Raw genomic sequence first — 50,801 nt, 5'->3', positions numbered from 1 at the left:
ATGAGGTAGATTTGAAATGAAACCAAGCTCTTTATTTATCAATAATGGAGGTTTGCACCCTTTTATTCCTCAAGCTTCTAATACTTTTTGTGGTAATGATCAAATGAATCCTTTTTCTTCTTCATCCAGTCTTTTATATAGTGTCCCTCAATTAGCTTTGGACCCAATCTCAACTCTTGACACGTCCATTGTCTTCCTCCTTTCCTTTTCCTACCAATACCGCAGTAAATATTTTGAAATAACCATGAAATATACCGAGATATTGACCATTATATCAATATCTCGAAGCCTTTTGAAATATTATATAATATTATTTAAAGGCACTATATTTGCCCACTACAGGAAGATTCTCCATTATGAGAAAACTATCTTCACCAAAAATTAGTCCCCAATTTATCTTATAAATCTACTTTTAGGTGGTATGTTCATTTGGAGTTCATATAAGGTGGAGTTCATATAACGGGCTCGTAAGTTTAATGTGTAAAAAAACACATCTAATAGTGAACCAATGTAAACTTTTGCAAAATGTGTAAACACAAAGTAGTGTTGGCTTCCCATTGGTTTTAAAATAATGAGAATGGAAAACTTATGAAGTCCCATTTTTGAAATAGTGGGTAGTTAGAACTAATTGAGTTTAAAATGTGTAAAATTATTTTCATGTTTAAACATGTGTTTAAACATTTATAAACTAAAATGTTTTGCATATCTCCATTGGTAGATAATTTTAGAGTTGGATATTTAAATTTACACTAAAAAGTGGTTTTATACAATTCCATTGGTCATGCTCTTTAAAGTTCATATATCATTGGAATGCATACACTGATCTTCTCAAGTGTTTTGGAATATACAAGTGTAATGACAAATCTTTTTTGGCATGAGCTGTATATTAATTTTGTTTTAAAAGGATAGAAGAAAGATGTCATTGTCATTAAGTTAACGTTGAATATTTGTTGATTAGTACCCTCGGTCTATATAAATAAAGTGGTAAAAGCATTTAATTTACAAATTAAATCCCTAATACAACCGTAATCAATTCAATAGGAATTATATTTTTAGATGTGATTAATATGATCCCTAAGATAAAATTAATTACATGCTAATATATTTTGTCTATTGTATATTCTTGAGAAAAAAATATTCATGTATGGCTAAGTGGGAGTGTTTTTCCCTACGAATTCATTATCTCACGGTTGCATTAATGAATTATGATGATGGTACACTTGACTAAAATATAGTTTGTTCCCACGGTTATGCAATTATGTTTTGGTAGAAAAGGAATGATAATGGAAATCATATTACTTGTTTGAAAAATTGATGGGTCTAGTATAACCCGCTTGATTAAGTTGAATTTTTTTGATACCCTACGGGTTAAGAGATTATGCATAAGTATTAGGTTTTCCATTGCTTATATTTATTTTAATGATACAATATAAGGTTGTTGTATTTTATTATATATAAGCTGGTAATTGGTTTATTAAATTATCAAAACCAATATTAAATGCATTATAATATTTTTGTGTATATGTAAATGTAAATGTCTCGAAAATCAAATTTCGTCCATTAAGATCTATCTTGAAAAGAGAACAAGTTGGCTGGTCCTAATTATGTGGACTGGAAGCGTAACATTAACATTATCTTGACTGCTTTGAAAGTTACAAATTAGATTCTCACTACCCCTTGTCCCCATGCAAATGAATGATGCTAGTGAGTGAAAGAAGAGTACAAAATTGGCTCATAAAAGTGCCACCGAGATGTCCAGTGTTATCTCCTCGCATCCATCAATGTACTTAGCACCAACACCAAAATTTTGGATAGCTTACTGAGATCATGATCAATTTACCCAATAGATGTTTGGCTAACTATAAATTGCACCAAAGGTCAAATTGCACTATCAAACTCGATGAATACTAAAATGACTTATGGGACTCGGTTAAAAAGAGCATATCCTTAAAATGATTGGTTACGTCAATGGAGTTGGATATCCCTGGCGATGTGATAGATGTCAATTCTCACGCTGACGTTATTCTTCGGCTTTTAGGTTTCATTTAATCAGGTTCAAAAGTTGAACTAGAACATGAACAATATGGATCCATTTAATCGCCAGAGTTAATGAACTCTTTTGGCAGAGGTTGAAAACTCTAGTTAAGGTTAAACCGAAGTGTAATGGTCCCCAAAACGCTGTGTTTCCAATTTTGATAAATGTAAAATAAAGTTTTACTTACTTAATAAGCGATTAAACTCAACCTTAGTAAAACGAGAACCTGCTTTCATGCTAGCAGTTATCAAAGTTTTACACTACGATGTTGTTGCACTAAGTGCGGTAGAGAATTCATTCCACTCCTAGTTCTTAGAATTAGTGTTTTACTAAGATTATCACCTATCCAAAGTCAATGAGAGTAACACTAAAAATTATACTAATGATGGCAATTCAAATACTAAAATATTAACTCACGATGCATAATTCAAACTACGGAAATACTAAGGCTTGAATCTATATAAAGAATTAGGAGAATTTGATTCCACCTTGAATCTAACTTAATAAACTAGCATAGATTGTTGTAATCTAATTCTTACGTTCTACGATAAGAATTGGTCGTTCTAATCTCTAATCATTCATGGCAATCTCTACCAAATAATAACTAGCATGTGAGGAAGTTCAACCCATTCTCATGGCTAATTAACTACCTTCTAAAGTGGAATAGAATCTTACAACCATTTCTACACTACTCAATCAAGTTTTCATCAAGGCTTCCTCAAACCCTCTAATAATAGAGGTTTAGCATTGATTCATAAAACTATCATTTCTATATTTATTTAAGAAAGACATGATATAAAGATTATAACTTGACTATATTGATCTAATCAAGAATTCAAATCTAACTTAACAACTAAGAAATAATTAACAACTAAACTGAATTTAGATCTAAGTAATTTAATAAACCAAAACTGAAATTATGAATAACTAACTATTTTTATTGATCTAATGAATAAATAACATCTTTGATTCTAAAAAAATAATAATCTACTTTGTTCTAACTAATTAATTGAATGTAAAGAAAACTATATCTAAAAACTATTGGCTTATGGCTACCTAAAAAAACTAGATGCTTAAGAGTTAAGTCTTGTCCCTTGAAATGGAGGAGACAAGATCCACTTTTTCGTGCATGGGCAGGAGCCATGTTTTGGGTCGAAAAATCGAGCCCAAAACCCAATTTTCTTCACCACGAGACCTTTTTCACCGGATTTTGCTTCAATAGACTTTTCGTCCACTTCTGCTCCTCTAATTGGGTCAAAGTTTAAACCATTGGAAATCTCTTTCCGATCCGGTCGTTTTTGACATAAGGTAGGCTCAATTCGAGATCCGAGTCAAAAGATACAGCCTTGGGAAGTTCTAATCGACTTTGCGGCATTGTTTCTCGCCAATGTCAGGCTTTTGACTTTTCAGCCTTTAACCGACATTTAAAAAGGCTTTTCTCCTTGAATCTTGGCCTTCAATCACAGAACTTCTTAAGAACCAACCCTTGCCTTTTTATCTCAAAAGTGACACATTTCTGCATTATTAACTGACCCCAATGCATGAAATACATAAAAGCACGAATCAAAGATTAACTCTTATTTATTACTGCGATAATTGGCCTAAAAGCATTATTATTAAGGGGTTAAAACTACAGTTTTAGGCTCTTATCAAACCACTCTCAAACAGCATTTTGGTTTGTCCCAAGCAAATATGAGAAATTAGCATGTTTTGACCAAAAACGAGTTCTAACTAATCTCAAGCTTTCACGATCAAATGCAGATTGCATTGATATATACAACAAGTCTTTAAACCACTAGGAATTCCCTTCCCAGTGGAGTTATCCCTTCATGAGAGTTTTTCAATGAAGGTACTCACAAACTTCATCTATACTACAACAACTAAGAAAGAAAACTATTGTTTCCTTTATTTATGCTCCCAATTATCTATATATCTCACTAGAAATGAATACATAATAATCAAGTCAAAACCTAAGCTAATATATGCATAATAATTAATCATCTACGAATAAACATATATACAATGAGTAATACTATGAAATGCACTAGCAAGTCCGTTTTTGAAAACTCGGAATAGCGTTAATATAGAAATAAAAATTGACGCAACTCTATAGGAGTTCCACCCATTATGGGGTTAACAAGAATTAAATTGCTTGGGACATGCTTAACTTAAACTAAAACTTACCTTAACTCCAGTGTTTAAGCCGTCATCCTCATCCTCTTCTATAAAGAAATGAGGTTCCTTTGCATCCCCGCCACGCCATGGTGATTTTGCCAGCTTCACGCCATTTATCATCTACAATCACTAACCCGCAGGGTGGTGGGATGGGGTGTGGGGGCAACCCAAATGAGGTTGCACCGCCATCCCGACCAAGTCATAACACTAAATAAACGAACCATCCAATTAAGGGGTCTCATGACTTCAACCCTTTTCCAATCCGTGAACGGGTACGTAATTGGTAAACAACCGCCGCATGACGCGGCTAAACCAAAAAAGGCATAAGAAGATACTTATGCCTCGCGGCTTTCAGGCTCTCTTAAGACTAGCCACTAATACTGGGAATGTCATATCGGCGACACGCCCCGCCTAAAGCAAGGAAAAACATCACCAACTGTACTATTCATTCGCAGAATTAAACCACCCTCTCTAAAATATTCATCGGGATTGAATAACATTGTGGTGCCTACATTCGAGGACATTTTACGAGGGCTATGCTATATCGCCTTTTGGTCCATTTTACACTTTAAAACAACTCTCCTCCATAATACTCATGGAAATATGTATAGTCATGAGGTATGCATTATCCATCATATATCCCCACGTGTGCATGGGATCAAGCAAAAGTATAATCCTGAAACTAACGCTACCAAAGCACTTCATCAATTCCATTGTCGTGGTCATTAATTGTAAGGGAAAATTTTTGTTCTCCGTCTTGGTTTACAATAGAAAGTAATATTATTGAGAAAAAATGCAGTAAGCCGAGGTGAATACGTCGTCATCACTTACCAGTGTAGATGTCACCATCCTAACGCAAGATCCCGTCGCAGTAACCAACCTCCATAAGTCTCGCTTCCTAACAAGTCTTCAAAGATCGCCCGATATGATCCGTAGGAGATGTCATCACAAAACTACCTCTAGAACAGTTGCAAATGATCCCGAACAACCCACAAAAATTGAAATTTTTCGTGCCTACACGAATCTCGTATGCCGAGTGGCGCCCAATTTAGCCTTCCGGTAGTGGTGAAAGTCCTCGCTATGTTCGAAGTTCCAAGCACTTAGGCGCAGTGGCACGCCACTTTTTTGCCTAGGATGGGCGCAGGGTGCGTTCGTGCCTTGGGCAAGTTCCAGTGTTTTGACCGCGAGGTGCGCTCTGGTCTAAGTTGAGTAATGATATAGGTCAAGTTGGGGTGGCTCCTTCCCATCGGAGGCGTAGGGTGCGCGGCAAAATTGGTACGGGTGAAGAAGAAAAGAGATAAAAAGTGAGAGTGAAAAGGTGAGAGTGCAAGGTTTGTAGTGTTGGTTGTGAGAGTCGAATGAAGGAAGTATATATAGGGTTTTGGTTTCTAAAACGGATTAACAAGTTGCCAAAAAGCTTTAAGGCAATTCTTGGGAAACAAAAATATTTTCAAAACTTAAAACTAAAAACAACCTATATTCATTATTCTAAAACAAATCTAATATCTTTTAGATTGAATTTAGAATAGTAATTTCCTAACTCTTTAAAATTTCATCCTACCACAACATCTAATCATAGGCATGCCAATATCGGCAATATTCCCAACAATCACCGCAAAACTACTTCTAAAATTGTGGATCATATAAAAATCATGTTGGAAGAAATAATACCACCCCAAAACAATTCGGGAAGGTGGGATTAACAATAAAATCGACGCACAATTTGAAAAGAACCAAATTAAATTCAAATTCAAATTCAAATACAATTAACTATCGAATTCAAATCTAACTACTGAATTCAAAAACTTAACATCCTAACTAATAAAAACAATAAAAAAAAAGAAAAAAAAAACAATAACATCAATCAATAAATTCCCTAAACCACCAAGCATCGGGTTGAAGATGGAGCATGAGATGAAGATGGGCCCAAGTCATCCGGCCCTTCGGGTGATCGACGCCGTGTCTCACGATGCCTCCTCGGAAGAAGAACCCCCTCGCAGGGAAGCTGCTCAAGCATATCTTCGGAACTTTCACAGTGCATCCATCTCCGCTATCATCTGTTCCTTAACGCCTCATCCTCAAGACCGGCACTCCAGTCTCATAATTACGTATGTATGACAGTATGGTGAGTCAAGGTCTTCACAAATTGTATTAAGAGAACACATGCTACGATGAAGCACCGACATGCATTCTCGTGTCGTGAAGTACACCCTCCAAGGCATTGGCATCAAAACATGTCGGTCCTCCTCATCATCATCTGAATCAATCTCTTCCACTATCTCTTCCACTACCCCTCTCCGTGCAAACTCCAAACCTTCCGAAACACGTCAGATACGCTTTATGACATTCATATGCAACTTAATCATAGTACGCTCAGTTTCCGGAGTTGCTCTCAAACTCATCATGATCTTTGTTATCAAAACAGGGAGAGGTGCAATACTCTTCCCAACTCCCCTAATCAAATTAATCAAAAACTCGAGAATACATAATTCATACTTCCGCTCTTGGAGTATCCATAGAACGTGAAGACAGTTCAGACTGATGTCACTAATCTTCTCTTTTCCGGTGACATTCCTACCAATCCATCGAAAGCTACCACCGGTTGGTTCAAGCAGAGACGATGGCGAACACAATGCGAGCTCAGATTGTAGTTTCCCTCCAAAACCTCGCCTCGCTCATCAAAGGCTCGATCCCACTAAATTGGGATTCCGCAATGTGGCGCCGAGATGCATGCCTAGGCGGAATGCCTAAAATCTCAGCCAGCAACCTCCTAGATACTTCTCTCCTCGTCCCAGCCACCTTAACAAAAATTCTATTCCCATCCAACTCCCTCTTCTTATAAAATTGTTCCACCAAATCGGAGTGGTAGAAATCATTTGTCGAATACCATAACCTATTCCAATCCCTCCTAATCATCTCGTCACTATAAAATGGCGTGAAGCGGTCAGCCGGAACAAGCTTTTACGGCAAAATTCTCTGTCTTTGTGCCATTGAAGTTTTGAAACAATTTGAGGGTTTAAATGCAGTGGGGATGGAGTTTAAATCAAACTCACTTAAAGTTTTGGCGGTGGCACGGTGGTTCGAGTTTTTTTTTTCGAAATTTTTACTGTTTTGGTGGTTGAAATTGATGGAGATAGTGGTGGAGATGTTGTGGGGAAGGTTTGGGGTGGGGGAATCCTAATTTGGCGTGGTGGTGTTTAGGTTTTCTTTTCTTTTTTTTATTTTTGGTCTAGGGTTTAAAATCGTTAATGGCGGAATTGAGAAGATGAAGAAGAAAAACGTGATGCGTTCATGGGTTGTACTGTTGACTTGGGCCCAAGCCCAATTCGATTTCCAAAATTTTCCGATTTTTTTGCCCAACTTCAAACTAAAATTCCTGACTCGTTACCGGTTCGATTTTTGTGAATGAGATATGAAAACAATCAGGAGAGAATTTTCAATCCAATGATCCATAAAACACTCTATTCTAACTGTGGGTGACCTATAAGAAGATAGAAAATGCCTCAAAGTACGTGTGTGACGTAAGTTATGCGAACGAATGAAATCTAAATTCATAGATAATGTCAACCCGAATCAAAATACGATTAAACGGCATAAACAACACAATTGGAAAGTTTAGCAATCACAGATGAAAAGACCGACACCCCACCCCCAAACAAATTTTTGACAACTGAGTTTAGAAAATTTGTTTTAAAACGGGTCTTCCCAAGACTTCCTAGATTACTATTTATGGTTTTAATATTTTTTTCTTGTTATGAATAAGATTTTAATATAAGAAAAACAAAAGTCATAAAGACATAATTCACACCATAGAGGAACATGACTCAAAACCAGAAAATATGCAAGAGTGGAAAACGGAATTATGTTAACCATGGACTTAGGATCAAAGATTTTACGTACCACACACTCCATAGGGAGGGCCCGCCATTCTGAATGGTGCACTTACCAATATATGGAAGTGAAAGAAAGTACACCAAACAACAAAATGAGTATTTTATAGTCAGATACTCAAGATTATATTTAAAACATATGTATATAATGAACATGCAGTTTGCCATATCTCAACAACCGCAATAATTGTGGATCGTTCTATAAATAATTACCATGGAATGCACCCCGAAACATAATCAAGCACCAAGATTTTCTACTATGCAACTTAGTGAAATGAAAACGAAGTCTGATAGATCTAGAACGTAACATAGCATGCACTTTCTTTTTCATCTTTGAACGAGAGGGTGTCCAAGTGAATGATCGTGAGAAAATGGATGTTTGTGGAAGATATGTTGGATATGGATAAATTTTAGAAGTAAAGAATGGAAGAAATGAGAATGTGGGTTTAGCACACAACTCATTGATGGTGTAGGTGGAAACCGTCCTCAATTCGAAAAATGAAGATGTCAAGTGCCTTTTCCTTTGGGAATTATTTCTCAGATTATGAGGATTTAGAAAATCATTAAAGCAAGGAAAAAGCAAAGAGGTCCAAAGCAAACTCCGGGTTCCTTTGAAAAAGGTGGAAGGTGGGGAAAATTGGTGATGGAAAATGAATGAGTGTTAGCTAGAGCTTTGGTCTAGATCATCGTGAGCCTTTGAGATATGCAAGACATTCCTCAATAGGTGGGTCAAAAGAATCAATTTGGGATAGAGGGTGAAAAATTCATCTTCGTCATAAGCGTCAAGGGATGAAGGGATGTTGGTAGGGTGGGACTTATGAGGTGGCAAGAAAGAGTTTCAAAAAAGAGTTGAGGAAATCTTCCTTAATTTCATCTACGCCCAAGGAGTCCTTGTCGAAATTAGAACTTCCAAAGGAAAGGAATTTGTGCATCTGATCATCCGAAAACGTGGTTTTGAAATAATCATGAGCTAAGCTCTCGATCTTGCTAACCTCTCCATCCAAAATCGTATCTGGAAATTGTTTTGTCATTTTAAAAACATTTACCTCAACAGAAAGATGGCCAAAAGACATGGACATCAAACCATCACGGCAAGAGTTTATGAGCGTTGTTAGCGGTAGCCAAGAAAGGGCCCTAAAATGATGGGAAATGGAGGAGTTGGCGACTTTTGTATCGAGGATAACGAAATTAGCAAGATAGTAGAAATCCTAAACCTTAACAAGGACGTTTTCAACCACACCCTTTAGATACTTAATCGACCGATCAGCTAATTGCAATGTCATTTTAGTAGGTTGCATCTCTTGTAGACTTATTTGTTTGTATAGATAATACGGGGAGTAAGTTAACACTCACCCCCGTGTCTAATAAAGCGGTCGTCGTGTGGGAATCTTCTAAGGTGCATTGACAATAGGGATCGACCCGAGTCCTTGTACTTAACAATTCCATTATGTTTCGATAAAGTTGGAAATTGTTCAATTAGGAAGGCGCCTTTAGGAATATTTGTCTTACGCCTAGTAGTGCACAACTCTTTAAGAAATTTAGCATGGTGAGATAACTTTTAATCACTTCAAGAAAAGGAAGGTTTATTGTTAGATTTTTAAAACGTCCCTAATCTCATCGTCGTAATTTGTATCCTTGTTCAACATAGCTAATCTCCGGGAAACGGTGGTTTTTCTCTATATTTAGCTTATGGATCAACCGGATGTCTAACCTTGGCTTTCTGTTTCTTAGGTTGTGGTTTAACCGGGTACCTCTGCTGTGGGTAGGATCTTCGCCTTCTACGCTTCGGTATCTAGTACAATATCCGTGTAGGTGTACTATCTTGGTGGGGTAACTATAGGCATAGTTACGTTATTATTAACCACTCTGCCAGAACGGAGAGTGGTGATGACTTTTAGCTCACCTATGTTTCCATTTTCGTTACTAGTATTATCGTTTACCTCAAAGGCCGCGGTGTTTGTTATTTTAGGATTAGGTATCGCTTGACCTGGAAACACACCTTTTGGTTGTACTTTCTCTTGTGCTAACTGTTGTAAGGAAAGTTGTATGGCTTGTAAAATCTGTTGTTGGGTTTGCATAAAGGCGTCAAAATGATCCGGTTGTGGAGGAGTGTTAGCTATAGGTTGTGTGACAGGAACTACGTCACGTTGATTATTAATGGGTGGATTGTGATAGTTATTATTTACCGGAACAATACCTCTATTAGCATTATAATTATTATTGTTATAATTATTATAATTACTCTGACCTTGTCCCTGACCTTGTCCTTGTCATGGTGGAGCTTGATTGTAGTTGTTTGCTTGCCTAACATTTTGGTTATTAAACCTTGAAGGTGTAACTTGTTAATTATTTTGCCAACCGTAGTCGGTGTTTTGTCGCCAAGGTACGTTAGGTTCGCTATTAATAGAACAAACATTGTCTTGTTGTGATGCTTGTTGTTCATAAGCTAGAGGACATTCATAACGGGATAGGCTTTTGTTGAACAGAAATAGCTTCTACCTTTTAGTGAGAGAGATTCGATTAAAGTTTTAGTTCAGATCGGGTTTAATCTCAAGCATACCGGCGGCCTTAACTGTTGTAGAAGAACTAGCGGAACGGGAGATATCATCACTACCCCCCAGTTATTATTTTGCTTTGTTTGATCTTCTAAAAATTTATAAGCCTCTAAGACTCTTTTACCGAGGAAACTACCCTCATTCATTATGTCAAGCACCTTTTGTGGTGGTGTAATCCCCTTGAAAAAGGCAATTAACTACGCGTGTCTTTCGCGAGGTTATGGTGTGGACACTCTATAAGAAGATCGGTGAAATGATTCCAAGCCTCTGAAAATGATTCATGAGGATTCTGTCGAAAAAAATAAATCTTGGAAAGCATTTCATCAGTCTTCAGTGGTGGGTAAAAATGTTCCATAAATAGTTGAACAAGTTTGGCCCATGAGTCCACAGAATTAGGTGCTTGGGCAGTTAACCAAGACGCCGCTTTATCAGCTAAGGTGAAAGGAAACACCCTCAATTTAATGCATCAAAGACCAACCGTAAGATGGTGGAATGTGGTAAGGACTTGTTCAATCCTACGCATGTGCTGATAAGGTTTTTCATGGTCTAACCCATGAAAAACTGGTAACAAATTAAATATATTTGGGAGGATTCGGAAATCCCCCACTGGGTCTGCAATAACGATGCAAGATTTTGGGTTATCGTTCAAGGCTTTGTAAAAGTCAAAGAGAGGTGACTCTCTTTCTTCAGCCATTATTTCAGGTGTAGTATGTGGTATACTAGATAGGTGTGTGTGTTGACGTTCACGATAGATTACGTTAGTCGTTTTTTCTCTACCTAACCGTAATCTCATGCAAGGCTAAGTCCAATATTGAAGAAACACGACAACAATCAAAACAACCCTGATATGCTAGTATAAGAACTCCTCTGATAGAAGATTCAAGGAGTGGAAGAAAGAAGTACCTGAATGCCTCCTTGCTTCGCTTATGAATAGCGTCTTGTATACGCGAGCTCAGTGTATTTAACAAGTTAGAACACTGAATAACTTGAAGTAATGGTAGTTTGAACTAACCCGTGGAAATCGGGGGTTCGAATAGGGTGCGGGGTGCACTTTGGTTAAGCCTTGGGAAGCGAGGGTGCGCGCCATGTCCGACTTGAGTTCCAGCTTTTAGGGTAGGGAACCTAACCTTGCCTTGGTAGGCTGGCTCTCAAGTCTAATTCGAGTGGCGCTTGGGGTATTTCGAACTTTCCCTTGGTAGGGCGGGGGCGCTTCAACCTTGGCCGATGTCCAGTGTTTTGCGCTGGTGCCTCCGTGTATTCTCGCGAGGAAAAATTCAGTTCAAAACAAACAACCACAGTTAGAATCAAAACGGGGGTGGGTGGGTTTTAATGGGACTTTTGGGAAGACTAACAATTCTAAAGAAAACAATACCAAAGGGAACTAAGATGGCAGCGGTGCCATTTGATAAATGTAAAATATAGTTTTACCTACTTAATAAGCAATTAAACTCAACGCAAGTAAAACTAGAACTGCTTTTATTCAGGCTAGGTTATCAAAGTTTTTACACTCTCGATGCTATTGCACTAAGTGGAGTAGAGAATTGCGTCCACTCCTAGTTCTTTAGAATTAGCATTTACTAAGATTATCAGTCTATCCAAAGTCAATGAGAGTAACATGAAAATTATACTACAATAGCAATTCAAATACTAAAATATTAACTACTTATAATTCAAACTATGAAAATACTAAGGTTTGAATCTAGATAAAGAATTAGGGAATCTGATTCCACCTTGAATCCAACTTAATAAAACTAGCATAGATTGTTGTAATCCAATTCTTACGTTCTTATGATAAGAATTGGTCGCTCTAATCCCTAATCATTCATGGCAATCTCTACCAAATAATAACTAGCATGTGGGAAGTTCAATCCATTCTCATGGCTTAATCAACTACCTTCTAGAGTGGAATAGAATCTTACAACTATTTCTACACTACTCAATCAAGTTTTCATCAAGACTTCCTCAAACCCCTCTAATGGAGGTTTAGCCTTGATTCATAAAACTATCATTTCTATATTTATTTAAGCAAGACATAATATAAAGATTATAACTTGACTATATTGATCTAATCAAAAATTCAAATCTAACTTAACAACTAAGAAATGATTAACAACTAAACTGAATTTAGATCTAAGTAATTTAATAAACCAAAACTGAAATTATGAATAACTAACTATTTTTATTGATTTAATGAATAAATAACAATACTGATTCTAAAAATAATAATCTACTTTGTTCTAACTAATTAATTGAATGTAAAGAAAACTATATCTAAAAACTATTGGCTCATGGCTACCTAAAAAACTAGATGCTTAAGAGTTAAGTCTTGTCCCTTGAAATGGAGGAGACAAGATCCACTTTTTCGTGCATGGGCTGAGGAGCCATGTTTTGGGCCGGAAAATCGAGCCCAAAACCCAATTTCTTCAGTCCACAGAGACCTTTTCAGCTGGATTTTGCTTCAATAGACTTTTCTTCCACTTTTACTCCTCTGATTGGGTCAAGGTTTAAACCATTGGAAAGCTCTTTCCGAGACGGTCGTTTTGATATATGGTAGGCCCAATTCCGAGATCTGAGTCAAAAGATAGAGTCTTCAGAAGTTCTGCTGACTTTTGTGCGTTATTTCTGCCCGCGTTGACTTTGACTTTTCAGTTTTGACGGGCTTTAAAAAGGCTTTTTCTCCTTGAATCTTGGCCTTTAATCACAGAACTTCTTAACAACCAACCTTTGCTCCTTTATCTCGCAAAAGTGACACATTTCTACACATAATTGACTTCAATGCCTGAAATACATAAAAGCACATAATCAGGATTAACTCTTATTTATTACTCGCATAATTGGTCTAAAAGTATTATTGTTAAGGGGTTAAAACTACAGTTTTGAACTCTTATCAAAGCCTAAGCCGAAAGGCAAAGGCAAAGAAAAAAAAGTAAAAAGTTTGCCCTTGAGGCAAAAGGGGGAGTGGAGAAGAATTTAGGGGATAAAGCAAAAGGTAATTGTTACCATTGTGAAAAGCCTGGTCATTGGAAGCAGAACTGTAGAGAGTGTCTGGCTATGAAACAAGAAGAAAAAGAAGGTATGCAATCATTTATATATTCTTGAAACCAAAGTGTTGGTTTTTCCTTCTGACACCTATTAATTATGTGGAATAAGAGGCCACTTACCACTTTTGTAAAATATTACAGGAGTATCAGAGGAAAAGAAGGATGAATGAAGGAAAGTTGTACCAGGCACTAGGGACAAAGACAAAGGTTGTTGCAGTATCAATAGGAGTTTATTATTTAGCATTAGAAATGAAAAAATGTTAGTTTTAGAAGACTATTATTATGTTCCAGAGATTAAGAGAAATTTGGTTTTTGTTTCTGCACTTTATAAGTCATAATATTCTATTTAGTTTTGATTCAAAAGTTGTAATCATATTAAATAGAAAGATTGTTGCCTCTAGTATTTTGGAAAATGGTCTCTATTTACTTTCTTATATGCTAGAAATAAATTATACTAGCTGTTGTTAGTAATTCATCATATGTTTTACCTTAAAAGAGGATATTTTCTTCTGTTACTCCAACAAACTTGTGGCACTTAAGGCTTGGCCATATCAATCTGAATAAGATTGATAGCTTGGGTGAAAGATGGGATTTTAAGTTCACTCCCTTTATAATCTTCCTCAACCCGTAATCTTACTTAGAAGGAGAGATGACTAAAAGATCTTTTAAAGCTAAAGGGTCAAGAGCCACATAGTCAATGAAGTTAATACATACAGATGTACATGGGCCTATTAATGTGAAAACAAGAGGTAACTTAATGCAAAATGTGATTTTGTTTCAATTTAGTGCACCAAGAACTCCACAATAGAATGGGGTTGCAGAAAGAAGGAACATAACCTTATTGGATATGATTTGGTCTATGAAGAGTTATTCAACTCTCCCTATATATTTTTAGAGATACGCCTTAGAAGTATAACCAGATATTCCTATTTATGTTCAATCTAAATTATATAAGTTAATCTAGATTGACTTATAATTTAGATAAAACACTTCCATGAAAAGTTCAGTGTTTACCTAAACTTACTCCAATACTTCGTCATAGTGGGAGGAAAATTAGACCTCCAGAAAAGTTAACCCTATTAAGGGAAACTTTCTCTGTTATATCAGATCACAAGGATGTAGATCCTATAAAGTATGAATAAGCAATTTCTGACATTAATTTGAGAAAATGGCTTGAATCAATGAGATGAGAAATGAAGTCTTTTTATTCCAACAAGTCTGGGAACTTGTTAATCTTCTGCCAAATACTAAGTGTATTAAGAATACATAGTTATTCTAAAGGAAAATAGGAGCCAATAGAAAAGAAGAGACTTTCAAAGCTTAGATTGGTAGAGAAAATGTTTACTCAAAAAGAGGGTATCGATTATGAGAAAAAAAATCACCAGTAGCCATGAAAAGTCCATTAGAGTCCTTCTAGTGATTCTTTGCTCATTATGATTGTGATTTGGCAAATTGATGTAAAGACCGCGATTTTACAACCCGGAGGCTTTATAGTTCCCACAAGCTGAAAAAGTTCGTTTATGGACTTAAAACAAGCTTAAAGGAATTGGAATGTTTGATCAAACAATCAAATTGTTTGGTTTTGATCAATGTGAGGAAGAAACTTGTGTTGTACAAGAAGGTTGAAGGTAAGATGTCTATGTTTTTGGCCTCATATGTATATGATACACTATTCATTAGGAATGATATAGTCTATGAAGGCCAAACACTATATATTGGTATTTGTTTATGTAGACTTTTATATTGATAATATGGGTCTTAGAATAGTTGCTAAATGGCTTTGAAGGCTAGTGGGAGATTATTGGGATATTTGGCATTTACAAAGCCAATGAATATTTATTGTTTATACATGAAGATGTTTAATTAAATACACGAATCTTATTATTATGCATATGGGTGAATTAATATCATATGATGAAACCATAAGTTCCATAAGTAATAGAATTAGAACAATCAAGCATATGAAGAGTCATGTGCGAGAGATTTGATTGTATCTAGCTAGGTTTAGTTACCCCCACATTTGTAAGATCCAATGGTCATGTGTCTTTCTCAAAAAAAAAAAAAAAAAAAAATCATCTCGTAGTCGTTGGATCTTGCAATTGGGGGGTAACACTAATATTTTTGAAAATGGGGGCATAATACTAACTGCAACTAGAAATGGGGGGAGGGAGGGTAAGTCTAACTAACCCTTGTATCTATTCACCTATAATGCTTACAGTTAGGAGTGAAGTCGGACACTTCACTTATGTGACTGTAATATACATAACTGCTATAAGATAGGATGATAATATCTCAATCATTTGAGTATAACTCTAAGTTTGTATATTGGTGTAGTCACATGACTGACACTGAGGGGATCAAAGTGAGAATACACTATAAATTCACTAGTTATTAAGATTAATGTGCAAATCTCACTCTACTAATTATTCCCTAGACTTAAGGAATTGTGAAAATTCATTGTGTCTCAAATTTATTACTTTGAGACGTTAAAAGACTAGACTTGACGTTTTTGGGTAATGAATATAGGATGTCTTGAATCAATTAATTCTAATAAATGATCCACTACTCTACGGAGTTATGTATTAGGAAATTGTAACATAACTAATTGAGCTCAAACTCGGCCCGGTATAAGAAATAGTTTCTTAATACTCAATTGATATTGAATGTCACATTGGGTCAATTAGACATGGGTGTAGCAGTGAAGAACAAATTCTCAATGGTCTAATTGTGAATACAAGTGAGGTGGCTGGACTTAGATTTAAATAATGGTAGGAAATGACTTTCTTGATAATTTCATGGGCCTTATTATGAATATGGATTTGTTAATAGGCACTTTCCATATTAAAGAGATATATATTAAAAGTGTTTTAGTATATCAAGTATAAGTACTTGTATGACAAGGACTTGACCTCTTTGAGATAAGACTTGGAATCCTAGTGGATCTCACTACACACACTTATGTATTCTCAAAGTTTCTCTATATAAGAGAATGACTTTTTGGTAAAAGAGACCATTTAGCCTTTCCAGGAAAAGTACAACTAAAAGTAGGTGAAAAACAAAAGGGTTTTATGGTGTATTGTGTGGTGAATTATGTTAGAAGGCTGAAGACTTACTTTTTGGATTTAGTTTTTGAAAGATTTTCTTTATTGTCAATCTCCAATTTCAGCTTTAAAGGTTTTTTTTTTATCAATAATAGATTAGCATGTTAAAAATCTAGGATTAAAGTATTCCTAACAGGATGATGTTAAGTTATCCTTATATTTCAGCCTTTCTTGGTTCGGAAGATTCAATATGTGCTTATACCTTTGGGCATTGGTAGGGATAGAATGGTGTGGAGTGCTGAAAAGACAGGGGAGTTTACTGTGAAATCTGCCTACAAGTTTATTTCTAAAATAAATGATGTAGGTCAGAGTTCTAGTTTTAATTCCCAAACTATAAAGCACTTATGGAAATCCAAGCTCCCAGCCAATATCCAAATGTTTTTATGGAAGCTATACATGAATGTTTTATCCATGGGTGATAGGTTGGCTGCAAAAGGAAAATACTTGGTGACTTCTCTTGCTACTTTTGTTTTAGGACCCTGGAAACTGATAGTCACTTGTTCTTTGATTGTGAATGTATGGTCAAGAGCTATGTGGTTCTCATCGGACTTCGTGTCTTAGAATGGAGAGTCCAGCTGTACTTTCGAGGTGAAACATTGGGTTAATTACAAGGTTTATGACATGGTGTCACAGCAAAGACAAAGATACATCTCAGGCTGGTATCAAGGCTTGCTACTTGTTATATAACATATGGATTACAAGGAATGAAACCAGGTTTAAGCATAGAATGCCTAATTTGGAAAGGACTATCAAGAGGAGTACTCTGGAAGTAGAGAAATGCTTAAAATATTTCTTAACAGAAACTTTAAAACTTCGAAACCCTAAACTATATATTACTCAACATTCTATACATGAGCATTCCGATTTTGATTCGATTTTTCATGTTATCACTAATGATTGTATTACTATCAGATTTGATGCCTCTTTCAAATCCAACATTAGGAGGGGCAGCAGCTGGATGCATAGATTGGGACATTATGGGAAGGTAGTATGAGCAACAACTAGAAGATTCAAAGCGGATCTGTAGAGGAAGCAGAAATGGTGGCGGATGAAGTTGCAATTTTGTTTGTTATCTCTTCTGGGTGGACTGAAATACTTTTGGAAGGAAACTGTGCAGATGTTATCAAAGCCTTTAATAGCTCTACCTATTCATGGCTTTTAGTTTTATGCAACAAACCTTTAAACTTTCTTTACTCTTTGTAAGTTTAAGTGGATTAGTAGGACCTCTAATGGAGTTGCACACTTAATTGCTAGATGAACTAACCACCAGCTTCAAGTCTGTAATCTACCTAGTTGTATGTTGGAACAAAATATCATCTCTGTAGTCCTTCAGATTTATTATTAATATATATGGTATTATCGAAAAAATAAATTAAAGGTTGCTACACGCCCACACAACACATAACAACAAATACTTTCTTTATTAAGTACAAAAATATACATTAAACTTTCTGACTTTTAAGTGTGAAAAAAGCTACTAAGTACATAGCCATGGCTAAAAAGACGGATTGAAAAATAACCATTTTATGCATTCTTCCTCTATCGACCCTTAAGATTATGGCCTCATAAATTGGCCAGCAATTGACCGCCACAAACCCAGACATGATTAACTGAACCAAAATGTTCTCCCAGTTTCCATGTCTGAATATTTCACTGAGCCCTACAATAAATGCTACCAAATTGATTAGTGCGATCGTCGTTATTGGCACAAATAAGGGAGACGCAACTCCAAATTCGAATAGTCCCTGTTCGTATCGCTTGCTTTCTTCGTCATCTATCACTTTACTAGTTACATTGAATCCAAAAGCAGAAATGCCTAGTGATTTTAATACGTAATCTATAAATCCAAATAGGTAGCACGACACACTTCTGATCATCCACATCCTTTGATCACTATACCATTGACGAAATGTTCCTCCTCCTATAATGTAATCTAAAAAATCTTGTCCATATGCCCCAAGAAACAAGAACATGTGCACGTAAAACCAAGGGCTTGATACCTGCATTACATTTTTCACCAGCAAGGAGAAACGTGTCAAAGATATATGACTTGAAGCACCTTTTAATAATACTAGTTTTGAGCACGTAGCCACATATGCAACTAGGGGTGTAAAACCCGACCCCATTGATCCGTTGGTAGTGAGGTTGACTATTGGCTAGTTTGGTCATGGGGATCAAATCGTGGTGAAAAAAAAAAAAAAAAGTCATCAAATTTAGAGTCGAGTCTAGATATGGAAGCATGAGGGCGGCCGACTCTCTAAAAGCCCCTCACAAGGCCCTTGTAGTTAAGGCACTCACAAGTCACAACTTCTCTATGTAATTTTATTTACATTTTGTTAAAAAGTAACTCTATAAATAGCAAAATGAAAAATATATTTTACATAAGTTAGTGCCTTGTGTAGGCTCCTCCAATGTTACATGAAAAATCTAGTTCAAAAGAACAAATTGTTCTATTGCCGAGATATGAACCCAAAGTCACTTCTCTATGTATAAGCTAGAATCAAATATAAATCAAAGTTATGTGATATGATCTTTGTTATATGGTAATGAAGTTTTTAATCAACTTCAACTAATCAAACTCAAATTATTTTACAACCTACAACACCACATCATATTTGGTCTCATATACACTTCTTATTGATTCATGGAATACATCGGCACATATAGAACCTAATAACGAAACTTTTGATTTTTTTTTTTTATTGGAAAAACTTTTGAATTTTATTATCTTATAAATTTTAATTAAATTATTAATTAAGTACATTAACCAAAGTCGAGATTGAGAAAAACTATTATTTAAACGTGATAAATTTAGCAAGATTATACAGTAAATAAAGAGTTTAAGAGAGTAATCAAACATGATTCTCAATACTCCTAAGAGAGGGCTGAGGTGAGGGTTAGGGCTTTATAATTTTAGCATTGGTCGGGCCGGACCGTTTTACACCCCTACACGCGATTTTGTTAGATGTGTGGGGCCTTATGAGAAAATAATAATAATAATCAGGATTTGATTTTGGGTGGGGCCATGAGAGAAATTGGAGAAAAAAAATAAGACGAGGTTTTTTTTACAAGAAATTTGTCCCAAGGCCCAATTTTGGGGAAAATGAAGTCTAGAGGACACGGTTTTTTGTGAGTAACTCACAAGGACAAATTTTAGGGAAAAGTAACTCATGAACCCACTATTTCAAAATTAGTAACCCTCAAGGACAAAATAAGTTGGCCCCGCCTTTTTATATTTTTTTAAATGCCAGTTATACCTTTCCGTGAAAATAACCCTCAAGGACAAATAGCCCGGATTTAAAATAAATATTTTCCGATTTTACTCTTTCTGTCATTTAACTATGAACACTTCTGCTGGTGTATGAACAATGATTGTTCATATCCAAATAGGTGAATGTACCTTATACAATATATTGATGTATGAACATTGAATGTTCATACCCAAAAACATTCAATGTTCATACCCAATCAATGTTCATACACAAAGACTATGACCATTGAATGTTCATACCCAAAGGACCAAGGACTATGAACATCGAATGTTCATACCCAAAGGACTATGAACATTGAATGTTCATACCCAATCAATGTTCATACCCAAGGACTATGAATATTAAATGTTCACTATAAACATCGAATGTTCATACTCAAAGGACTATGAACATTGAATGTTCATACCCAATCAATGTTCATACCCAAAGGACTATGAACATTGAATGTTCATACCCAATCAATGTTCATACCCAAGGACTATGAACAATCAATGTTCATACCTACCAATTGAAAAAAAATTAAAAATAGTTATGAACAATGATTGTTCATGTTTGATGTATGAACACTTTTGATGTATGAATAGTGATTTTTAATACTCCCAAATAGGTATGAACAATCCATGTTCATAACTGGATCAATGTTCATGCCTATTGGATCATTGTTCATAGCTCCAATAGGTATGAATAGTCATTGTTCATAGCTAATGTTTATAATTGGGGGTATGATCAATGAGTGTTCACACTCGCTTTTAAAGGTATGAACAATCATTGTTCATACTAAATACACCGAGTCATTTATTATGGGCGGGCCGTTAATTATTTTTGCGGCGAGGGGATATACTTGACATTTCATCTACCGATTTGTTTTTATTTTTCGTCAAGGGTATACTTGACATTTCATCTACCGGTCCTTGTGAGTTACGAAAAAAAATGTGTCCTTGAGCATTACATTTTTGGCAGTTTTGACCTTGAGAGTCGCCTCCATGTTTTTGGGGGTGGACCAATAGGAAAAGGTTGAATCAAATTAAAAAAAAATGATGGTTATATGAACTCCACTTTAAATGACTCCAAAAAAACTCCATCACAAAATACAATGAATTAAAAAACTAATTTTTAGTAGAGATATTCTCCACACAATAGAGATCATCCTCACAAAAAATCAATTCATTTGAAGATGTACAACTTTGTCAAAAATCGTTTATAATGTTATGAAATTATTTAACGGCTCATATTTTTTTTAATTTCAATATAACTTTTGACAATATGAAACGTATTCAATTGAGCTGATTTTTTGTAAGAGTATTCTCCATCATATGATATATATCTCCACAAAAGTTTAGCTCTCAATTCATCTTTTAAGTCTACTGTTAAAATTGGAGTAGCTTTGGAGTCACTATGAGTATAAGGTGGAGTTCATATAACCACTCCCAATAAAAAAAAAAGGTGGCGAATGGTGTCCGACAGCTAATTGGTTGGCTCCCATGCTGCACATTACAAATGGAATAGATTTTTTTGATGAAAAAAGACTTTGTAATAGTTGGCAAACAAAAAGAGGGTTTCACACGGAACATTTCGTTTATGCATCAAATACGCCATTTGTCTATTTCTTTCGCAGGGTGTTGTTGAGCTCCTAACAATATCTATGATATATATAAGTTACTACATATAGCGATACATATCGGAAACATATTTAATATTTGGATTCGTGGTGAATTCACTATCATTCCACCAATCTCCTAGTTCGTATTTAATGATTAGTTAGTGAGATATAAACGTACCTTGGGGAACACGGATACTCCGTTGATGAGAGCTAAGGGTGGGAGAATCCCATAGATAGTGATGGGGACGGAGTAAATGGGCCAGAAAGCGTAGTGAGCAAAGGCTAAGCCCATGAATAAGCCCATCGACCGTACTCCAAACGTTATCGGACAGTATTTGGAATATGTAACCTCTAACAGGCCCACACACCACCGCCGGGTCTGGCTAAGCGAATCGTTGAGAGTGATTGGCACATCACCAAGGAATGCTGGTCTATCTGGATCACAGAACACTGATTTCCATCCTTCGCATAGTAGTCGATAACCTGAGAAATAGTCTTCAACCAAAGACCCATATCTAAAGCCCATCTGTGCAGCAATTCATAGTCCAAACCATAAGTATCATAACATGTAATCTTGTGCATTTAGTAAGCAGGGTCACAAACTCACAATGGAAATTTTGTACATGCAAGAAATGTAAAATGCGCAGTACCTTGGATCCCCAATTAGTCTGATCCTCAAACTTACAACTTGCTACGTTATGAGCTAGTGCCATAACTGCTTCAGATTGAATAGACTTATCTACCACATGATTTGGATTCAATTCTGGAATTTCAGGAGATAGTGCAGACAATGGACCTCCAAATAGAGCTCGACGAAGAAAGAAACACCCACTCCCGACATAATTAGGACCTGCTAGCCCATCCATTCCTCTAGGGTTAATTTGAAACAATCTTTTTAGTTCACTGGCGTAGATATCGTTTTTGTTAATCCCATGGAAGCGCTGTGGAAATTGAATGTAGGCCAGATCTGATGATGCCTTAGTAGGATCCAATATATAACAAAGTGCGCGGAGGGGTGTCTGTGGATCATTCGAGTACATATCGCAGTCTTGGGTTAGGACCATTGGTGCATTCGTCATGGTCGCAGAAACTCGAAGCTTGGGTGCAACATTGAAATAGTTTAGGAAGTTAACTTTAACATGCATATATGATGCATTAATGATATACTAATAATAGGTAATTGACATGTATATTATATTAAAACTGGCTCTGCATAATAATTAGGTGAGGTAACGATGTGAAGTCAAGGAACAGAAAGTACCATGTGCGATATCAAACTTTAGAAAGACAACGACTGATCGAGTGATGTGAAAATAAAGTGAACAGTCGTACTTTGACTCTAATATCAGATTTAGACAATTAAAATAACATTTTAGTAAAAGGAACTTTGCACTGTTTGCAGAGATTGTTTGGACTAAAAGGCGTACCAGAACGTTAAGTGCACCAGCCTTGAAGTGGTGTGGTGATGTCTTATTTTTTTCTCTGGAAATGTACACAAGATTTGGCATGCGATGTCCTGTGATGTCCTTGACTTTCGCACTCTCTAGCAAAACCTAATGAAGAGAAATAAGATATTTGTTATAATTTGGAGGACTTTCAAGACTTCAATTCTTCAACTACTTAAAAGTCTTAAATTGATTGAGAACATACAAACAAAACCAAAGAAAACAAAGAAAAATCATGAGAACGAAACCTGAATTATTGTAGGGTGATCATTCCGTGTAAACTCGGTCGTCCATTTCTTAAACGCCTCGGAGTCTTTTTCGCCTGTGATGAACTCATCCTCAATACTCCCTCTATCAACAACACTTTCCACCTTCATTTTCATGCTTTCGTACATCATCTGCAACACATAATTAACGAATTGGACCCAGAAAATAAAAAGCGGCCGGCTGGTAAATACAAACTCAAATTGATAACGCATGAATTCGATTTTATGTAATTAGTTGCCATGATTATGAATTTATGATCAACTTATCTATCTACCCCGTAATTAGTTGCCATGAGTATAAATTTATGATCAACTTATCTATCTACCACATGAAATAAAATATGTCGTCAAATTGCCAACTACCTTTTGAATATCTCAATATCATTGCAGGGCCCAATAACTTATTACGTTGAATGGTGATGATGGGTTTCAAGGTACAGGTTTCAGGACTGACACAACATTTTTGGACTTTCTAAATAGGAGGGAAAGTCCAAAAATTCCATCTTCCCTGACACAATTCCCTGATCACTTGTCCTCCCCCAGCAGCAGCACAACTCCAACCCACAATACAATCAATCACAGTCCAAATTTCATAACCCCAACACCAATAACTTACCCAATTTTAAGTAAATCCAATAATATTCAATTTTAATCTCCAAATAATTAATTCATCTGATTATTAGTCCAAAACAAATTGGATTGAGTGAGTTTTGATTAAAAATTAAAATAACTAATTAGAAATTTTTTTCCATTAATAGTTGTAATTAGATATATCCCCCTACCCAATTGCAAGATCCAACGATTACAAAATGAAGTGTGTTTTTTTTTCACAAGCATTACGTTGGATTTTACAATTTTTTTATTTTTTTATTTTTTTGGGTGGGGTAACTAACCCAAATTAAAATTTTCTGTTTCAAAATAGCTCACTTATATTTTTGTTCTTTAAAACCTTCCCACAAACCTTTTTAATAGATTCTCCATTCATAATACTTAAACTCAATAAGTATACATTTTGAATTCCTCCTCACCCCACCAATTATTCTTCTTAACCCCATTTCCAACTTCTTTGACATTCTTAATGGCTTTAGAGACTAATATATATATATTGTCATATTTTTGAATTAGGTAAGTTAATTAGATTTGAGTCCTAACAATAGTCCTAACAATGTGGGACTGTTTTGAATTGGAAAAGAAATAGTGCAAGAAGTTTTAAATATTATATTTAGGGAGAACAACATGCTATAATGTTTGTTGAAGATAATGGTCATTTATCACAATTTATTGAATTGTAGCATAAGAAAAATAATGAGTAGAAGGGGTTACAATATAGTTTGAACAATTTACCAAGAGTGTATCGTTTTAAATTCTTGGTACTTGAGTTATAATTTTGTATATATATGGTGGTAATGTTAGCAAAATTAGAATGCGAAAGTAATCAAGGAAAAAAATATAGAGGCAGTTCTGGAATCAACTGAAACATCAACCAAAATGGGTATTTAACAAGTCTAATTATTTAAACAATAAGAGCTTAATCTAAACTGTTACTTACTTTGGTGGGTTTAGTCTAATAATTGCCCTTCTAATCAAATAAGTCTATGTGCGGGTGTAAACTCGATAGTACAAATGCAAATAGAAAATAGCACCCTGCGGTTTAGCTGTTTTTCATTTCTTGTTTGTCTTTTCTGTGGTTTTACTTGATTTTGCTTTCTTACTAATCTGTTTGTTGGACTGTACCTGTCGATAATCAGTTTTCTGCTGATTTGTTAAACTGGTCTAAAGAAATGTATCTTTTTTTTTTCTCCATTCGGTAACAAAAGAAATAAAAAGCTAGAATACTGCCAAATGGCCCCAACTTAATTAAAGATTGATTTGTCGCAGGAGTACCCTTGTCGAAGCCTTACGTTTATTTGTTTATTTTTTTAATTAATAATATGTCGAGGCTAAGTTGAATACTACTAGTCTACTACTGTACTGCTAAGGAAATTGGTGTATGTCGTCCAATGTCTATATCTTCGTTTAGCTAACTTATTTGGCTGATTACCTTTATTTCCTCTGTTTTAGAGCTGCGGATATGGGCATGAGTCGATTGAAAATACGCCGCAGGGCATCTGTCAACTATGTTGTTCGCTCTACAAAATGGCAACCAATGAGTTGCAAACTTCGCAGCCTCCATGAAAGCAAAGAGAGTCAACATTGAACCTCCATCGTCCGATACATAGACCGAAACCTTGTCACTTGGATAATCATAAGCCATAACTGATAAAGCAGTATTTATAACGTTTATAGGAGGTTCTTTGTATGGATCAGCTGTGCATATAAACACATCCAAGGATGGATAGTCCTTATAGTCAACAATACTAGGAAGGTTTTCTAGATACTCTTTACGTTTAATTGGACGCATACGAAAGGCTTGTGTTGTAGCCCACATGAAGGTTAATATGGCATCAGAGACTAGTAAGGAAAGGTGAAGAAAGATGGAGAGCAAGGTGGTGGAATAGATGAGAGTGAGGATATGGTGATAGAAGAGTGCTAAAGTAGCACAAGTGTAAACTACTGCAAATGCACGGTTTAGAGTTGTGAGAGGGAGGGGTTGATATGTGTGCAGTGGAGAGATTGTATTTTTGCTCTCTCTTGAGGTTTTCATCTTTGTTGCTCGATCTAGCTACTAGCCTACTACTCTCCACTCTATAGCATGGATGAGTGAGGACTGAGGAGTACATATTTATAGACCAAACGATTAACAAATAACAAGTACTTATCGATGATACAATCATCACGTACGTATACATAACACGGAGATTATTATACTGTATGTCATGGCATATAATTAGTAAGGGTGACTTGCAAGCAGGTTTTGTGATATATATATATAGATGTGTGTGTGTGTGGATCTTGATATATGTGTGGGATCGATGTAGTTATGGCAAAAAAACAAGCATCACGTGGCAAAGACATCATCAAATCAAATTAAATTGAGGCACAATAAAATAACCTCGCGCCTTCAAACTCTTGTAAGAACTGATGTCAAAGTCAAACGAGGCAACTTAGCTTGCAAACTGCCAAAGTTTATGTAAGACAATATTTCTTAGAACAAACAAAAAATTTGTAGTATTAGTCAGAATTCACCATTTAGATATCTATTTAAGTCCGACAATATATTTTCTTCCCAACAATCATTAGTCTTTGGGGAAATTGAGTTACATTATTGTATGCAAAATTATTGCATTGTTTTCCGGTTGGAGTGTACATGTGGGTCGGTTTCCTTGCAGTAGATTTGTTGGAGTTCCAAAGAATCTCCTACCACCGGAAATAAAATTATAGAGATTATAGAGACAGGGAGTCGGTGACGACATGGGTACAAGGTTTTTGAAGTTGTGCTTAAGCCATAGTTTAAGATTTTAGAATATCCGGAATTTCCGACAAATTTAAAAATCGGAATTCCGGCCCTGTTATATTTCGAGTATATTCTGAAAGTCTATATTTTTTGGCTCTTGAACCGGAATTTCAAATTTTTCAAAATCCAAAATATTCATCGAAATTCCAAAAATTTCGTTGAAATCACAAACTATGGCTTAAGCTAAGCGCCTAAGCAAAACATACCGACTGTCATCCTAAGTAAAAAAAAATCGTTATGATTTTATAAAGAATGAAAAAATGGTACAAGAAGAAAAATGGTTCAAGGTGTAAGATATGATATAATAGTCCAAATACTACTATTCATATCCTCCATAAAGTGGTCAACAACTCAAAACTTTATAGTTTTTTTGTTTCTAAATTGATGTGTGGGTTATTCCTAAGTAAATATCATATTACTCATGTCTTAATTGCATTGGCTAATTAAAAGAAAAATGTTATATTTTCTATTCCACCCACCTATTATGGGAAAGGGGAGATAAAAAATCTTGGAAGATTAACCACCGTCCTCTCTCCATCTTTTATAAATGAGTGTAGAAATCTCATATTTCAACACCACAACAATTAACACAATAAAGAAAATAAAGATTTGGAAGAGAAACGGTGTTTTGCTATTTGTTATCAGATTCAACACATCACTCTTGCTATGGATCAGTGTACAATTTTTTTTATTGATCATTATTTACATTCTTTATATAATGTGAAATAATATATGATTCATGATCCTCTATATATTATTAAATTAATGTTACACAAAAATGGCAACAAATTAACGAAGACACCCTATATCTTGTACCATTTTTTTTGGCTTGGAAGAGTAAACGAGGCGACGTGGAGATGGCTATATTGGAATATATGCTATCAATATCGGTCGATCATCTCAGCCGATTAATTGCATATAGCATGTAAACCAATTATTTTTTACCGATTTTTAAACTTTTCTCACTGACCCGATTTAATCACTAATTGACCGATTATTTATTGGCCGAGATGACCAATTTCTCGCTAAACTGAGAAAAAAAAATTACTTAAAATATCGGTTCCCCACCCAAAAATATACGTAAAATTAACGAATTGGATTCTTAAACCGCATTAATAATAATATAACATAATCAACATACAAAGCTAAGAATTTACTTATTTTTTTCCTCATTAACGAAAGTTAAATATATAAATTATTGTATTACTTATATTATCGCTTCTCTTTCTCTTATTCCTTTAAATATTTAACTTTATTGTTGTGTTTGACACTCTAAAGCACGAACGCACCTTCTAATAGGTTGTGTCCGTGTCGGACGCGGTCAACATAGTCAAGACGCAGTCAACTAAACTGGACGCGGGTCAAGACGCAGTCAGGACGCGGTCAACATGGTCAGGACGCGGATTTTGAACTAAAAAAATAAAAAATAAATCAAAATAATATTAAAACACTCAATTTTTTCAATTTTTTTGTTTTTTAAGACTTATGACATGTTTTTAAAGTTTGATTAGGAAATATTAAACTTAATTTTGTCACTATTTATCTTTAATAGTTTTGAATTTATGAATGTTGATACATTTAATTTAGTTTTCAATGTTTAATTTATACAAAATAAAATTATAAATATTAATTAATTTCCGCGTCCTTTGCCGCGTCCGCGTCCTACTTTTTTGAGATATAACCAAGTCGCCGCGTCAGTGTCCGCGTTCGTGTCGGTGCAACATAGGTTTGACTTTGACATCATATCTATGCAGTACTCTAAAATTGAGTTAGTTAGATGTCATTACGAGAATTTGAAATTTTTTGTTGTATCTTAGGTAATTATTTAGAAATATTTCGTATAATTATACTATTATATATTTTGAAAGTGTCAAATATATATATCCGGTATAACCGATTAAGTCACCCATTAACCGATTAATCGCATATCGCTGGATTAGTACGTTTTGAAAACCAATTTTAACTGCTTAGTACTGGAATAGCCGTGAAATCATTAGAGCATTTGCAATGCAGGTGATAGAGAGGGGGTAGTGATAATTATCACCTACTTGGGTCCAAAACTGCTGTGCAATGCAGGGTGATAATGAAGGTGATAATTATCCCCAGTTCAAAACGAGGTGAAACCAACCACCGAGTTTATCACTGACTTGTTAACTTCGGACGGGATGTTGGATTCCGTCTGGATTACAAAACTCACCAGACGGAATCCAACATCCCGTCCGGAGTCCTAACGGCTACCAACGGTCAAAAAGTCAGAACGGTCAAAAAACGGTCAAAATAAAAAACTTTGGTATATATACAACATTTGTTTCATTTCAACTCACACTTCCAACAATCATATATCATATTTCTTCTTCTTTAAAATCAGTTCTTAAAAAAACCAAATATCAAATGGCATCAACTCAAGCATCTCAAGCAAGTGGTAGCACTCAAGCAAAAGCGAGAGCTCACTTTAGCATGTCCGATGATCAAGCTCTATGTCTTGCTTGGATAAAAATTAGTGAAGACTCTATTGTTGGTGCTTTCCAAAATGCAAAAGGATTTTGGAATCGTGTAACAAACGAGTTCAATCAAGCACGTGGGTCGGATAGGTCTCCCGATTCAATTAGCGGAAGGTGGAAATATATTTCAAAAATGATGAACAAATTTGTTGCAATTGTGAATGCGGTGGAGGCTCGACATGCAAGTGGTACAACAATACAAAGCCGGTAATTACAAGCGTTGTCAATTTGGAATTTATTGATTATCTTAGTCTTAGTCTAATTATTTCCGTCTTCGTCTAATTATCTTAGTGTATTTATTATTTCCATTTTAGTCTTAGTCTAATTATTATCTTAGTCTAATTATTATTGCAGTTTAATTATCTTAGTCCTAGTGATTATTTTAGTCTAATTACCACCATTTTTTTTTAGTTGTCCGAGGCAAGGATGACGCGTACCAACTACAAGAAAAATCGGCTTTTCACTTGATCATTGTTACGTTATACTCAAGGATAATCCAAAGTGGAGTAACGTTTTTTGAGGCAAGGTCAAGCCGCCCCACAAAGGGAAAAGGTCGCAAAAATGATGGTGAAGATTCAACTTCTAATTCACCAAGTGTTGGTGGAGTTGAATTGGAGGGTTCTCAAGAAATAGAGCGTCCAAAAGAAATGGAGCGTCCTCTTGGATCGAAGAAAGCCAAGTCCAAAAGGAACCAAGAAAAATCATTTGGTATGTTGGAGGGTTACTTTACACGTTTAGAGGATACATTTGCACGGGATGCAAATGAAACACAAAAATGCTTAGAACTTAGGGAAAGGAACTTGCATATGGTCAAAGAACTGTGATGGCAAGAGAAGAAAAAAATCGGATTCAAGCAGAAAAAAATCAGGTTCAATTGGAAAAAAATCGGCTTCAAAAGATGCAATATGAAGCTAAGATTTTAGCGACCGATACAAGTGTCCTCCATCCCGATACCGCTTTTATAATCGAGCAACAACAAGCTGAAATACGTGCTGAATGGGGAAGGGCTAGAGGTGGTTCTAGCTCTAACTAAGCTTATGTATTTTAATTATCTAGTATTTTATTTTAATTAAAGCACTATGTATTTTAATTAATGCACTATGTATTTTAATTTCACTGTCTTTTTAATTAATGCATTATGTATTTTAATTTCATTGTATTTTTAATTAATGAACTATGTATTTTTATCTAACTTTTTTTTTTTAATTAATGCACTATGTATGTTCTGTCCAATATAATTATTTTCATAGAAATACAATTACCAATCAAATTAAAATACATTGTAATATAGTTCATTAAAATACAACTGATTAAATACGTTGGAACTACATAGGAAATACATTAGGAAATACATAGGAACTTAATAGTTCACGTTAGGAAATACATAGGAAATACATAGGAAATACGTTGGAACTTAATAGTTCACGTTAGGAAATACATAGGAAATACATTTTCATTTCCATTTTAATTTTAAGCCTCCTTCTCCCTCATCCGGATCCGACCAATTTGGATCATAAATTGGTACCGGATCTCTTTGTTTTCTTCAATGCCGGTCCAATTAAAACATGTTCAACTAAGTCCTTTTGAAGATTAGTATGTGTAACTTCATTTCGATCTTATTTCTTGCTTCAATCATCGATAGACAAAATGAAAACCATCATCTTCCGAAAAGAGAGCGGTATTGTTTTTTCCTCTCGACCTTTCCAATTCCAAACTCCACTTTCACGTTCATTCTCAACAATCATATTATGCATTATAATGCATGCCTTCATTATATCTCCAAGAACAACAACACTATGACAACGCCGAAGAAGCCTTAACAATATGCCATCGCGTGCCGCAAAACTCAAACGTCCTTTCAACATCCTTTCTTGCGGCTTCTTGACGTTGAGTAAAGATCTTTTCATGCTTATTTCTTGGATAACGAATGGCTTGAACAATATGTGCCCCATTTTGGGTAAATACCATCAGCAAGATAATATCCCATATCATAGTCATTACCATTCACATTAAATGCAAATGGCGGGGAGCCTCACCTTGCTCTAATGATTCAAAACATGAGAACGATGAAGCACGCGTTAATGTCATTATATACGAACTGGTAGGCGAAGAAGCAATGCCGGATCCAACAATGTTTGTGCGAACGGCTTCAAGTATCAAAGTTGGTTCCTTCTTGTACCCTACATGTGTTCCGGCCCATCCACTTGGGCAATTCTTCCACACCCAGTGCATATACGGTCGATTGATCCAAGCATTCTGGAAAACCCCTTTTTTGCATTTTCAGCTAATATCCTAGCGATTAATGCGCCTCACTTGGTCGTCTCAAGTACTCTTCCTCAAACGCCGTGATAATTGCCTTGCACCAACGCTTCATAGATACATTTGCTTTGTGGAATCTCCAATTTGTAAATACTCATCCGTTGAATCGGAAGAACAACCGGTTGCTAATTGTGCAACTGCAGCTAGTCCCTTTTGTAACCCAGAAATTGCTTGTCGACCCAATCCATCCACCTTGTCTTTAAAGTAATCGCCGAATGATGCAACAGTATGCAACATATACATAAAAGCTCTCTTGTCATCCCCGTACCTTCGTCTAAACTTATGAGGAGGCCACCTACAAGGTGTTGTGAAGTAATCCCTCATTATCTTTTGTTTCTTGAAATCACCACCATCTCTAAGCGTGTACTCTCGCCTGCCACGGATCCACGCGTTTGTGCAGTATCCACATCTTCAATTTCAATGGCTGCTTGAGTCATTAATGCCTGGGCGATGGATAATAAGCGCAACCTCCTCCTCCTCCTCCGCCTCATCATATCATTATGCTCATCTCTTTACTCTTTCCATGTAGTCATCTTTTGAGAAGTACGGAAGATGACCGGTGAAACCGTAAGAACTAACTATTACTACTAGATCCTCCCCATAACCTTTGGTTATATGTAATTCTTTCTTCTCTAGACATTTTTCCTATTTTTAGCTTGGTTGTGGGGAAGAAGATGGCTATGTTGTTTGTTTGATATAAAAGATAGAAGAGTAAAACGAAATATGAAAGGTAAGGTCACATATGATAAGGTCACATGTGATACTTTGATTTTGGTCCACTTACCAATTGACAACACATTTTATTAGATTTTTTTGTTCACTCTCCAAGTGACAACACATTGTATCCAAATGTCTATCCATGTACCCTCAATAATTCCAAATGGGCCACCATCCATAATTGCATTGTTTGGAATAGTAAAATGCGCGAGGAGGAGGGCTTAAAAACAGGCGGGATGTTACATTCCGTCTCGGTATCCCCATACACTATTATTCTGTAACCCCGGCCGTCGGAACCAAACCCACCAAAAATGAGTGATATTCCAAACTAAAAATTTGTTGTTTCAACAATGCGAGGAAATGAGTGAAACAAATGTGAAGCGAAATAAACGAATGTTCCATTTTTGGAAACATCTGAACTTATAAGTTTTTAATTTTTTTTGGCCATAACCTCATTTGTTTTATTGACATATTCATATAAAAACCTGCTAATATACTTTGAAAATAATAAAGAAGACAAACAACAATCATGAACAACACCCAAGTCTAACACGTAAACTTCGGTAAAAAACTAACTTATAATTTCTTAAAAAATTGGACATAACCTCCTTTGTTTAATGACATATTCATATCCAAAACTCATCAAAGAAAAACCGCTAATCAAAAATTCATTACAAACAACAATCCCAAACGCCATAAGACAAAGTAATGGCGGTACGGTTATTACAAACTACAAAAATATCTCGAGACCTCCTCCCCTACGAGAAGGCCGGTCGAAGAGCTCTCCCCTACGTCGTTGTCGCCTCTCCGGTTGAGCTTGAGCTTGAGGTACTCCACTTCCAGCATTCTCCAACTCTTGCACACGTCTCTGAAGCTCCAAAGTTCGATTACGTTCTTCATCCTGTTTAACAAAACAAATGCAAGTTCGATAAGTGAGAGAGCTGTAGTTAAGGAGCTCTGACCTTACTTCATCCTGTTTAACAAAACAAATGCAAGTTAGGGGTTATAGTGAATACTAATAATAACAAATCATAAATAAATTCAAATCATACTAACCTCGGCTAACCGCTCGAATCAGACCGACAAATCTGCTACCAACTGCGGCATCTTGGTGGAATAGGTATTCTCATATCTTGCCCCCGAAGTAATCATGCTCCAATGCCAAAGGTCATCATCATCAAATATCTGTGGAGTTCTTTGCGGCATCGAATATCATGAAACACCTCGGGCCGTGGATCGTGGCAACTCCACTCCTCTGGGAAATGAATGTCGGGCCTCAATGCTCCGTAAGTAACCCCTTCAAAATTGGTGCCCCGTATAACGCACCTAGCAAGAGACCTCGACCAACCCTCTTCCAATATAAGTCATAGTAAGCCCGTAAAACCGAAAGTCGATGCGTCCGGCCACTCATTTGGGTTTGCTCTATAGTGTGAAAGAAACAGCCAGAAGAATATCGAGGTTGTCATATCCATAGGTGGTGGGTAAGGTATAACAATCTCTCCGGATACTTGCGCCAACATCCGGTCCCCAAGGTACCATCGCGTTGGACCGACCCTATAAGTATCATTCGCCCGAGAAAGAAACCTTGCTCTATGACACATATATGATAGTCTACGGTACTCTTCGTTCTCTCGGAACATCCGGAATATCCGCGATAAAGGGTCCGAAAGATGAAGGACTCGGCCCGGGGTTGCCACTCAATTCGACTAGCTCCTAAAGCTCAATCTGGCGACGAAAGTGTTATGAATATTATGTGATAGGTCCCCATACCCCTCTCGCCTACGATGAAGCCCCCATGCTTGAATACGTGGAATCAGGTCATGAGTCTCATCCTCTTCCAACCTCTTCAACACGGGATGCATCACACCGAAAATGCTTCATTACCACCAATAATTGTCATCAATAGATAAAATACAATATCAATATATATATAAACATGTCAACATTAATAATTAGATAAATAAATGAAATGAAACAATAACTTAATAAATAAGACTTACCGGTATAATCCAAACAAAGCCGCGACAAATTGCCTTTTAGCGGCTTTTCGTCTCAATCGAGGTCTAGCCGGTAAAGGTATGCTAAGATGGATTGACCCGGTCATAATCCCACATCCTCTCTACGCCCCGAGGCGGTGACCATCCACCCGACACGTAAATAACTATCGGCATATCCAAATAATACCGCACCAACAAAGTAGAAGAGGAAGGCACGCGTACATACTTCGTGGATCGACTCCTCACCAATATGATAGTCTTCGGCTTCTCCTTGAGTCTATTCAAATATCTCGCCGTAAACCAACTCATATTTATAGCTCCTCCCTTAAACCGCTGCTCGGCCGATAATCTCAAAACTCGTCTTGCTCATCATCTTCAACCAAATCAAAACATTCAAAGAAACTCATCGCCGTAGTAAAACCTCTAAAGTTTCATCAAAAGGGCGGCATCTCCATAACCAATTGGGATACCCGTGAGCATTGTGAAATCAAGAGGGGTAATCCCAAGCTCACCCCATGGGAAATGAAATGTGTGGGTAGTTGGCCACCACCGCTCAACTATCCCAAACAACAACGCCGATCATTTTGTCCCAAATTACAATTAAAAACTCCCAAATGGTGTGGCGGATATAATATCGGTAATCTGTGACAAAATTAGGATCGTTTTTTGATTTCATACAACGCCACCACGACATTAACATTTGAAAGTGCACAACGACTTTCCATAAGTGTACTTCCTACATTCAACAAACCGCTAAATACGATAAAATTCAAACTAAAATAAACTAATATAAACTAATACAAATTCAAACTAAAAAATAATGCGACAAATTCAAACTAAAATAAACTAATATAAACTAATACAAATTCAAACTAAAATAATAACGACAAATTCAAACTAAAATAAACTAATATAAACTAATACAAATTCAAACTAAAAATAATAACGACAAATTCAAACTAAAATAAACTAATATAAACTAATACAAATTCAAACTAAAATAATCGACAAATTCAAACAACAACAAACTTGATATAAACTAACATAAATAATAATAATTAACTTAAAAAAAAATCAAAAACTTATTTTGAGATTCCGCCACTTCGATTTGCTTCGTGTCGGGACCGATGTTGACGCTTAATGGTGGGTGGTCCTCGATTTCTAACGGTGGAAAATTAAACCCAAGTTCAATTCGTCCTCCTAAGCCCACATTCTGGCGTTCTACCGACGACGATCCTTTTGCCCTTTTTTGGAAATTTTGACATTTCCAAACCATGGGGAATGCTCTTGATGTGGTGAGGTTGGTGGGGATGGGTTGGGGGATGGAGAAGTCATTATGAATGGAAATTTGTGTTCAAAGGTTGTGAATGGAGGCTACAAAATCGAATTTTTGGCCGAAATGAAGTGAAAATGGAGCTTTGTTCGGCGTCTGTTGGTATTGAGCCATCGACGGGATGTTACATCCCGCCTCGTTATAAAAATATCGACGACGGATGTTACATTCCGCCTCGTATAAAAACTCAGACGGAATCTAACATCCCGTCAGAGATGTTTTTATCACCTTTGCATTACATGCTTCACCTTGTTTATCACCGGGTTGGTGATAGAGGGGGTGAAAAGTGAGGAGGTGGCGGTGATAGAGGGGGTGAAAGTTATGACTTGCATTGCAAATGCTCTTAGAGTCACATCTTACTATATTAGAAAAATATGGGGTAGGAGGAATAGTGTTTTGGTGTTACATTTGTGTCCGTCACAGAGGCAAAATGGTAATTATCGGATTAGTACGTTTTGAAAACCGATTTAAACTGCTTAGTACTAGAATAGCCGTGAAATCATTAGAGTCACATCTTACTATATTAGAAAAATATGGGGTAGGAGGAATAGTGTTTTGGTGTTACATTTGTGTCCGTCACAGGGGCAAAATGGTAATTATCTAATTTTAAAAAACTTAGAAAAACCAAAACTGATGGCATAATAGTAAATATTTAAATGTTTAAGTCTTAAAGATAAAAACGGTGGGTCAAGCATAATAGTGTCCACACATTATTATTTTTTTTTTTTTTGTTATTTTTTGTTTTTTTTATCTCTTATGTGGACCCCACTAGAATAAAATAATTAAAAAATATAAGACGAGAGAGAGATTGTGTTTTTTTCTCTCTCCAAACTGTGGGCCCCACATATTCTAAATATTTTTTGCTCACGTGCATAACACATGTTGTTTGCTAGTTCAATTAATTGCTGCCCCTAAGAACCTAATGATGTGACGGAATATGCAGTACATGTGTACGTGTACCACACAACCAACACGTAACAACAATGTCACACCACCAAATGCACGATATTTTATTATATTAGAAAAATATGGGATATGAGGAATATTGATTTTGTTTCACAAGAGTAAATAGGTAATTTGGCTTAATACTTTATTCTTTTTTGTCAAAAAACAGACTATCAATGTTTGACAAGTGTTATAAAGTTTCTTTTTAACATGAGAAATGACATTTATGTCCCTATGACGGACACTAATATACTGTTTTGTGTACGGTGGTGGAATCGTTATTTTGTGATTTGATGGTGGCAATTTCTTAATTTTTTTTTTTTTTTTTTTTTTTTTTTTTGGGAGTGACAAAACGGTAATTTTCCAAATTTTAGATTTGTTTTTGTGGGCATAAGGGAATTTTGTCCGTGGCAGATGTGTGAATAGCATATGTCAAAGCGGCTATATTGTTAAAACATGTGTAGCACGTGTGCATGATGCTAGTTATACAGTATATATATGTATTATATGCAATCAATGTTGGAAAAAAATATCAAAACACCTAACGGCTAACACAACCCACCGAAATTGCTACGTGGTTCCTATTTTTGGATAAAATATTGTCATGTGGTTAAGAAAAAATAGTAGTTCTAGAGTACTCAGGCTGCACCGGTACACATGAATCTGGGCCCTTGCACAGTACTTCGTGATGCACACGCACCTTTTGTTGTTATGAGTGGCCTAGATTGACTACACCATATACAACATGCACACACTAGCTTTTCTAAAGAAAAAATAAACATTTAAAATTGACCTGACGGAACACACATGGTCTGATGGTCACAATAATTTCTAAATAAATAGGACAACCACCACATTTTGCCATGTTAAGTCTAATAATTGAGAGATGGAAGTAAATCTGATTATATGAAGATCTTTTGAAAGGTTGAGCTTGTGCAAAAAATAAAATAAAAACACTTCATTAGTTCATTAACACATTAGCATATCTTCTTTCAATGCCAGTGGATCAGAGGTGTAAAACCCCTATTTTTTTCTACATTATTATTTTTACAATATTTAATATTTTTGGATTAGATATTTAATGCATGGTTAATAGGCTAGAAAATTTGGTTTGACTTTTTGATAGAAAGAGAAAGGAAGAAAAATTAGTATTTTTGAATTTTGAATATTTTGTATAGATTTTTAATGTATTTGGAAAATTTGTAAATAAAGGCATATAATAAATATACTACTTAAAATATAGAATAATATTCTATAAGTAGGAATAGAAATATTTGAAAAAAAATCAGAAGTTTCTAAAAGGCTAAGGCTAATATATGGCATGTAAAATTATTTAAAAAGGTCTCTGGAAAAAAAAAAAAAAAAAAAAAGTTTTCTAAAGAAAAGAAGAACGGAGAGAGACAGGGCGGATTGTGTAAGTTAGCTTGGGATTGGTTTTCTCACGTAATTTTTCTATATTTTCGTTTTCGCAATACTGGTGAGTGGTTATATTTTTTTCAATTTTCTTCACCGAACCTACGGGTACTGTCATAGTTTTGTTTCCGGCTCAATATAGTTTTGGTTATGCTTACTGTCAATTTTTTTTTCCTGTCGAATTGATAAACTGTTAAAGGTTAGCATATTGTTTTCCTCGTTGTTTTTGCCGAATTGTGAAACTCATGAAATTTAATGGTTGGAGCTTAGAGGTTGTTAATGGCGGCTAAAGCTAAAACAAAGAAATCGTTATGATTATTTTTTTCTTGTTATTTGAATTATTGTGGTTGTGATTTGGAATTGTTGGTTGGTTATTGGTTGTTGAGGTTTGATTGGGTGTTGGAGAGTGTGGTTGAAGCTTGGAACAGGCGTTAATGGAGATCGAGATATCGATTTAGTTTTGATGAAGAATTGTTGAAGTCATGAATTGAGTTTTTTTTTGTTAAGTAAAGTGGTAGGGGTTTTGATGGGGAATATTTTCGGTTAGGTTTGGAGGGGTGGTGAGTGGAGATTGGTGGTGGCTGATCGGTGGAGGAGAGTTGTTGGCGCTGGTGAGGGAGATGATCCTTGGTTGGGTTTGGGTTGGGCCGAACAACTCATTTTGTTAGTTGGGCCGAACCAACTAGTCATTTTGGAGGCCCGGTGGTGGCTGGTGGTGGAGGAGAGCTACTGGCACTACAACAGACAAGCTCATTTGCAACGCTATACCCCGTCGCTAAAAGTTCCAAAAAGCGTTGCAACTGATCAATTGCAACGCCAAACATGGCGTCGCAAAGGTGCTGCAAAAAAGTGGGTCACAAAAGCTAAATTTCGACGCCTATAATGGCGTTGCAAAAACTTTTAACTTTTTGCAACGCCACACTTCGTTGCTAATATTATATGTGCATTGCTACTTCATTTTTCATAATTTAATTGGGTTTTAAACTATTTGCAAAGACTAGCGTCGCTAAAAACTACTTTTGGCAGCACTTTTTGGCGTTGCAAACAAATGGCTTTTTAATTGCACCATTTGGCGTCGCTATAAGTTAACTTTTTAGCTGCATTTTTCAACGTCGCTATAAATTACCCAATTGCTACACTAGATGTGTTGCTAATTGTTTAAACCAGTTTGAAATGTCCTACTTCTTTCAATGGCTGGCACCGCCTGAATTATACAAAATATTTTGATTCATATGAATTTGCAAAATTTTCAAAATTCAATTTATGTAGATAACAATAACCATATTTCAAAGCACAATGATTCGTAACAAAGTATAATTCATTAATTAACATAATCCATTACAAAAAAGTGCCAATACATCATATCACATAATCGTCAAAACTAGATTTTTAGCAAAATTCTCAAATATCCGTAGACTGCCGTTTGAACAAGATCCATCCAGGTAATTTTCTTCGTTAGTCTATTGGCAACTGATTGATCAATCAATCTGGTACAACAAATTAAGAAAAAAATGTATAAGTAAACTTATCTAAAACATTAACGAAGCAAAAATGCACTCACGTAAGCAATGATTGTGAAAATATTTTTTTCAAGTTAAACGTATGGACCTAAGAAGTAAATACCACTACGACTTAGCTTGTAACAATTGTTTAAATTCCCAACCTTTTATAGTTTGAAAAACAATAATCTGCCGATGGCCAAAAGCTTCTAAGAAAAAAGAAAGAAAAAAACAGACACTAACCAATAGAGTTTGAATTAAACAACATGGAATTTCGGGTAAGAGAAAAAAACAATGATAACAAGAAGCTAGTGATTGTAATTTGCCTACTATGTTCATCAAACAATAATATATGCTTTGGATCGAAAAAATTATAAGATGTACAAATTAATAATATTTACTCATACTTGTCAGACTACCATCTTAAAACAAGTAAGCAACCAAAGACTAAAACACAAGTACCTGACATAGAAACACAAATGTCATATGAATCATAAGATAAGCATGTATTACTTTAAGGTCATTACATTACATTTGTATTTGTAGTATACACTAATCTCATCAAAAAAGATATTGTAGATCATGCCTAGTACGTACTTGTGTAAATATTGTATGTCCTTAATATATCCCCTAACCAAACTATGAACTAGTGAACTAGGCATAAAATCTCCACATGGTTCATACCTACTGACCAAAAGATACAAGAAGAAATCTACAAGACAATACAGTAGCAAGGACAGCGAACTATACACTAGATCTTACTGCTCAAAATTCACAACTCATTTCCCTTCTAAAAATAGATAAAAGTCATACCCGTATGGTGTTAGAGACAACTCGATCTTAATCTCATATTGCATTTGTTCGGGCCTGCTACTTGTTCACTAGGCTGCAACAAGTCAGGCATAGAGATTACAATAAGTCTTAGAACCAAAAATGTCAGGCAGCAGAACAGAATGGTCAATGGAGGCAACTTACAAAGTAGCTTAGTTCCAGACCAAGAATATGCAAACCATGTATCAATTCGAATCAACACTTGAAAACTTCTGACCACCTCTTCCGAACATCAAGTAAATTAAAATAACAAAGAAAGAGGTTATTGAAAATAATGAGTGGCCTGACCAAGAAAAACATGAGTCAGTAAAACTAAAACACGTCTAATCTTAGAGATATATGTTTGTATCAACGAAAGCATGGTCTATAAATGACTCAATTGGCATTAAAAGATACTCGCAACAAGTTTGCATGCCTTTCTTGGTAGCAAAGTACGACTTTAAGGTCTACAGTGACTCGATTGATCTTACAGGACTACAAAAATAACACCAACTTAAAAAAGTCTTCTTATTAGCTAAGTATAGTCTTCATATCTTCTGTTGAACTGATTGGTAATGGAAATACTCATAGAACTTACTTAATTGAAAGGCAATCACACTGTCAACAACAAATCCAACAATATAACCCAAGGACTTGAAACCATAATAGCTTACCAAAGTTGTGACTAATAGTGAACATCTGTAAAAGTGTAGTACTCAATCACACATTCCAATAAATTTAATACACAATTCCTACTTGCACAAACCAAAATGATAACATTTTAAATCTCAAAATATGATAACAATCAAATACTAGGTCCAGTGCCTAGAATGTTTCCGCCCAGTCATGAAAACAAGTAAAAGACATCTACGAACGTCATCATTAAGGTGGTACTTGAACCTGTTAAGGAAATGTCTAAAACATCTGGGATTGGAAGACCGCCATTTTGCAAGCAAATTACAGGCATTTTACTTTTCGGAATCTTTCTAACACTCCCTTTATCCTGCACACGATCCAGAATTTGTAAGAGAATGAAAAAGGTGCAATGCCTCCGGAATGAGAGAAACCAGGAAGACTAAAAAGACAATCCTATTAAAGTGCACAAGTATGTTAGATTTTTCACATCTACAAAAATCTCACTGGTATCGGTAAAAAAGCTTACTGATGGGGAAGCATACTCATAATATCCACGTCTGACTTTAAGTTGATGGATATTGACGGGAAACTTTTCGGCAGATCAACTGAAGTGATGCATAGATAATAGAATCAGTACGAAGTCGCATCATAAACTTAGGTTCAAATGTCACTTGAGCACGCTCTTGTAAGACACTAATCATACAATGAAATATATGTAAAATAAGTGTATCATGCATTCATACGGGCAATAGAAAAGTTGCATTTAAAATAGCCTGACAACTGTTCCAAACAAAACAAATAAAACATATTATCCGAGACAATCAAATGCAGATACCACTGGACACATGATACACTTTATAAACCGTATCGAAGAAAACAATAAAAACTTATAAGGAACACACATGAACCAAAAACCCAACAATATGCCAGTTCTAGTTTCCATATAAAAAAAATATAGAAATTTCATGAAACAGGTCAAGCAGAAACCTATAAAACTAAATTAAAACAATTTCAACAGTGAGGTTCAAATATAATGAAAACCAAAAAATAGGAAAAAACATAACTCAATCAAACTATTGTTGAATTTTGACACAACCCAATCTATTTAAACGCCTCAGAATTTGATAAATGAGTGAATGGTTAATAAAACATAGTGTTTAACGTACACACCTCTTATATAACACCATTCAATTCACAAGGTTTCAAGGTGGTTTCCACGTAATGGAAACTTGAAAGAGTGATTAGGTCATGCATATTGAGCTCATTAGAAGCAGAAAATGAGATGGGTAGTATAATTGAAAAACAGAGGATGATGATGAGTTTCAGAATATAAGACCAAGTCTGAAAGTGCCCGAGTAACCGAACGAACCTGAAAAATCGAAGCTTGGGTGGGAGAGAGATCGTTAGCTTACTGTCGATGGATGTGAGAACTGAGGAGTGTTTTGGACTTTTGATTCGTTGCTAATTTGGGGAGGCGATGGTTGAAGTAAGGGTTAGAGAAAACAAAGAAAGTCTTTTTCGGGTTTTTCAGTTTTGGTATTTCAATTTTTTTAGTTCGAGCGAAATTTTAAAATAGGCCCGCCCACTAGAGGCCCATCAACAACGCCACTTGTATCGCAATAGAGGCTATACCAGATAAATGTGTACATTCCTAAAAAATTGTTACAACGAAAGCAGCGTCACAATTGACCCATTAAGCTTTAGTAGCGATAGCCGCGTTCTAAATGACAAAACCCCATAAAATATTGCATTTTCTTTTTTTAGAAAATATAATTACAACCATCTGCAACGCGAGAGGCGTTGCAGTAGATAAATCCCTCTACAAGAAAACTGATAGCACGCCAAATTTTTAGCAGCCCCAAAAGGCATCGCAATACGTGACCTGTAGCAACAATTTTTTGGCGTTGCAAAAGAGTGCGTTGCTGAAGGCCCCTTCTGTTGTAGTGTGGTGAGATGAGGTGAGGAAGATGACCTTAGTTGGGCCTTAGTTAGGCTTGGGCCGAAACTAAGTGGGTTTGTTTTGTTTGGGCCAACATTTTTAGTTTTGTTTGGTTGGGTCGAAACTGATTTTTTCTTTAGTTCTTTGGGCCGAACCCATTTGTGTTTTGGGCCAGTTTAGTTTAAATTATTTGGGCCAGTTTCAATTTAAGTTCTTTGGGCTAGTTTTCATTTTATGTGGGTTGGTCCTTATGTCCCCAATTGGGTCAGGTTGGATAAATTGGTTGGTTTTAGACTTTTGGGCTTGGGCTGAAACTAATTAGTGTTTTCTTTGTGCCAGTTTTTATTTTGTTTGGGTTATGTCCATATAAATTAAAATATATCCAATTGGGTCTTTAAATGTTTAGACTCTTAAACTTTGGTTTTGGACCTTGATTGTGGACTATTAACTGTTTAATTACGTTACTTTTTATGTTGTAAATTGTATTGACAAGTCCAATGATAGAATATTGCGGAAACCTGTATAAATTGGTTTGTCATTATCTAAGAAAGATTTGACGTTGATATTGTGCAATTTCTGACACGTGACGAGATTGAAATTTTAAGAGAAATGATATTCTTAAAATACTATAAAAATATTATGCGGTACGTTTGGAGCAATTGTGACATTATGTGGTATGTTGTAATTGTTGTTCTGTTAAATGATATCATATGTTAGGCTATCTATTAAATGCAATATCTTTGATAAATAAATATAAACGCTCCATCATTATGTCTGTGAGATGCTACTATGAGGTAGAATAATATTTGTGAATATTTCCCACGGGATTGTGGCTTAGTGCAATAATTTATTTGGCACGTGAAAGAATGAAAGTTGTTATGAGATGTATTGAGATATTTTCAAATATGGTGGCTTAGTGCAATAATTTTATTGGCACCTGATAGAGTGTGGAATGATTATGAGATATATATGTATGACACCTGAATAAATTATGTAACGAAAATTCTAGAACCTAGCTACCACAACTCATGTGATTTGGTCCTTGTGATGGGCGTATGTGATATGATTGGCCCTTGTATAGGGTGTATATATAAGATGTTGATTGACCCATGTGTTGGGCAATCATAGCCGAATAGTGTCTTGATTTTCTCGTTCGCAAAATTAGAATGAGACGCGCGATATTTTATGCCGAATAGTGGCAGTACCCACATAATGACGGGCGTGTGGGGGTTACCTGGTATGCGATATCCTGCTTAGGGTAATTACACATGGAGTGGTTCATTACGTGAGGGGAGGCATGTGGATGTACATGTTCGGCGTTGGAGAGGGATTGTGGTAGTCAGGGAAACTAGGTAAAACATAGAGACGACGTAATTCTAGAGACACCTGAAGAAACTCTAACAATAATAGTGATGATATATCAAAGTGTACGTTAAATCTTTAATAAATAATTTATTGTAATTTATATTGCATTCACAATGGTTCTGCAGAAGGGTGGGTTGAGTTGATTATTTATGCAGGTGTGACCCACTCTATGATTAGGCTTACACCAGTATAAGTATAGAGTAAGTTTTAGTTTTATTATTTTATTATTAGATGCAGTTGATTTAGTACAGTTTGAAGCTAAGGCGCTTCAGTGGAGGAACTAAATGCCTTATTATTATTGAATTGGAAGCTAAGACGCCTTAGTGGAGAAACTACTTGCCTTAATCATTGTAATTAAGAATGTTGTATTAGTCGTTGGAAGTTAAGGCGCCTCGGTGGAGGAGCTAATTGTTTTATTGATTGTGCATATATATGTATAAATATATTTTGTATTTTAGGGCTACTTATACCTGCATTGTTTATAATGCTGACCCGATTTGTATGTTTGCTTATCGGGTGTGTTCATAAAATGAACCCAGTTGATAAGTCTTGACATGATTAGTGTTTAAGACGGTTAGTTGCTGCTTGTGGTTTGCGTTAGCGTCGCATTACAGAATATGTTTTGTTTTCCCTTGACGTGCAATAGATTTTCAGTTGAGATAATATTTTTGTATTTTCAGTTGTAATTATAATTAAAAGGTTATTGAAAGGAGATTTGTAACTTAATCATATTTGAGAATTTTTGTAATGAAGAGAACTTTGGTTTATTTAAAAAATTTATTGGTTTCAAATTATGGGAATAATTAAATAGATGATGGGTCTTTGGAAGTTGAGAGTGCATCACACCTCGAAAATCGAAGAGTCGAGAACAAATATTGTTTTCCGATTTTGTCGAAATTCGGGGTGTGACAAGAGGGGTGTGGTTTACTGCTTTCACAAGCATAAGAGTGGATGTGTATCCAAATAGAAGTTCAAGGGATTGGTTAGATGAGTTATTGGGCTGGACTGTGAACATAGAGGAGTACATAAGGAGCTTGGGGATCTATGCACTACTGTTGCTTATGAATATTTGGGAGCACAGAAATAGTATCCTTTTTTAGGCAGGGTAGAAAAATATATAGGAGATCGAGCCATCATCAGCAAGACAGAAGGAAGACAAAAGCCTTATGGACCAGAACTATGAAGGCCTTTGAAGAATCAGCTAGTCTATCATCTCATCTCTCTGACTCAAATAACTTGTTTGTAGAATATAATGAGTCTAGTAGTAGTAATAATGAGATGTCTAACACCAGTACTAATATCTCCTTTGATGCTTCTTTTGATAGATCTAGTGGCAGAGCAACAACTAGAGCAATAGCCAAGTCTAAGGGAGGTGGAATTTTGAAGACAGCAATCAGGAATTTCAGTGCAACTACCTCAGAGGAAGCGAAACTAGTAGCTGCAGAAGTGGCTGCCTTACTAGCTAAGGAAATGGGGTGCGAGAGGGTGACCTTTTTCGGGGACAATCAGAGTGTGATGAACCCTCTTGAGGAGTGTTGTTGGAAATATAGAAGTGTGTTGAACCATATTAAGAGTATTTTGCTATCTGTAGGAACTTTTAAGTTTTGTTGGCTTAGTAGGTGTTCTATAGGGGAGGCTCATAATCTAGCAGCCTGGGCTTCTAAGGCTATAGATCCGATCACTCTTCCACCTTGTAATGTTTTAGGTGATGTCCAGACTATTTAGACTATTTTGCTATAATTAATATATAAACCATTATCGGAAAAAAAAAACACACACACATGCACATTTTGCTCCCGAGAATTTGAGTTGATGTCAACATTTTGGTCCATGAATGTACTTCCATTTCACACTGAATACACTCCTTTCGATGATGGTATTGAGGAATACCATAATTTTCCGAAAACCCAATTTTTTCGAGATCCGATCCGATATTTTTCTGAATTTGGTAAAGATATTTATGTTCCGATAACTGAAATTTTGATACCTAAATATTTTGAAAAATAATTGGATTGGAATTAGATGCGTTGTCAAAATCATTTCAGATTATTTTCCAAAGTTTTAACATATATTAGCCGTCAATTTCATATACGTACAGTTACATACTAAATCATAACCACAAACAAATAATATGCCAAATAAAAACCATAAAAAAGTAAAACTGTGTCTCTCTCACACCTTCAAAAAAGTAAGACATTCATTTTTGTACGTGTCTCTCTAATATTATTTACTAACTTGAGTTTATGACTATTTAGTACCACATACTTTTATTTTATTTTTCTAAATGGTACCTGTACTTTGTTTCTCGCCTATTAGTATCACGAGCTCTTAATTTGGTTCAATTTAGTACCTCCGTCTATTTTCCATCCCAATCCGTCAAATTTGTTTAACGGGGACCTCATGTGTTTAACCACGTGCCAAAGTAAGGATGATACATACTTACTTTGGCAGACCAAAACTTTCAGTAAAAATGGTGAGAACCAAATGATAATGGGGCTCAATAGGATGTTATATAGTATGTATCATCTAGAAAATGGTATGCTACATAGTATGTATCATCCTTACTTTGGCAGACCAAAACTTCCAGTAAGAATGGTGAGAACCAAGTGATAATGGGGCTCAACATGATGTTATATAGTATGTATCATCCAGAAAATGATATGCTACATAGTATGTATCATCCAGAAAATGGTATGCTATATAGTATGTATCATATTTATTTTGGCAGACCAAAACTTCTAGTAAGAATAATGAGAACCAAGTGATAATGGGGCTCAATATGATGTTATATAGTATGTATCATCCTGAAAATGGTATGCTACATAGTATGTATCATCCTTACTTTGGTAGACCAAAACTTTCAGTAAGAATGGTGAGAACCAAGTGATAATGGGGCTCAACAGGATGCTATATAGTATGTATCATCCAGGAAATAGTATGCTACATAGTATGCATCATTCTTACTTTGGCACGTGGTTAAACACGTGAGGTCCCTGCTAGACAAATTTGACGGATTGGGATGGAAAATAGACAGAGGTACTAAATTGAACCAAATTAAGAGTTTGTGGTACTAATAGGCGAGAAACAAAGTATAGATACCATTTAGGAAAAAAAATGAAAATATGTGGTACTAAATAGTCATAAACTCTACTGACTTAATGCATTAACATGTTGAAAATGCTTGCTATATGAATGGGTTAAAATGTCTAAGATGTTTACTGAATTAATATATTACATGTTCAAAGTGATTGCTAAATGAATCTATTATAATAAAACACAATGGCAAGACAAAGAGAGGTCGGGATCGCGTGGGGATCTGAGTTAGATTGGGGCAGATGTACGATCTAGAACATTTTGAAACTCCTATTCAATGCCATTTAAAAGTATTAATGACATTTATTAAGTGCTTTTAAGAATTGTATTAAAAAAAGTTAATCAATTACTAAAAAAAAATACAGCTGTATTAATAGTTATATTTAAATTTCTACACCATTTAAGAAATTTTGAAACGTCCATTTCCACCATAATACAATGGAATTTTTTTGGGTGGATGAATTGAATGGCTTTTGAAATCTAAAATTTTTCTCTCAAACAATATATTTTGAACCCTTAATGCTTTCCATCTAATTACTATGGTCGGGTTGGTGAGGTCAAGTTTAAATCCCCAAAATTGTTCATCTCTCCTTTGCCTTCTCCAAAAGTGGGTGGCCAAGATTGTATTAGGATTTAGGCCTAAGATATGATGGAGGATTCAAGTGAGATGAACGGCTTGGGCTTGGGCTTGGATAAGAGTAAAACATGTATTTTAGAAAAGAAACCCCGGCCTTAATTTTAAAGACCATGAACTTCTTGGGCAATTAAACTCTCTTTGCCGTAACTCCCTCTCTAATCTCTATTCACTTCTTCTTTATTGACTTGAAAACCGAAAACGCCTCTAATGGAGCCTCTTAACTCTCCCACTATAAATATAAGCCTCTACACAATCACTCTCATGTTTAGTGAGATATTCCATCTGTTCTTGATTTCCAAAAGTTACTTGTCAGAACCATCTCATGAAAGGTCTTCAAAAGGTATGCAATTTGAAAGTATTCCCTAAATTTAAGTAGTTCAATATTATGGGATTTGATATAATTATTGTGATTTTGTTTTATTTTTTAGGTCCAAATTTCAGAATTTCTTTGGTACATAGCTCTTTCTAAATTCTAATGAGTTTCAAGATAGTACATAACTATAAATGTGAAAACTGTTTTTCGATGTAATGCGCGTTTCCATGATTGATCCTTTTTATATTTTTGTTGTTCCAATTAAGTAGGAATTTCATTATTCCCTTTACCAACAATTTCAGTTCTAATGGAGGAAAAAAGGAGATCGAAGTTACATCGGGGAAGTCCTTGGATTGTACATCGAAGATTAAACAATTTGTGGCAATTTGTCACCCTCTGTCCATTGCTTTTTGGTATCGTAGTGATGTTCGGAAGAAACATAAGCCTTTATGTTTGCACACGATTTTTCTGGGGAACCGGTGTCTGAGATAGATTTGGGTATTTTTGTTCCTACATTACACATAACTTTTGGGCTGACATTTTAATATATATTTTTTGGGTGCGTATTGTTTATGCATTCATGTGATTTTTATTATTTTTGTGGTTTATGGGCGAATGCGAATATTTTTCTTCCACTCTGCCATAATTTGATGTAGCACTCACGGAGAAAGAAATATGCTAAGAGAAGTTACCTAAATAGCTAGACAGGGAAAGATAAGAACGACAAGAAGTAAAAAGAGACATAAATGTATGTTTAATTAGGAACAAAATTGGTAGAAAAAAACACAAGAAATCAGTGGCCTTTTATCGAGGTTTGGTTGGAACTAGAAACTTAAGGAAAGAAAGAGTAAGGTAGAGAGAAATGAGAGATGGGCTAATAAGTTTGTGTTGAATACTAGCACTTGTGCTTTCTCTCTTCTTGATTTGCGATCATTGTGGGTTAGCACTATGGTGTCTTTGAGTCCTTCCTTTGCTTTGATTAGTATCAATTTGATGAAATTGATCTTCAATTATTTATACAGACTTTGTGCAATCTGGACTATGATTCATCCTTTTATTACATGTCTTTCTAAAATGTTACATAGGGACAATTTTTCAAGCAACGACTCTGATGAAATATGCATCAATTTAGTTGCCTAACTAACTACTCTAATCCATTCTCTCTTTTTTTTTATATAAAAGTGTGTACTTTACCAATTGTATTTTTTCCATTTTTTTTGTCGTATTATGCTATTTATTTTAGTACAAGTGCTACATTGTGTAGAATCTATTGATAAGCTTAAGAGGTCATCCATTGTTGGTCAACTTATACTCTAGCAGAACCATGCATTTGTGGACTGGATCTTAACACGTTGGGATTGAGTACAGTCAACATGTGTAGAAGGTGGACCACCTAAGGTCACACTAGAAACTTCCATGGGTCCATTCATTATCGAGTTGTACTACAAACATGCTCCAAGAACTTGTAGAAACTTCATTGAGCTATCTCAAAGAGGTTATTACGACAATGTCAAATTCCACCGCATTATTGAGGATTTTTTGTTGTGCAAGGTGGAGATCCCATCGGGTACAGTCGTGGTGGCTTAATCAATATATGGTTTGAAATTTGAAGATGAGATAAAACCCAAGTTGAAACATATCGGTGTCTTTGGTATTCTCTCCATGACAAATAATTTATATCCACCCGGTTTGATATTAAATAGAGTTTTTGTTGTATTGTTTTGCCATATCAATTTTGAATATGTAGTTTTGCGATTTTGTTCCTATCGTTTGTCGAGGTATCTCGCTTACATCACATGAAATTTTATTAGATCGTGCATGTTTGAATTTATCTATTAAGAATATCTTTATCATCATTGTTCAGATAGTGATAGTGACGACTTATTTTACATCACTATCCATAAGCAATTATTTGATCTAGCTAAAAAAATTAGTACATGCTAATTTTCAGAGTAGTTATGAATGTTGATGGTGTAGGTGACTGAGTAGAAGACAATATGAATTGGGAATGAGTTTATAGTGTTAGCTTGAAAAGTAGCATTATCAAAGATAATAAATTCAAAACACACATTACAAGCCCTTGCATAGTTACTAAACCACTAATTTTCTGTTTATTTTATTTTTTCTTTCTGAAAGGACTAAGCTCGGTAGATTTTTAATGTTTCGTTGGCATGAATTAGACTATATACTTTTGTTTCTTACTGTACTCTATTTGAGTTGAAGCACATCTTATCCCACTTCATCAGTTCTCATGGATCTCAGATTTCTTTGGGGTGAAGTGTCATACTTGCTCATTTTAAGTTACGGTTTCTTAATTATGTTTTTCTTTTTCTTTTTATTTTTGTAGTATTTTTCTAAACTTTGGTTTTTTCTAAACAAGGTATACTACTCATGAAAAAATTACATACTATATAGCCTTTACTTTACCAAAAGATTTGGAAAAAAAAAAAGCAAAAGTGAAAGATGACATTAATTTTAGATGTTCCTCCTTAATTTATTGCTTTGACTTC

The 50,801-nt window shown here is 35.5% G+C and overlaps 1 protein-coding gene across 1 annotated transcript; it reads right to left on the bottom strand.

Annotated features, from left to right (window-relative positions):
* Positions 1-18,199: 18,199 nt before the first annotated feature.
* LOC147473597 (cellulose synthase-like protein G3) lies at positions 18,200-26,083 on the bottom strand. The gene is made up of 6 exons (XM_086587270.1): positions 25,422-26,083; positions 23,363-23,512; positions 23,097-23,222; positions 22,320-22,766; positions 21,848-22,195; positions 18,200-18,797 (listed from the first exon to the last, which is right to left on the bottom strand). Exons 1-6 carry the CDS (start codon positions 26,022-26,024, stop codon positions 18,240-18,242), a joined length of 2,232 nt encoding a protein of 743 aa, XP_086443396.1. The 5' UTR covers positions 26,025-26,083; the 3' UTR covers positions 18,200-18,239.
* Positions 26,084-50,801: the final 24,718 nt, after the last annotated feature.

Source organism: Coptis chinensis, unplaced genomic scaffold (genome assembly GCF_015680905.1).
Source record: "Coptis chinensis isolate HL-2020 unplaced genomic scaffold, ASM1568090v1 utg2290_pilon_pilon, whole genome shotgun sequence".
In the NCBI taxonomy this organism is placed as follows: domain Eukaryota; kingdom Viridiplantae; phylum Streptophyta; class Magnoliopsida; order Ranunculales; family Ranunculaceae; genus Coptis; species Coptis chinensis.
Note: the sequence above shows the minus strand (reverse complement) of the source record. Positions and strands in the feature narration are given on the sequence as shown.

What these genes read in the sequence shown, in the direction of transcription:
- LOC147473597 (XM_086587270.1), bottom strand. Translation starts at nt 26,024, where the DNA reads ATGAAAACCTCAAGAGAGAGCAAAAATACAATCTCTCCACTGCACACA. An exon ending in CTGGTGCACTTAACGTTCTG is followed by an intron (nt 22,767 to 23,096) that starts GTACGCCTTTTA and finishes GTTGCACCCAAG; the next exon opens with CTTCGAGTTTCTGCGACCAT. An exon ending in GAGTATCCGTGTTCCCCAAG is followed by an intron (nt 18,798 to 21,847) that starts GTACGTTTATAT and finishes AATGTAATGCAG; the next exon opens with GTATCAAGCCCTTGGTTTTA.